The sequence below is a fragment of the Hydra viridissima genome, unplaced genomic scaffold (genome assembly GCF_058129835.1).
Source record: "Hydra viridissima isolate aposymbiotic clone 2 unplaced genomic scaffold, HvirCarnegie_v1 scaffold_7, whole genome shotgun sequence".
In the NCBI taxonomy this organism is placed as follows: domain Eukaryota; kingdom Metazoa; phylum Cnidaria; class Hydrozoa; order Anthoathecata; family Hydridae; genus Hydra; species Hydra viridissima.
Genome location: NW_028324306.1, coordinates 3,698,030 through 3,769,288, shown reverse-complemented (window position 1 = coordinate 3,769,288; position 71,259 = coordinate 3,698,030). Strand labels below are relative to the sequence as shown.

General features: G+C 30.8%; 7 protein-coding genes and 2 long non-coding RNA genes across 15 annotated transcripts in view; 3 read left to right on the top strand and 6 right to left on the bottom strand.

The window, feature by feature from the left end:
• Positions 1-1,485, bottom strand: part of LOC149885689 (uncharacterized) — a 3,893-nt gene extending 2,408 nt beyond the window's left edge. Inside the window, exons 1-2 of the mRNA XM_090094239.1 lie at positions 388-1,485; positions 1-78 (exon numbers count right to left, since the gene is read on the bottom strand). The exon at positions 1-78 is cut by the window's left edge and continues 762 nt beyond it. Of these exons, the coding sequence (XP_089950365.1) occupies positions 1-78; positions 388-1,485 (1,176 nt within the window). The remainder of the gene's footprint in view (positions 79-387) is intronic.
• A 2,920-nt stretch (positions 1,486-4,405) lies between these two features.
• On the bottom strand, positions 4,406-5,416 carry LOC149885688 (uncharacterized). The gene has a single exon (XM_090094238.1). The coding sequence runs from the start codon at positions 5,414-5,416 to the stop codon at positions 4,406-4,408; it is 1,011 nt and encodes a 336-aa protein (XP_089950364.1).
• Positions 5,417-16,613: 11,197 nt separating this feature from the next.
• Positions 16,614-21,491, top strand: LOC149885687 (uncharacterized). Its single transcript, XM_090094237.1, has 2 exons — positions 16,614-16,828; positions 19,104-21,491. Exons 1-2 carry the CDS (start codon positions 16,614-16,616, stop codon positions 21,226-21,228), a joined length of 2,340 nt encoding a protein of 779 aa, XP_089950363.1. The 3' UTR covers positions 21,229-21,491.
• A 10,644-nt stretch (positions 21,492-32,135) lies between these two features.
• On the top strand, positions 32,136-36,262 carry LOC149885686 (G protein-coupled receptor family C group 6 member A-like). Of its 2 annotated transcripts, XR_016454609.1 has the most exons (2): positions 32,152-34,586; positions 35,669-36,262. XR_016454609.1 is itself a non-coding variant. In XM_090094446.1 (1 exon), the coding sequence occupies exon 1, from the start codon at positions 32,369-32,371 to the stop codon at positions 34,478-34,480; it is 2,112 nt and encodes a 703-aa protein (XP_089950572.1). In that variant the 5' UTR covers positions 32,136-32,368; the 3' UTR covers positions 34,481-34,620. The 2 variants fall into 2 exon arrangements, 1 of the variants encoding a protein (XP_089950572.1); XM_090094446.1 differs by lacking the exon at positions 35,669-36,262 and having other exon boundaries at positions 32,136-34,620.
• A 533-nt stretch (positions 36,263-36,795) lies between these two features.
• On the bottom strand, positions 36,796-39,138 carry LOC149885685 (uncharacterized). Its single transcript, XR_016454454.1, has 3 exons — positions 39,015-39,138; positions 38,247-38,319; positions 36,796-37,408 (listed from the first exon to the last, which is right to left on the bottom strand). It is a non-coding gene; the product is annotated as an uncharacterized LOC149885685 (long non-coding RNA).
• A 355-nt stretch (positions 39,139-39,493) lies between these two features.
• On the top strand, positions 39,494-42,816 carry LOC149885684 (metabotropic glutamate receptor 5-like). Its single transcript, XM_090093668.1, has one exon. The coding sequence runs from the start codon at positions 39,519-39,521 to the stop codon at positions 41,616-41,618; it is 2,100 nt and encodes a 699-aa protein (XP_089949794.1). The 5' UTR covers positions 39,494-39,518; the 3' UTR covers positions 41,619-42,816.
• Positions 42,817-46,440: 3,624 nt separating this feature from the next.
• On the bottom strand, positions 46,441-48,145 carry LOC149885683 (uncharacterized). The gene is made up of 4 exons (XR_016454069.1): positions 48,000-48,145; positions 47,801-47,839; positions 46,789-46,836; positions 46,441-46,620 (listed from the first exon to the last, which is right to left on the bottom strand). It is a non-coding gene; the product is annotated as an uncharacterized LOC149885683 (long non-coding RNA).
• A 563-nt stretch (positions 48,146-48,708) lies between these two features.
• LOC145184531 (ribonuclease Z, mitochondrial-like) lies at positions 48,709-60,858 on the bottom strand. 5 transcript variants are annotated; one of them, XR_016454065.1, is made up of 16 exons: positions 60,684-60,858; positions 59,990-60,145; positions 57,300-57,380; positions 56,983-57,149; positions 56,296-56,465; positions 54,839-55,038; positions 54,042-54,177; positions 53,363-53,778; positions 51,733-51,871; positions 51,574-51,615; positions 51,082-51,164; positions 50,930-50,987; positions 50,128-50,245; positions 49,771-49,892; positions 49,518-49,665; positions 48,709-48,914 (listed from the first exon to the last, which is right to left on the bottom strand). XR_016454065.1 is itself a non-coding variant. In XM_090092835.1 (16 exons), exons 1-16 carry the CDS (start codon positions 60,785-60,787, stop codon positions 48,831-48,833), a joined length of 2,181 nt encoding a protein of 726 aa, XP_089948961.1. In that variant the 5' UTR covers positions 60,788-60,857; the 3' UTR covers positions 48,709-48,830. The 5 variants fall into 5 exon arrangements, 2 of the variants coding, with proteins under 2 accessions (XP_089948961.1, XP_089948962.1); XM_090092835.1 differs by having other exon boundaries at positions 49,771-49,849; positions 60,684-60,857; XR_016454067.1 differs by lacking the exon at positions 50,930-50,987 and having other exon boundaries at positions 60,684-60,856.
• A 473-nt stretch (positions 60,859-61,331) lies between these two features.
• LOC145184105 (mitochondrial glycine transporter-like) lies at positions 61,332-70,652 on the bottom strand. 2 transcript variants are annotated; one of them, XM_090092837.1, is made up of 7 exons: positions 70,430-70,652; positions 69,664-69,818; positions 67,419-67,497; positions 63,574-63,644; positions 62,739-62,841; positions 61,819-61,987; positions 61,332-61,692 (listed from the first exon to the last, which is right to left on the bottom strand). In XM_090092837.1, exons 1-7 carry the CDS (start codon positions 70,457-70,459, stop codon positions 61,409-61,411), a joined length of 891 nt encoding a protein of 296 aa, XP_089948963.1. In that variant the 5' UTR covers positions 70,460-70,652; the 3' UTR covers positions 61,332-61,408. The 2 variants fall into 2 exon arrangements, with proteins under 2 accessions (XP_089948963.1, XP_089948964.1); XM_090092838.1 differs by lacking the exon at positions 70,430-70,652 and adding an exon at positions 66,621-66,689 and having other exon boundaries at positions 69,732-69,815.
• Positions 70,653-71,259: the final 607 nt, after the last annotated feature.

Here is a 71,259-nt window from a genome sequence, read left to right as displayed (position 1 = left end):
TTTTTCTAATTTGTCAGACATGAACCTGGCGCTGTCAATAAACCTTATTTCTTTTAATACTTCTCGATGTTTACCTTTCTTATCGATTAAGTCTCTCACTTTGATTTTTTTTGAGAAGCTGATGTAATTTTCTTCATTGTTGGGTATGCAATTGAGCTTTCCACCTAATTTCTTGATGAACAAATGGCAGTCGTAGCCAGACAAGTTATGAAAGGCAACGGGGATGAATTTTGGAATTTTATAACCCAAGTTACATTTGTTATGGGCAGCACCACGGTAATTTCCAGTCAAATGACAGTGGTCTAAAACTTTGTCACCGTTAAGATCTTTATTTCAAATGTGGCAAATGGTTGCATCTTTAAATTTCTTTTCATCCTCATCAGTCACTATTTTATTTTTTTCCCAGTGTTTTTGTTGTAAATCGCTATCGTTCCAAATCTTTGTAAGGTCTGCTTCAAGCATGGTAATAAACTTTTGAGCAACATTGTCCTCATCGCTTTCAGCTGTGTACGTTTCAAGCTTTCCCTTGGAAATGGTTTCGTCGAAGTATTTGATGTAATAGACGATGGAGCTTGGAACATGCTTTTGGTATTTTTTGGTATACGACTCTTTATTATTGTATTGAGTGTTGTCATCAATGGGTTTGATGAAACTTTCAAAGTCGGCATAGACCATAAACGGATGTCTCATACCCTTTTGATAGTTTTTAAATTCAACAGTTGCCCCTTCTTTTGGAAGATCGATTCTCATTGGAGCGTTATCATAACAGTCTTCTCGATGAATTTGAAGCTTTTCTTCTTGGTCGAAACTTTGCATGCACCTTCTGCAAAAATATCTTTTATGTTGACGAGCTGATGCTGAGGAGCCGGCAAACCGACTGAAATTTTTAATGAGACAATAATGGCTGTTGTCTTCGTTTGAAATATACAACAAACCAACACAGTGCTTACGATCCATAAAATCAGATACTCGCAAAGGTTGAGCTGCTTTTTCTTCATACTCATAGACGTTCACGCTAATTTCAGGATTATTCGCTTCAAACTTGTCAATTTTATGGTATGAAACAGGAAATTTAATTCCTTCCCAATCGAGCTCTTCAGATTTTAGAATCAAGTCATCATCAATTCTTTCATTATGCGTATTTTTCAGATTCAACGCTCTAGTGACACACCACTTGAAACATTCGTTGTCGTTGTTTTCCATGTTGACGATCGCCTTTTTGTTTTTCAACTTGGTAGGTAGCTCCATGTAGGAAGAACCGCTGAGAGGTCTGTAATCAATAAAGTTAATGTCCATTTTTAAAATTTTTGACAAGACGCAATTAGACCCCATCTTGTTGTATTTAAAACTATTTTCCAAGATTTTTTTTTCCATTTGACTCATTAACGTTCTTAAATCTGTGGCTGCTAGAATAATTTCAGAGTTGGATGAAAAGTTAGCTGTTCGAGCAACTTCCTCACCAGTTAAGATACTTACAGATCTCATTTCGCAGGTTAAAATAATCCTAATTTTTATGTTTCTTTCTCCTTCCATGGTTTGAATAGCAGACTCTCACCATATTAAAAAAGGAGGCAAGATCTTGGTATTGAGAAGAAGGAGCGTAAGAAAATTGTCTAGCAGCACGCTCCATTGCATGCTTAGTCATATTAAACTTTATTTTAAAAGATCTTGGTAAAGCGATGTAATCAGGAGCACCAAATACAACACCTTTGAGAGACTTGATCGTTTTTTCCACTCCATTTTTTATATTGTTCACTGCATTTTTCACCGTAGTTGGAACGTATGGATCAACGAGAGCATTTATTTGGTTAAAACCGTTGTAGACAGGTGTTCCAATTCTTGAAAGCAACCCATGTCTTGTTGCAGCAACCGGTTTAGGTGTAATAACGTTTGTTGAATCGGAGATGTAATCGGGTGTGTCAAGGATGGATGCGATGTCTCTTGTTACCCGATTTTGCAAGCGAGCAGACCCGAACGAAATCAAGTCATTGGAAACGGGACGAGGAGCAATAGGAGGTTTCTGCACAACAGGTCTCGGTGGAATTGATGATGGTTTTGGAGCGATGGTAGGTTTTTGAACAATTGGACGAGGAGCAGGATCAGGGCGCGGTGCTGTAACCGGCCTTGAAACTGGACTTTGAGCAATCGAACGAGGAAGCGGTCTTGCCTCAGTCGTGCGTCTACGAGGGCCATACCCAATGATGGGTTTTGTATTTTTTATCGCTTCAATGAGCTCGGCTTTTCTCAGTCTTGAGATGCCTTTGAGGTCTAAGCCTCTAGCCATCTCTTTTAATTCTTTCACATTCAGTCTATCCATTTTATATAAGAGAAGAAAATTTCTTTAACCCATTTTCAAATATCCGAGAAAAATTTAAATTTTTAGCAAATTTAAATTTCATGACACTTCTATTTGATAACCAGTTTATCTTCAAAGTATTTCCAGTAGTGACCCGTCTCTTTTCTTAATTGGTAATGAGAGTCGTATTCGATCACTTTTCCCGTTTCAACATGAGTAATTTTATAAGGGAAAGGATGAGTTCTGATGCTTTCAAGTCTATTTCATGTATTCTCGGCCTTCCCACGGGTCTTTTTTCTTTTGGTTCATGTATTCTCGGCCTTCCCTCAGGTCTTTTTTCTCTTGGTGGTTTTTTTTCATGTATTCTTGGCCTTCCCACGGATCTTTTTTCTCTCGCATCTTCCATTAAATCGTCTTTATTGATCAAATGGTTTTCAATCGCGATCAGTGTCAAAGTTGTTTTATTGTTAGACGTTTTGGTAACACCATTTTTAACCAGCAAATCTTTCAAATCCTTTTTTGTGTAAAGCATCTTTTTATTTGAGCTGATACTCTTGTATTTTATTGGAGGTGGAGAAGCTTTCTTGACAACATGTGGTTCTTCTATGATTAGCTTGTCACCCAATCCATCAAATACAATGGTTTCTTCAATAAATTTTGTGTCCATCTTTTTTATTCGTTGTAATTTATTTATCTCGAATTCAATTTTTTTCAATTCTTCAAAAAGAATTAAAAATTAAGCAGCAGGAGCGCAAACTCTTCGTCTGTCAGAACGTAAACATTTTTTTAACGCCTTAACCTTTAATTGTTGTCGTTGCTCTTGCTCATCCTCTTCATTTGAATCCATTCTCATTTCTTCTTCCAACAGTGTTAATATTTCTTCTTCCAACCGTGTTCTCATTTCTTCAATCTCTCTTCCAATTTTTATTTGAAGCTCTCTTTTTATTTCTTCAAACTCTTCTTCTTCAAAATTCATTCTATTTTCTTCAATCTGTCTTTCCAACCGTGTTCTCATTTCTTCAATCTCTATTTCCAACCTTCTCGCTTCTTCAAAATCTCTTTCCGCCATTCTTCTCATTTCTTCTTCATACAGCCTTCTTTCCATCTTTTTATTCGTTGGAATTAATTTAACTCGAATTCAATTTTTTTTATTTTCAGCATATTTTGGAAAATCTTCGATTTTTTGGAGCATCGCGTTCATTTTCATTTTTCCAGTCATTTTTTTCTTTTCTTACCAATCGCAGTCCAATTCAAGAACGCGTCTGTCGATCGCTCTCAGCTTTTCTCGCTTTTTCAAATTGCTCCACTCTCTGTTGTGCTCTTTGATTTTTTTTTCCATCCGCGAAAAGTCATCCTCTTTTTCTTCCCACAAAATCGCATAAAGCTCGTCTCTTTTTTCATCGCTATACATTTCAGGAATTTTGAACGAGAAAAAACGGGTGAAACGACATTTTATTTTAGAATTTCTATTTTAAATCCGTTTTCATCCACTTTACCGTTTCGCTTCTCAAAAAAATTGTTGCCGTGTCCCGTCTATTTCATCGCTTTGTAAAGAGAGTGGTATTCGATCACTTTTCCTGTTTCAGCGTGAGTTATTTTTACAGCCACGTGATTGTTTCGGATCGAACGGAGTCTTTCGTATTTGGAGTTTATCGGTTTGACGTCCTCCATCATCGCATTTTTATCGATCAGATGGTTCTCCAGCGCAATCATCGCCAAACCCATTTTGCTTTTCGACGTTTTGGAAACGCCATTTTCGATAAGTAAATTTTTCAAATCCTTTTTCGTAAAATTCATCCTTTTATTAAGGATCCATTTATTTTTTTCTTGAGACTAAAGTTCATGTGAGTGCCTTAGTACACAACATTCATTTGGTTTCCGTCGGATTTTATTCTGAGCAGCTTGTCAGAGACCACCACGGCAAAGGCTTGAGTGTCTGCAGGAACGTTTGCGTTAAAGGTAGCCTTAATTTCCACGTCCATCACGGTCGATTTTAACCTCTCAGCCTGCTTGCTTACGTCAAAAACGAAAAGAGGGCAAATGTGTCTGTAATTCAGCGCTGTTATACTCGGCTGGGCGATAATTTCGCTGATTCCAAAAATTTTGTTGTCAAACTTGCACGCGTCCCTGTAAATTCTCGTAATCCACAGCAGGATAATCCACATCAGGATACCTTTCGCTGTTTAAGGTCACATGCATGTTTTTCAAATCGCAGTGGTTAAATACGGAAGGGTTTACATCTTGACTGCCGTCTTTATTGGTCTGAAATCCAACAATGATGTACCTCGGTCGTTCACTGGCTGATCTAGTACTCAACCTCCAACTGAACGTATTGGACACTGGCACGGCACTGGTGTCACGCTGTCTGGATCTAAACGACAACGAAACGTCCACTTTGGACTCAATGAGTTTGTAAACACGATTGTTTGCCATAACAGAGGGAGTGACATGAGGCATAAACAAAGACAGTTTGCTCAAGGTTAATTTTCCTGCGGCTGTTTCAGCGCTCTTAAAAATCGCATCAACGTCGCTTTTTCTCACAAGGGTTATCGTGTGCTTGAATCCGTAAAGAACTTTTTCGTAATCTTCGCAAAAACCAAAAATGTGTTTCAAAGGAATGCAAAATGAAAATGTGCCTTTATCAACAGGCTGCTTAATGATAAAATCCTGTCTTTGATTAAACCCGCTGTTGTTTACAAGATCGGCAAGGGCAGTGCTGTCTCTTTGCCACAGCTGATTCATTCCTTCCGACACTTGATACTCCACCGAATATTTCAGGAAACCCAACATGGTAGTGGCTTGACCTGGACTGTATATGGTCTCAATCTCTTGATTTGACAACTGATAAGAAATCTGACTGAAAAGGTGCATGATACCGTTGTTTACAAGAGTAACCGCATCCGCATCAGCATAAGAAGTACTGTCTTCTTTTGTCAGTCTTCCTTCAACCAAAAGGTATGCCTCATAGGGAAGCGTGAACAAATCTTGCTGCTCAATGTTGATTCTTATCTCACCGGCTGTGTTTAAATTGGTGCTAACCGGCTCATATTCGTGAAATTCAAATCTCTCAATATCTTCATCAACGATGATTTCTTCTGTAATGTTTAAAATATCTGCCATTTTTCTATACCAAAGAAAAAAATTTTTCCTCAGACGATCTTAATCCCGCTTCCCATTTTCACCAGGTCTTGGATTCGGATGGCGTTTTTCCTGGATAGAGACCCTCCAAGAGAGGAATAATCGCTGCTGACCTTTGGAGCTGCTGATGCAACCATTCCGGAAATAATGTCTTTGCTTTTTTGAGCAAGCGGAGCAGCAACTTTTGGAGCATTTTTAGGATTCGGAGTTCCAGTCTTGGCATACACCTTTTCTAGCGCCTTTTTGCCTTAATCAATAGCCACATCTTTAGCTGTCGCAATCGCCGAAGAAGTTAACTCTTTCCCAGCAGATTTTGCAGCTGTAATCGCTTCTCTTCCCAACTCGCTTTTTGCAATCTTACCAGCCAAATTAGACGCTACTCTCGACGCGCCCGATGCTGCTGCTCTTTTTAAAAAATGCCGCAACGTGCTCATGTTCCCACTTCCTCCAACAACGTGTTTCTTAAAATATCTGTTTCTGTAAATGATCATTTTTAAATACGCGAAAAAATTTGTTTAGATCCTTCAGATCCGTGGAAAATCTGTAATTTTTTAGACCTCGATGACCTTCATCATTGATTTGTACTGTTTTTTGCTAATCACTTTTTGTCTCAACAGCTCATCGCAAATGCTCACAGCTTTATTTCTCGATCTCGTATTCCCAGCACGACAAGCAGCCACGCTCAATTCAAGCTTTTCCACCAACGCATTCGGATCGCTCGGAAGAATAATCACTCCTAAACCTTTCTTTCTCCTATCATAAGCTTTTTTCATGCGATCCTTGTACTCATTATATTTTTCAATCCCCATCTTATCTTTCTCTTCTTCAATACGTGCCATGCCTTCACGGTAATCCTTTTTTAACTGTTTCTTCCTATTTTCTTTTTCAGCATGCATTTGATCAAGCATTTGAAGATCATAACTAGTAGGAGTCGAAATAGGATCTTCATTACCAGTATCTTCATACATTAAAGAGCTCTTGTAAGATTTCAGCTCTTTTTCAATAGGGATGATGAATTGCTTGTATTTTTCAATCTCTGCAGCTCTGGGTTTGTTATACCTCGCATCCGACTTTACGGCTTCACTCTCTACTAAAATTTTCGTGTAATTAGCCACATCTTCTGCTGTCACGTCCTTTGAAATGTTTGGATTGGTCATCAGATCCCAAAGACCTTTTGTTCCTTCATATTTTTCACCTCCAACAATCATATCGTTGCCTTCAAACATCACTCCCATTTTTCCAATCGTATATTGACCATCGATTTTGCTCAATTCAAACTTGTTCTTAAAGCTTCTTTTAAATTTTGCTCTTGTGTCCAGATCAAACAAACTTTTTATGAATTGATCGTCCTCAGGAAAAATAGAACCTGTTGATTCTAAAAAAGCCTCAGGCTCGGATATAACCTCGGATTTAACTTCAGATTTTATCTTATTGAGCACCTTTTCGTTGCTTTGGATGGTAGGCTTAAACAGCTTGCCCACATCCGTCTGAAAATCAGCATCTAAAATGTTGTCGTTGATGCTGTTCTGATAAATCCTCTTTCTTCTGTCATTAATTTCTCTCACAATTTCATCGCTTTTGTTCGGGTCTTGTATTTTAAAAAAAGACATGGTTTTTAAAATACGATAGAAATTATTTTTCAGATCCCTTCTTAGATTCGCAAACTGGAAAATCATGATGATTTCTTAAACAAATTGTTGAACGCTTGAATCGCGTCTTCTCGACCTTTTTGGATCAGTGTCTCTTTAGCCAATTCATCCATTCTGTTTTTGGTGTTGTTTCGTATCTCTTCCACCAAGTCTTTAAATTTTTGAAGCTCGCCAAGAATCAATTGAAACTCTGAATCGCTTATTTTTCCGTCCATCAACGCTTTGGAAATGTGCTCGCTGATCGTGTTTAATTTTGACTCTGCCAACACTTTTATCTTTTCATGCTTTTCCGCTTTCAATGCCATCTTTTTGTTCACTTGACCTCCGACAATCGATAAAAAACCCATTCCAATAGCCACGCCTTCACGCGCAATCGCTGCTGGACTGGCAATAATGGTTGACAAAAGTCCTTTTCCAGTCGCACCCAAAGCTATGCACAAGCCTTGCATCATATTGTCCACATTCGAAATGATCCTGAAAACGCGATGGTACTTTTTGCTGAGATGAACTCTCTTTTTCCTCTCGTTGTCCATCTCTATTTGGATCTCGCTTATTTTTTGAAGACGGTAAACGTGTCCTCCTTCATCTACAGGAGCCGTTGGAAGAGTGGGGTATATTTCTTTGTAACTGTTATAATCCATTTTTTTATTAAGGAGAAATAAAAAATTTTCTTCCCTCAAAAGAAATCCACGAGGCAAAGACTCTCTCCCTTTTTAATCACGACGTCCTTGTCGCTTCTGTTATAAATTTCCATGACGACGTTCTCTACCAATTCTGAAAAAAGCAAAAAGTGACTGAAATAATTCAGCTTTAAATTTAGATCATGTCTCAAATTCACCAAAGCCATCCCGCTGTCCACTTTAATTCCAAACATAAAAACAATCGTTTGCTTTGATAAACGATTCAGCTTAATGTCTCTTTGAGCAAATATTTCGCATTTGGAACGTCGACAAAGTCGTCTAGGAGGATGAACCAAAATTTCGTTAAAATAAACTGTGCCTTTCAACTTCCTCCCGTCATAATAAACGATTCTTCTCATCTTTTTAACAGTACAGGAAACTTTTTTCTCAATCTTTCTCTTCTTTCTTTTTCCTCCTCTTCGTCTTCTTTTTTACTTTCAAGAAAATGCCGATACCTTTCTTTATTGTCCATTATTTGTAAAAGTTTATCACAGATTCTTAAAGCCTCGGAGCAGCGAATAGACATTTTTCATTTGTGCTGAAATTTATTTATTTTATTTTGCATAATATTTTTTCATGGTTCAGCTAAACCTAATTAGGCGTACGCTTCTTATGCGTAATAATAGGCTAGTCCGAGGAGAAGGTTAAAGCTTCCGGATTGACCTACTTGTGCGTCGCCTGAGTTGAGCGTGACAACGAGCCTTCTTCCGGCTGCGACGCTTGGCATGGAATCTGCCTCTGCAAAATTTCTGTAAAAGGAAATGGTGGTGATGGAGCCGATGGAGGATATGGATTGGTACAACAGCCCTGAAGATTTTGTGTTAAACGAGGTTAAGCTTATCCCATTCCACGAAGACAAGTAAAAATCTTCCAGTCCAGACGAGAAAAAGAAGCATTTGCTGTCGGCGTCATATCCAGGAAAAATGTTGTAATTGTTTGCATTGTAAGGTGTCCATGGGCTTAGGACAGTTCCGTTGCCTGGAGGTAAATTTCCGTCGTACATTCTGACTCTTGACTCCCACCAGTTTCCAGAGGAGCCGATGATGTGCATCCTGATGTATTTCAGAAAAACGCCATTACCTTTTCCATTGGTGTTCAACAAAACATATTCGTTTCCGTAAGTGGTGTTGAAATATCTGAACGTCCTGCAGTACAATTTAACGGAGGAAAGTAGAGGAGGGATGGAGGTGAATGTGGAAATGAAGGGATGAATCCAATACGTGATGGCTTCAGCATTATTATTAACCAAGTGGATGGTCAAGTTTGTTGTAAACGGCAAGTCGACTGTAAAATATCCTCCCAAGGAAGTGGTGTTTAAAACGTTGCATCCTTGCAAAGAGTTAAAGTAAGCTGGTCCACCGAAAGGGGAAAAGAGCAAGTCGCAAGCAAGAGCAGTGACGTCAACACCAACAGCGTCAGTGACCATTGAATAATTCCCCACTCTAATTTCTCCGCCGGCCAATATTTGAAGAAAGACTTGCCCAGGTACGTTTGTTCCGGTTCCACTCAAACCCAGCCATAACCTTCTTAGAATTCCAGGACCGTCTACGTAGCTAAAGACTGGCGCAGTGGTAGATCCTGCTACAGTTTGCGACTTTAATCCCAAGGACGAAAATCCTGAATTGGGAACAAGCCCTAAAAAGTTGGATTTTTGTGACAAAACGTCTGCGTAATTTTTTGTCGCAGCGGCTTGCGCGTTTGAAGGATCTAACACATTGATTAATTTATGCGAATTCAAACCCAAGTCCGCGGTTCCCACAGTAGTTCCACGTGACGCATGCGTGTCCACATAATTTTTTGTGGCTGAATCTGAGACTAAAGTAGGCTCGGCTAAATTGGTTAATTTGTGTGACGTCATGTTGATATCTACGTAAGAAATATTGTTGTATGACACTTTTGTGTCCACATACCCTTTTGTCGCTGCGTCTTTTAAAGCGGTTGGATCTGACAGGTTGATGATTTTGTGAGAATTTAAATCCAAGCTTCCCGTGATCGTGCTGGATCCGTCCACTTTAACATTCATGCTCGAGCTGACGTTCACGTAATTTTTAGTGACAGCGTCGTGAAGATTAGTTGGCTCGTTCAAATTGATCGTTTTGTGAAAATTCAAATCCAAGTCCGCGGTGCCAATTACAGTGCCAGTTCCTCCTGACGAATGAGTGTCCACGTAATATTTGGTGGCAGCATCGTGCGAAGTGGTCGGTTCTGCCAGGTTGATGATTTTGTGAGAGTTGAAATCCAAATCTGCAGTGATGGTGCTGTTTCCATCTGTCCTGACATACAGATCGCTTGAAAGAGAGGTTGAATAAGGGTTGTATAAATAACGACCCAATTCTGATCTACCAAATTTGTTAATCATTTTTTATATGCCTCAGATTTTATTTTTGGCTTTACCACAAGGTATTAATAACGTCCTTAAAAGCGACGCCTTCATCCAATTTTTTCAAGACGTAAAGACACAAGTGGCCACAATAAGAGGTATCACCAAACTGAACCCTATCGCTGTTATAATAAACGGGGCTCTTCAAATAGTCAACCAGTTCGACAAGAGGAGGTTGACCGTAAGAATCAAAACTGCATTTCTTATCACCGTCTTTGTACCAGCACACCCAATGAAATCCTCCTGTGCCTGAGTCTCCCGTATTCACAATGCCACATTCTTTTCTTCTCGGTTTTTTCGGTAATGTGTCTCTTTCAAAAACACCTCGAAAGTTTCTTATTTTCAGCTTTTTAACATCCTCTATTAATTGAAAGTTAGTCAAAGCCTCATTTGGCAATTTTATTCCTTCGACGTTGATCATTTTTAAATTCGTGTAAAATTTAAAAAAAGGATCTTACATCTCTTCATCAGATTCAGTCTCTCCTAAATCCAAATCGCTCATAATGCTTTGAACAGAAGGAGCATTTTTAGTGATGAACACTTCTGGAAGCTTGATTTGAATGGACTCGATCTGAGAGCTAATAAAAACACCTTCAATTCTCAAAGACGCAATGACAAAACACCTTTGACGAACATACCCCAATGGATCTGCTTTTACCATCTTTTTGTTCTCCTTTTTACAAAACAAAGAAGTGATGCTCTTTTCTTCTGTATACAACTTTCCGAAAAATATGGGGGACGCGTTTGGTGATGTCATCGCAGATTTGTTTTTAAAGATGGACAAATACTCTGTCATTATTTTTTTAGCTCTTTCTCCTTTTTTCAACAAGGCTGTCTTAAGGTTGACTTGCTCGCGAAGAAATTTTGATATTTTTTCAGTCACCTCTATGAACTTTTCTTCTTCTGCTGTCACACCCTTTTTCTCGACAAAAGCAACAAAAGACATGGGATTTCCCGTCAGCTCTTTCGTTTCCACACTGCGGTTTTCAAACACACCCAAAGAAAACAAAACGGGTGTTCTTAAAATAAAAGGACCTTTTCCATTTGCATACTCGTAATACAGCGGAATCTGCTGGTACTGAATGGGCTTTGTGGCTGCATAAATCTCCCCAGCCAATAATTTGCTCTCGTCAAAATTCTCAATCGTCACAAAGTTCATCTTTTTTAATGGGGAAGAAATTTTTTAGATCATTTCAAAATTCTGCTCCTTGATTTTGTTCTGCTCCTTGACTTAATTTATTTTTCTTCGAGCATATTCGAACATATCCTTCAACACCATGCCGCTTTTTTCAAAACGAATCCCTCCACACTTTATTTTCAAATCAAATTCATCCATTCGACGAATAATGGTGATATCCAAATCATTTTCAAAGCTATAAATCTTGTAATGGTACTTTTCTTCATAAGGCGAATAATAATACGACTCCTTGTAATTTTCCGTCTTAAGGTACTCATTTATAAAGGGCTCAAACAAAACCATCATCTTGCTCATTTTTTAATGGACCTGAAAATTTTTTTCAGTAAGGAAATGACCAATGTCGCTCGAAAGCAAGCTGATCAATTCTTTATTGTCTACCCACGAATTAAACGAGTCTGGATATCCCAACCATTTGACCAACGATTTTTTATTAGTCTTTCGAATGATTTTTTCAATTCTAAATATGTCCTGATGCGTCTTTTGCATCTCCTGCTCGTAAAAAGATCCTTGAATTTCTTCACCGTTTGCATCAGCAATTTTATACGTAGGAGGATCCATATACTGAACTTTTGACACGGTAAAAACCTCTTCACCCCATCTCGGCGTATACCCCTTTTCAAAATGAGACTTCTTTTTTGTAATCCTCACTGGATCACCCATTGAAAATTTCGGTTTTGCTCTTTCTCTCTGTTTACCATACAGATTCATCCAGACCTTATTTTTATTCTTTTCATCACTGGCTTCCACTGGAGTCATTTTGATGGAAGAGCGCCTTGTGCAGTTGTAATTTTTCACCATCTTATCTAATACGTCCATGTATTTATTGGTATTGTTGGCCGAAAAATATTTAAACATTCTCTCTTTCATCGTTCTGTTCCAACACTCAACGACACAACTTTTTTCCTCGTTTGCACACCCAACGCTTTCACGTGCTTGTTGTAAAATTCTTTTCCTTTGTCCACCCACAATTTGACACATTTTCTTTCTTCGAAAATCTTTTTCAACGCTTTAGACATTTCAAGATCCGTTTTGCTTTTTAATGGAACGATCCATCCATACTTTGAAAACACGTCGATCACCATGAGTAAATATTTTACGATCTTGTTGAATTTTGAAAACGATTGCATGTCCACCAAATCTGCAGCCCATATCTCATCAACGTCGTTCACAATCACCCTTCTTCTTTTAAAATGACGAATGACCGGTTTATGAAGCTCCTCTGCAAGCTGATCCGTCCATTTCAGAGGCATTTTTGTTTTTTAGAGACACCCAATCCAAATTTAACTTTGGCTTTGATGATGGGCTTGATAATATTTCTTTTGTTTATTTCGTTTTGAGTGTGAGTTTGGAATGGAGTCCAATTCTTCAAGCAACATTTCATCTGCTATTTTCCTAATGGCAGGGTCTTTGGAATGCATATAAGCCAAATCGTGGTGGTACGTTGCATTGTCCATTCGGTCTTTCGGCTTGCTCCAAGGTTTATACATGCCGGTTGAATCGAGCCTTAAGTCCGTTCTTGTGCCAGGTCCTGCAAAATTCATCCCAGGAATGTGCATTTCTCCTGCAAATTTTTGCCCCGGAAGCTTTATATTTTTTGTAAAATTGTTGATCGTCTCCACCAAATCACCACCTTTTGTTGTCGAAAAAACAAACTTGCATTTGATCGTTCCGCAAGAGTCACAAGTCCCTTTGAGCAAATTTCGATTATTTTTTGACATCTCATTTTTCAAGTGAATATTTTCAGTTTTCCTTTTGCATTTAACGCAGTACATTTTAAATACAAGAAAAATATTTTTTTTCCCAGTACAAAATGGAAGTCATTGATTTGTCATGGAATATCGGAAAAACCAAGAGATACAACAACAAGCTTTTGCCAAGAAGCATTCGAGGAATCATCGTCGGAAAGTCCGGTTGCGGAAAAACAACCTTGCTTCTCAATTTACTGCTTAGACCTGGATGTCTGGATTATAACCACTTGCAGGTCTTTGGCAAATCTCTTTTCCAACCCGAATACAAAATACTCAAAAAAGCCTTTGAGAAGAAACTACCAAAAGAACTCATTCTCCAATTATTCAACATTCAAAGCAAAATTGAAAAGCTAAACTCCAGTCCTGAAGCCGTCATTGAAGAAACCTATAAAAATTGGGGAGGAGAAACAGACATGGAGTGTCAATTTTTTGAAAATGAAGAAGACGTGCCTGAACCTAGTTCCTTAAACTCTACCATAAACAATTTGATGATCTTTGACGACTTGCAACTCACTAGACAAAACACGTGCGAAAAATATTACATTCGAGGAAGACACTCCAACGTCGACTGCTTTTACCTCGCTCAAAATTATTTCTTGCTCCCCAGACAAACCATCCGAGAAAATGCCAACTTTATTTGCCTCTTTCCTCAAGACGATAAAAATATAAACCACATTTATCAAGATCACGTTTCCAGCGACATGAAAAAAGAAGAATTTAAAAAGTTTTACAAATACTGCTGGTCTCAACCCCACGGATTTGCCGTCATTGATCTATCCTCCAAAAAAGACCATGGAAAATACAGAAGCGGGTTTGACAATTTTTATTTTCCAAACGTATAAAAAACATGTCTGGATTCTATTTGCTTGCAAAATCGAAAAAAGATATACCCACCGTATCAAACAGCTCCATCAAAACATACTTTGAAAGACCCATCGAGCTAGATTTAAATAAACAGTACGAAATGGCTCTTGTAGGGCTCGAAACCTATCGAAGCTATCCCAACGTCACCTATAAAAATAACGTTTTCAGATACAGCCCAAACGCTGGCTCAAAAAGCTACACCATCTACATTCAAGAAGGATCCTACGAAATCAACCAGCTCAACGAATATCTCCAAAATGAAATGCAAAAACAAACAGGAAGCTTGAACAGAGTAGACGGAATCACCATTACAGCAAACGAGTCTTCGTTAAAAGCCGTATTGACTTTTGGAAAGCCTACAGCAACGACAAGATACTGGGTTGATTTTAACGTAAATAACAACATAGGATCGCTACTCGGATTCGATAAAAACGAATACACCTACGTTGAAAAAAGAGAAGACCCTGTTGACCCTAATAAAGTCACAAGCGTTATCGACACCTACGAGTCTGAAATCATCGTGAGAATTGAAGAAACTGCAGTGATCCGATTCACTAACGACATTATCGGCTCGTCTTATTTTGACGGTAAAACGACAAACGACATTTACTCCTTTTACCCACAAGTTGTTCCCGGAGAAAAAATTGTTGAAAAACCATTCCACTTAATTTACCTTCCCATCGTTGTCAGCAAAATTTCAAGAATGGAAACGCAAATTGTTGACCAAAATGAACACTTGATCGATTTTAGAGGGGAAGACATCATCGTCAGACACCACATCAGAGAAAAAATTTCCTCAACTCTACACGATCTTTTCTCCGGAAGCGCTTTCAGTCGATGATTTTTTTTTCCTCTTCTATTAAAAATGTATCTAAAGATCAAACTAAACATTTCGAAAGGACAAGCTGACAAAATTAAAAAAGCCATTCAAAACGAAACTGAAGTCAGCATAAAACTCACTCATCAAGACTTGAACGGTGAACATATTCTCGCTGTCACTAAAACCGAATTGAACAAAATTGCAAAAGCCTACGACAATGGAAAAGCCGTCACGCTCAAACTCAGCAAAAAACAACTCATGCACAACGCAAAAGTAGAAGGAGGATTCATCGGTGCCCTTTTACCTTTACTAGGAATGATCGGAAGTACCATCGCCACAAAAGAAGTCCCTGCTCTTGCCACTGGTCTGCTTTCAGGTGTTGGAGCTTCTGCCGGTTCTGCCATGGTCGACAAAATCGCCGGACGTGGCGTGGCTTACTTGAACAAAAACGGAAAAGGAATGATATTAACCGCAGCTGGCTCTAGCTTATACTTAAGACCTTGGTCTAAAAGTGTCAATGGAGACGGGCTCTTCTTAAAAACTGGCAAAGACTATGAAACTGTTGGATCCGGTTTATTGCTCGGACCCAATTCACCCTTCTCAAGCATTCCCTTTTTAGGCGCCATTCTCTAATCACTTGTAACCAAAATTTTTTATTTGGCAAGAATAAAAAATCAGAGAAAATACACTTTTATCATCCCCATTTCTCCTGTAGACGAAATCATCAACGTCTCTCCCACATACACATCCAACACGCTCGAAAAAGAAACTATTATTGAAACTCGATACAGCTGATCAGACTTACGCACCAAATCAAATTTCTTCTCATCCTCAGTTTCTTCTCCAAACTTAAAACTCTCACAAAAAACACCGCTTGTCTCCATTGAAAATATCAACACCCCTTTCTCTAAAACCACTCTAAATTTCGAAGTCGGATTTATCATCTTACACATATCGCTAAACCTAGAAGCCAAAACTCTTCTCTTTGACCAAAAAGAATAGCGCTCACTCAAATTCACGTTTTGAACGCTTTCCGTCACCACCTTAATATTATACGCAAACTGGTCTAAAGATCTCACGGCGATTTCCAAACTTCCCGCATTCAAAATCGACAGTCAACTCGCTACCACTTTTTACCGTTTTTAACACCTTACTCACATAACTCTCAACACCCACATGCAACGATTCCTCAAAATCAAACACGTACTCGTCAAACCGATCTGATAAAAGTTCCACCTCATACATTAAATTTATCGTTGTTTTTGTTCTCACACTTATTCCTTCTTTACTTATTCGCAAACACACCATCCTAATGTTATTGAACAAAAGATCAAACAACGCTTTCACTTCACCTGCATGCTTTGTTCTCACTAAAAACATTTTTAAATAAGAAGAAAATATTTTTAAATCATTGCGCATGGACGGTAAGAAATTTTTTAAATAAAAAGAAAAAACAACGCCATCTTGGAAAACATTAAGACTGATAAGAATTTAAAAAAACGACGCCATCTTGGAAAAACAATAACAAGATTAATTTTTCTACTTCATTACACGCCATCTTGGAAAAAACATTGAACCCCCCAATGTATAAGGGTATCAATATCCCAGAACCGGCACTCTATAGTAGTTCTATTCATGACATAATAGCTCTGTTCTTTTTGATTTTTTGAAATGTACTTTTATCTGTAAAACTCAAGTCGAGCAGTATCTATACAATGAAAAACAGTTTGCTTTGATTTAATTTTGAATGCGAAAGTTCGCCAATGGTTATGTCCAAAAGAAATTCCAAGGACGCCAAATAGTTGCGCGAGTGAAACTCTATACAAGGTTTTTCAAGAAAATGGTAATAACACAGCTGCAGTATCTAAAAGAATCTACAAACCAAAGAGAATTTGAATCCTTAATGATTAAACAAACGACATCGTTCGGAGAAGTCTCTACAAACTTCCTTAAAACAAAAGGCAATCAACCAATGATCGGAATGCAAAAGAATGATCACAAAACAAAAGTAAAGAAACATGGCCACTATCATATAATAAAACTGAGTGGAGAAAGGTTAATTTAAATGATGTTGCTAAATTACATTTCAAATAAAAATTAAAATAAAAGTTTAACTAGATTTTCACTTTCAATTATTTTTAAAATGCTATGAAATTGAAAATCAAATAAAAACTTTTATTCTGATTTTCTATTAAAAGTTTAACATTTCCATGAATTGATCATTTTTTGGTTTTGAAGTAATCTTACATTATTCATATGACATTTTAAAATGGAAATGTATTACAATATTTGTATTATAGTTACATTTTCTAATGTCACAAAAATTAGGCTTTGAAAAGTTTGCGATTATCGAATTCTTTTAGAACATAGAAATAAGCAAACAAAAAATACCGCAGAATATTTTTCAACGCAGTTTATACTTTAATAATGCTAAATGTATTGTATAGGGAACAAAAGCTTTCAGAAAGAACAGATTTTTCAAGTTTTGTAGTCTCACACAGGTTGAAAGATTGTTTTTAAACATTTGATTCAAAATGAAAAATTTTCTTTCATAATGTAAATAGTATCCCAAACATTGATTGAATCAATTTGATTGTTTTTGAGACTCAGAGATAAGAAATATTCTCCTATTATCAACTTTTATCGTGACTGCAACTATAAATATTTCTGTTTTAAGTTTTATTCTCAAACAAAATTTTCTGTAATAAAAAATTAAACAAATTCTTTGTAGCTCTTATGTATTTGTTTAAAATGTTCTTTTGTTCTTTTAAATCATTTTTGTAAAACTCTTTAATTCTTAAAAAATTAAGCATCAAACTGTATGAAACTGCATCACTGTATTTTGTTAATACTTAAAAAATTTAGGATCAAATGACATAAAACGTAATGTAAGTGAGCAATAAAAATCGAAAAGTTGAAGGCCGATATAAAAATTTTAGTCGAAATCGAAATTACTGAATTTCAGTTCAGAAAAACAATACAAAAAACCGCGACGAAAACGTGAGTAAAATAGAAAACCTATAAAAACTTATAAAAGAACGTCAAATATTCGTTGAAACTTATAAAAGAATGTCAAATATTCGTTGAAACTTATAAAAGAATGTCAAATAATCGATTGACCACCACACTTAGGAGAAAATAAAATGAAATAATTGTTTCACATATATCAACCGATCAAGTAACAAAATGTTTTTAAATGCCTTTTAGCTGCTTAGCTGTTCAATGCCTTTAGTCATTTTTTTTAAGTTTAAATGAACATCGCAAATTGTTGAAAACAAACTTCCATTTTCAGTAGATGATTGAGATGAGATATGGAATTCCCTTTGATAATTTTACCCAACTAAATATTGTCTTTAACACTGTTTTCATATGCGTACCAAGCTTATGAACAACATGAAGACGTTCATGCTCATTACTTCTTTGTCGTCTGAAGGAATGTTAAATTAGCGTCAGTTTTCACAATTGGAATACATACACTGCTGCAATCATTCTTTACAGAGAGCAAACATGTTAGGAAAACATTTTGAGACGGAGCGTATCAAAAACAATCAATTGAGTGTCCTTTTGTTTGTCAAGCGGAAATGAAATTAACATAAATTGCTATATTTAAATAATAGAATATAATAATATGCTTTATGTAGATTGGTGTAAATAATATAAATATTCGAGTTTCGTTAAAATTGGACAATTTATTTTAAAATAACAAACACAGCACACCGTTTTTACGTTTTAACAGAAAAGTAATTTAGCACATTAAAAAATCCGCCTGAACCTTGGTATGTAAAAGCGTTCCAACTATTCCGGGCCTAAATAATAGTTTCGAGCCACGGAAAACACAGGAGGTCTTAAATGCCGAGGGCTTTTTTATTCATTCACTGTAAAGCATTTCTAAAAAACTTAAAACTCTAAAAATTACGGCTATTAGCAAGGTTTTTTTTTAACAATTACTGTCTTTTAAGGTCTGCATTTTAATTGTTTAGTTTCCTTTGTCATTTGTCTAAATCACACAATTTGTATCATTTTACTTGTTTAACAAGCATTTCACACTTTCAATACTGCGCCTATAAAATATTTTTCCATATTTTTATTTGGTTTGCTTTTAAATTGTAGAAAAATTTGACAAACAAAAACTTTAAAAAACCTATATTGTGTAACATGACTTCAAAACTAAAAGTAATTATTTTATTATGAGAAACAAAAAAATTATATTAGAAAATCAAAAAATACGTTTTATTTGATTTTCGTATCAATTGTATTTTAGACATTCAATTTAGCTGCATTCTTTCGGATAAGTTTTCCAACTCAGTTTTATTAAATAAGTTGTTTTTAGGATATTGGCCATGCTTCTGAAGGTATTTATTGTTGTTATTCTAAAATTGTTTTTCATTCCAAAGAACGTAGTGGAACCACTTTCAGATAATATTGTTCGTGTTATCATCAAGAATTCAGTTTCTGACTGGTTCAATGACACTTGTGAACTTCTTAGAACATACAGACGTAACTGTTCTCTGGAAAGCCCTATTATAGAATTCACCTCCCACAACTATACAACAACCGTGGAAATTATATTGAACATAATCCTTGACGAAACATTCCGAACAAAACTTAACCAATGCGAACTGCTTTTAATTTCAACAGATATCGACAAAGAAGCAACAGAATTAGTTTCAGGTATTATCAGTCCATACGATAATATAAAACATATAGATGTTAATAGAAATAACAGTCGGGTATCTTATAATAAAAACTCATGGCCGCTATACTTTCAATCTAAAAAAGAGGACCTATACAATTACATGCTTAGACCGTTTGGCCTAGAAAACCTCCTTGTTATAATCGCATCTGATGACGACAAAGAATATAATTATTCAGGACTTTATGATTACGCTATAACAAATACCTATTTATGCATCATGAAGTACACGGCTGATATGAAAAATACTTCCTACCTTTCAGCAATTGTATACGAATTAAAATCGTATAATCACATTTATAAACTTAACATTTTGTTTAGAGCTAATACTAGCCATGCAGATTTATTTCTAAACACCATCGAAACTTATGGTTTGAAAATCATAATCATGTATGTAATCGATTTAGCACTTCAAATTGATGTTATGTCTCTCGTTAGAAATTATAAAAATACAATGGATTTCCTTGTAGTTGATTATGAATATAATACAGAGCAGCTTAAGATAAAACGTTCAAGGATCAATTACTATTTTCGTTATATGACAGACTCAAATGCAAAAATTATTAATTTTTTATTTGAAAGAGATGACAACAATATATATTTTCAACCCATCGTTTATAGCTGGAATAATGTTACAAACGACATAAATTTTGAACTTGATTTAAATTACAATAATAGAAAAATTGGAGATTTCAAATGTAGTCAAAAGTCCATAATGTGTCCACCGGGTCAAGAACAAAAGCTGACATCTGATACTCCCGATCAAAAGGATAAGCGACTAAGATTATGCTTACATTGCCAGCAGAACTTTTACAAACAAACTACCGGAAGTGATGAATGCCAAAAATGTCTTTTTGCATATGTTTCAAACATAAACAAAACGGGTTGCGAAGACACTTTAACATTGGATGCGTTAACGTTCCACACTATTGAAGGTCTCATAATTACCTGCTTTTCTATTTCCTGCTCCATGTTCAGCTTGTTCACAATGGCAACGTTGCTGCATAAAAGAAAAACTCCTGTTGTTAAATCAGCAAACTTTTCGTTCTCAATGGTCCAAATCATTTGTCATTTGATGGTATGTCTTTCTGTAACACTATTATATATGAACAAGCCTTCGTTTGTAATATGTTCCACTCGACATATAATAGTTAGTTTCTTGTTTACAACTTCTGCATCAATTAGTTATATAAAAACCAGAAAGTATCTCCGCATTTTTAAGAGTTTTTGTCGTCTGTCAAACAGAGAGAAAATCATGGCGACTTCCATGGATATAATGATAATAGCTTTCTTTTTGATCGTTCAACTATTGATAGCAGCTGTTTTGCTAATAAAGTCGCCTCCAGTTGTTTTCGAGCAATTAAATTACGAACAGATGACCAGAACTTTTCAGTGTTCATCGGACTGGCAACTTGCAGCTCAAGTGCTTTACATCGGTTTTTTGTTGCTCATGTGTTCCGTTCAAAGCTTTCATGCGCGAAACCTGCCTTCATATTTCAACGAAACTCTCTCAATTACATACAGCACAGGTATATCGTGTATATTGTTGATTTGCTACTTTCCCATTCACTATGGAAACAACGATATAAAAGCACGGATCTTTGCGGTTTCTCTCTTAATCTTAGTGGTGAATTTTACTTTCATGGGAATACTTTTAACACCAAAATTGTTTTTAATATATTTCAAACCAAAAATGAACACCAAGCACAGCCTTCAAGCTGAATTGAGAGCTTTCTCAAAAACACTTTCGATTGATTCTTAACTTACTCTGAAGGAACAAGCGCTAGTTTTTTTTTTTTCAAAAAGGGGTATCACAGAAGTTTGTTGTTATTACAGTTTTCCTGTTTTCGGTGGAATACAGGAACTCAGATAATTTAGTTGCTTATCAATTATCTGATTTTTTTTAATGCGATAGATTCTTTTTTTTCGTTTCTTTTTTAAATTCGTTATTGAATAAAACTTAAATGTTCAAGTATTTACAAATTGTTGGTTTATTTAGTACCTTTCTGTATTTAAAGTATAACATTCCGCTATTTCTTAATCTTGTGCCCGAGAATATGAATGACTTGATTTGATAGGATTTAGTGTTTTATCTCTTGCTGATTTAATCTTACAGAATACTGTAATCAGATACCAGTTCGCTGGCAGGTAGATGTTTTAAACGTGAAAAAGGTAACGTCCATTGGGTATATTTGAGATTTCATAGGTAACTTGATGTGAAAACGCTTTTTTTATTTTAAGAAGTTTGAGAGCCCTGGGATTTATGATAAGCTTGATAATGACATCAATAAACCCGCCAGTATCAGTACAAGGTCTTTTTAACTTGCCAAAAAGAAAGTTATGCTTATGTCCCAAGTTGCTCCCCTGCTTACCCAAGTACTTAACCAGTTGACAGTAATTAAACCTATTAGCGGAATTGTTAATATAAATTTTTTGAAAATTATAAAAAGATTTAATTTATATATGTTGTTGCCTGTCATGTTTTTGTTATACTGTTCTTAACGAAGATGTTTATAGCCGAATATGTCTTTATATAAACGCTTGCCTTACTTATCTTACTTTATATGTTCTCAATTAATTAGTGAGATGTGCGTCGAAGATATGGACTTTGAGTGACATCCTGTATACTATTTAGTCTTAATGTTTTTGAGAGCGTGAAGCAACTTCATATAGTTTTCAGTTTTGTGATTGTTTAGAAAGACATGAAAAACTGCAACAATGCTCTTCCGAGCTGATCTCTATTTTCTAATGAAGAGCTAAGCAAACTCTTGACATTCCATGATCTGCTATGTTTGTGGTCAAACTTAGGGACCAGCAAAATCTTTAGCCTCGGACATTCTCGGAGTAAGGTTTTGAAGATACTTAAAGGGTGTCGACTCTTTATCAAGAGCATTGACAAAGTGGTTGATGAGACCTAACTTAATAGGCAGTGGTGTTATAATCGCTTTCTGATTTTCTATTTGGGGCTCTCACTGCATATAGCTCTTGTCCAGAGAGAATTTGGTCCCCGGTGCCTCTAGCCATTTCTGTAATAATACGTCTTAGTATGTCAGTTTCTTTTTTTTTTTTTTTTTTGCATTTTGTTTTTAATTCATTTTTAAAAAAATATCATTTTTTAAACAGTCTTTTTAAAATTTTGATATTTAAAGGGTATTTTTTTGTAAAATACATTTCAAAGCATATGATAAATAATAAATTTCTAGATTAGTTTAATGCGAAATTAAAGTAATCATATTTAATTGGATCTAAAACTAGAAATAGAAAAAAAAAAGGTTTTTGTATAGAGTTTTACTGTTGCTTTTTTGATTTCTTAAGCATTGATTGGTTTGAGCCTGAAGCCGCAGAGGTAGACTCGTTTTTTTGAATAAGATATGGTTACTGCAAATTGACTTTGTTGCTGTGAAAATATATTCAGTCGACCTCTGTGACCACCTACTTTAAAATCATTTTTGCTTCTGTGAGTTATATTTAAAAACCGGCTAAATTCTATATACTAATTTGAAATTCCGTAGTTCAATATAAGGTTTCTAAAGATTCGGTCTCAGTTCTCTCTGTTTAAAGCTTTTATTTGATTAAATATGTATGTACGCACCAGACTGTTTACGTCACCAATTTTGTTATCAAAATCAGCGATCATTTTATTATTGCGGCCCAGTTTAAAAACTACTTTTTTTAAAAAATATAACGCATCAGACACCTAACTTTTTTACCCAGCTAAACAACCCATAAGATACGCAGGTGGTTTGTAATCAGCTGGGATAAACCACTTGGATTACACATAAATCCCAGGTATTGTAGGTATCATTTATTTTTTTATTATTATTAACATTATTATTACTATTATTATTATCACTATTGTTATTATTATTATTATTATTATTATTATTATTATTATTATTATTATTATTATTATTATTATTATTATTATTATTATTATTATTATTATTATTATTATTATTATTATTATTATTATTATTATTATTATTATTATTATTATTATTATTATTATTATTATTATTATTATTATTATTATTATTATTATTATTATTATTATTATTATTATTATTATTATTATTATTATTATTATTATTATTATTATTATTATTATTATTATTATTATTATTATTATTATTATTATTGTTATTATTGTTATTATTATTATTATTATTATTGTTTTTATTACTATTATGTTTATTGTACTATTACAAGCAAAAAGCAACCCGTAATACGGGTTATGGTCGGTCTGTTAATTTATAGTGGCCATTTTCCACAATTTAAAGTTGCGAAACCTTAACTAATACCGTTTTAGAAAAAAGGGTATTAGTTAAGGTCTCTGTAAAATTGAAATAAAAAGTATGCGGAGGTAAAATTATTTACCCATTATTTAACATTATTTGAGTAATTTACAACTGACATAGGTTATATCAGTGTGAGCCAGAACCATTTTCCTCGTTATTACTAAGTTCAACACAATACGTTTTTAGTTACTGGCACAAAATAATAACACTTCCTCATGCTTTAAATTGACGAAAAAGTAAAGCTAAGTTCTTGTTATATTTTTTATAAAATGAACTTTAATTAGCAAGATTAATATAAAGCGAACGTAAATTATTATACATGAGTTATTAATTTTTTGGTATCCCCTTGATACATGTTTCTTTAAAAAAGGAAATTGTCTTTAAAACGTTAAATGCAAACAACTAAATAAATTTATCAAAAATAACTAAGCAATTTGCGAATTAATAAGCAAATTGAGTACAGATACGTTTCAAACAAAAAAAAAGTTGATTTACCATCAAACATGTGTATAACAAATTTAAAAAAATATGTAAACTTTGATCTTTTATATTGCATTAATGCGTCATATGACAAACCTAAAATAAGAATTGTAACAGATAAGTAGACAGAAAAAAAAAAAAAAACTAGAAAACAATTTACCTGCTTTTCGGTAACCTATTATCATACTTTAACTGCTGTTATGATGCAGCTCGTCGGTGTTGTTTTATGACGTTATTTCATGTTGGCTTTTAGTAAAGTTTAGTTTAATTTAAATAAAATTACAATAGATTTAAAATATTTTAATTAAAAAGCAAAATAACAAATGCTTCAAGGAGCCAAACTATAAACATTAAAGATGAAAAATCAAATTGAGATAAAAATAAATTGCATTTATATAGCTAAACATATTGTCTTGGCTTATAGAAAAGTTCAAAAGCAGTGAGTTCAATAAGTTAAACTACCAATTAATTATTTTTAACAATAGAATGTAGCATCATATTATGATGATTGGGTAATGAAGCAATTTAACTATATTTAAGTTTAATTGGTGAAAAACAAATAAAATTTTAATCAAAAAAGACAAAAACAAACCAAATATTCAACATATATTATTAAAAAAAAAAATTAAAAAAAAAAAAAAAAATTACAATGTTAAAAAAAATCACTGAAGAAAAAACAGCAACAAAAAAGTTATAAATATCTTCACTGATAGAAGACATTTACAACCTTTTGGTTGCTGTTTTTTCTTCGGTGTCTCCCAACACCCTGGTATGGATGAGCCCTCCATTTAAAGGATAGCTCATCCATACCGCCATTACTACACCACTTATTGAAGGAATTCTCTGAGAGAGGCCCTGGGTGTTGGGAGCGATAACATTGGTATTGCTCAAATGTTAACGGCTCTGAAATTAAAAATAGAAGAATATAATGAAAATTAAAAATATTTGTATATTTTATTTAATCAAAATATAAAGCATAACCTCACCATTTTCACAGGATGAAGAAGATGCTAAAAATATTTTAAAAAAATAAAATAAAATAAAGTTCTCGAATTAGTATTGCTGGATAACGATGGTATCTTATCTCAAATTGGTTGTTGTGTTCATTTCTTGTTCCTCCATTATATTTATTGTAGGTGCTACCGGAATTTCTGTTATTGCGGCTGCCTTAAATTAAATTAAATTACCAGTTTTAAAAGAGTTTCAATTGAAAGGACAAATCCCTCATCTCAAACCCATTAGCTGCTGTGGCTAAGTTGGCAACATGAAGAAAAGCTTTAGTAAATATGATTGCAATCTGAAGTTCAGTTATGATTCGCCCAGTATATGATTTTAGCCATAGTTGTCTTTTAGAATAAATGTATGTTGTCAGCGGTATTATGAACGATACATCAAGAGGTTGCATTCTGTGTGTACAATGCGGTGGTAGACAAATCTTTTTTTTTTCCTTTAATTTTTTTGTATGTAAAGCATGTACATCAAAAAGCATTAAAACTGGGCTTACCTAACTGGGTTCGATTAAGTTAACAAAATGTCTATGTCATTACATACATAAGTCTTTGGCAAGAATGAATGGATCCAGGTAGTGCCTCTCCATTAGCTCCATTAGCTACATTTTCACCCGTGCTCAAGGAAAGGTAATCATTAAAGAGACATATCACTGTTGTTTCTATCTTCCCTTTTTCATCTGATGGCATGATTTCAACATGCTTTTTCTCTAAAAGGGTTTTAATTTATCTGTGGAAGAAGTCTCCTAATATAAACCTGGTTTTCACTTCAGTGAGATTTATGTTGGTTGGATCTATAAAAAGATATTTTAGATGCCCATACTACCCACCATCTCATATTTCCCCCAAAACTATGATCTAAGAAACTTTTTTAAATGCACAACAACATAAACTTACAGAAAAAGAAATAGCACATTTATATCATAAATTTTCCACAAAGTAAATATTCTTTTGATTTTTAAAGAAACCATCTATATACCATTTTGAAATTGCAATTTAGAATTCACTGTGTTGTTATGTGTTTATTCGTTAATCTTTCATGTTTTGTCGAACTTTAAAAGCAGAAACATCACCTTTTCTGAAGTTTCCATTTTTGAACTGTTGCTCATTGTTGAAATATGGTATCAAAATATATTATTAAGTATTTTTAGAATATCGTTAATAATAAAGGCTTGAAAACAGCTAGAGCTAAAGCAGTAACAGTTTGACACTAAATACTATTGTGTAACCCTCTGTTAAGAGTACATCACTTGGCTGGCAAAGTTGACAAATCTTGCTCTACGCGTTTACCAAGTCACAGGACTTTGAAAACACGGAAACAACATAATATAAACATATGTACCAACTATAAACACTATAAATGTGTTTAAATATGTATATAAGGTTAAATACATACCTTATATACATATTTAAACACATTTTTAAAACAATCATTAATTTTTTTTTTTTTACAATCAATTAATTATTTTTTCTAAATTTTCTAAAAAAGAACAAAAATAGTTACTAGCATCACAGAAATTTCAAAGTAGTAATAACGATTTTATGGAAATAGCATTAGTATAACATTAAATAACAGCTATACCCCTATTTTCCTTCTAAAAAATAAAATAATCAAAAAAAAACTGCTAAAAGAAAAACTAAAACAATCAAAATATAAACGATTTAAAAAAATAAAATCCTTTCTACTTTAAATCCTTTCCACTATATCTAATAAAAATTTAAATCCATTCTACTTTATCTAATAAAAATGTGTAACTATTTTATATACTTACTGAAATTATAATATGACTTATACGACATCCCTGGAAGTTATATTAGACGTTATCATTGGCAAAACATTCCAAACAAAATTAAATCAAAATGATTCGATTTTAATAGCAACGGATATCGATAAAGAAGCGACGGCTTTATTTTCAAATTTTATCGCTCAGTACAGTAACAATGCATTTTGATGTTAGCAAAAAAAACTATGGGATACCTTGCGATGTAAACTCAATGCCACTATATAGTCATTCTCGACCAGAGTACTTATACAATTCTATTAGTGGAAAGCTTAACGTAAAAAATCTCGTTTTAATGGTCGCAACTGCAGGAGAGCTGGAAGATTATTTTTCAAATTTCTATAAATACGCCCTAAAAAATAACGATTTATGCATTATACAGTACACATTTGATTTGAAAAACACTTCGTACCTGTCAGCTGTCATAAACGAACTAATGTCATACAAACACATTGATAGACTTAACTATTTGTTTGCCGCTTCTTACAGCGATTTGGATTTTTTTTTAAACTTTTGCGAAACAAACGGTCTTAAAATCACAATCATCAATCTAAATTCCAACTTTACTAATGATGATGCGCTGATTCTCAGTAGAAAGTATATTAGCATAATTGACTTTTTTTATCTTCTATATGGTTTTATTATGGAAGAAGCTAGAGCTTTTTTCTGTTTATATTTTCGATTTGATTTAAATTTTACAACTATCAGTTTATTATACAAAAAATATAAAGAGCTGCTTTTAGCTGTCTTTGAAATTAACAGGAATAATATTATAAATAACAAAGCTTTTGCTGAAACATTAATTAATGAATTAAATATTAGCAGTATCACAGGTTCTAAATGCGCTCTAATAATATGTCCACCTGGTTATGAACAAAAAATCACAGATGTGAGTACCAAAGAAACGAAACAGAGGTGGAGATCATGCTTTCCTTGCCTCCAAAACTATTACAAACAAATTACCGGAAGCGATGGTTGCCAAAAATGTCATTCTGAATTTGTTTCAAACATAAACAAAACGGGTTGCAAAGACTATTATACATTGGATGCAATAACATTCCTGACAACTGAGGGTCTCATAATTAATATATTTTCTATTTTCTGCTCTTTGTTCAGCTTGTTCATAGTGGCAACGTTGCTACATAAAAAAATACTCTTATAGTTAGATTCTTTTACATTTGATACATTAACGTTCCTGGCTAATGAGGGTCTCATAATTATGATCTTTTCTATTTTCTGCTCCTTGTTCAGCTTATTCACAATGGCAACGTTGCTGCATAAAAGAAAAACTCCTATTGTTAAATCAGCTAATTTTTCACTTTTTACGGCCCAAGCCGTATGTCATTTAATGATATCTCTTTCTGTCCCACTATTATACATGAACAAATCTGTGTTTGTAATATGTTCTAATTGACATATAATAGTTGGTTTCTTGTTTACAACTTATGCATCAATTATTTACATAAAAACTAGAAAATATCTGCGTATTTTTAAGAGTTTTCATCGCCTGATAAACAGAGAGAATATTGTTGCGACTTCGATGGATATAATGATAATAGCTTTCATTTTGATTATTCAACTTTTAATGGGAACTGTTTTACAAATCAAGTCACCTGCAGTTGTTTTAGCGCATTTAAACTACGAACAGAGGACCAGAACGTTTCAGTGTTCATGGGACTGGCAACTTGCAGCACAATTTCTTTACACCGGTTTATTGTTGCTCATGTGTTCTGTTCAAAGCTTTCATACGAGAAACCTTCCTTCATATTTTAATGAAACACTCTCTATTACATACAGCTCAGGTATATCGTGCATACTGTTGATTTGTTACTTTCCCATTTACAATGGAAACAACAATATAAAAGTACGGATCTTTGCAGTTTCCCTCCTAATCTTACTGGTGAATCTTATTTTCATGGGAGTTATTTTTACACCGTAGTTGTTATTGATATATTACAAACCAAAACTGAACACCAAGCTTAGCCTTCAAATTGAAATGAAAACTTTTGTTGAGCAGTTTCGTTTGAAGCTAAATTTTGTTTGAGCGACTGAGCTGTTTTTGAAAATGGGGTATCAAAGAAGTTATTATTATTACACTTTTTCTATCTTTAGTTTTGAATAAAGAAGCACAGGTAATTTAGATGCCAATTATAGTCCTTTTTTGTTTTTTTGTTAAGCTGGTTTCATTTTCCCTGTATCTTTGAATAGATTTTAATTTAGCAGCTCGTTGCTTGATCAATCATATATACGTATATGAACATTTAACACAAGCTCATAAAATTTTGATCTTTTTTTGATTTGATGCAGAATGGTGTGATGTGTGACATAAGATGCGCATAAAAGTGAATCGTTGCATTAGTCTATAAGTTCTCCGAAAAACAATTAGATCTTTTTTGAATTGGCCAATTTAATTGTTGTTTTGTATTAGTTATTGTTTATGAAACAAGACGCAGCCACGCTAAATATAAAATTAACTTCTCAGAAGCTACTTTCCAATTCTCCAAAACTGTGCAGTTACAAAAACAAATTTAGGAATATCCGAACTTTCCTCAAAAACTTATCATGCACTAGGCAACTTTTCCACGTAAGCCAAGTTACTGTCTAATAGAATAAGTAAGCTACCATTTTGTTTAACTAAACTTTGATAAAATTCAGTCCTGCTTAAAATCTCACAGTAATTTTATAGCAGGCCCTTCAAACCATTTTCTCGAACCATCTTAAAATGTTTTTCATTCAGTACAACTTACTACGGTATCTGAGCAGAATTCTACAAAAGTGTCAGGATTTCAAAATATTCTTAGAGATTCGTGATGCGTGTTCGGTATCCCATACCACTCTTAATTTGTTGTCTGTTCGGTGTACTCAATTTTAAATGTGTTTTTACATGTAAGTTGTTTGGTATTTTACCTTTTACTTTTTTGGAATGTGGTAGAATTCTTGATTTTCCAACAATTTTTTTCATCGTTAGATAAAGTTAAGTTTAAATGTTTCCCAAGTATATGGGAAACATTTAAACTTAACTTTATCTAACGATGGTATAACCAGTACCTCTATGCATTTCATTTATTCAAAGATTTAATACGCAATAGTTTTTAAATAATAGAAATAACTCCCTTGGCACAGTTAAACAATTAATAATCGAACTGTGTCAAGGGAATTTGATTTTTAATTATTCGATCTAATTGGTCCTTGCTGAAGCCAATTTTTATTTATCACGTAAGAACTGGTGCTATATACAGTTTTAACTAAAAACGAATATATTCGTACAAGAATCCTTTTTCGTTTAATAAATACGGGCAAACGAATATTCATTCGAAAAATATTTGAACGAAAGAATATTAAAATGAAGAATATTAATTTTTCAAATATTCTAAAACAAATATATTTATTAAACTTATCAAAAAGTGTTATGTTATTATACGGAGCGACAATATTTAAAATCAAAGTTGTTGTTTCAGTCCTCTACGGTTTATAATACTGGAAACGACTTTGAATGTTTTAACAATTATTATGTACAAAAAAAGTTCAAGAGATGTGGTGTAGTTGTGTGAGGTAAATGTTATAAGAGATTATTTTGTAAAGTTATTCCATCTTAAAACTTACTTTTCTTAAAAAAAAAAAAAAAAAATGTAAAAAGTCAAAGAAACTAGAGAAAGACCAAAAGTGAAACACCGCTCATTTCTCATTTATCTATTAATTGTTTAAAAACGAAGAAAAGTCATTATTATACTAGAGGTTGAGTTGAGTTGTTGTACAGGAGGTTGAGTTGAGTTGTCAATTGTGCGGCACTTTTTGTTGCAATAAACTCAGCGCCTTATATATATCGGTTTGGTATGCATGTTTGACAAACTTCGCATTTTGAATTTTCTCACTGTTATCATTTCATATTTTGATTTGTTGAAGATTCGCCTAAAACTTTACGGCACTTTTTACACTTGACTTGGTTTGCAGCTGTTATTGGTGTTGGAGTTGCTGTTGTTGTTTGGTTTTATTGCTGGTCGTTATTAAAGCTAACCTTACGTTGTTTTTCACCTTACTTTGCTGCTTTTTTGCTCTCAGCATCTTTCAATCTCATGAGTATTTCAGGTTTATTGAGAAAATCCCCTTCGAACCTTGTTACGTATATTTTATATTAGTATAGATTTAATAATAATCGATTTAAAATTTGTATAAGAAATTTATAGATTGATAGGTAACTTGAGATTTAATTAATAAAAGCCGCTTTAAACAAGTGAGCAATGAGCGTATTTTATTCAACCTCACAGTTCTCCGTTTTCATTTTAAACTCCTAAATTTTTTCTTGACAAGCGTAAAATGAGTTGTAACTTATTAAGTTCAATGATATCAAATTTAATTACTGAGAGTTTTATGTCCGCTTTTTAAAAAAAGAAAAAAATACTATTATGCCATTCGAAAACTTAACTAATCATAAAAAAAAACTTTGCTTTTTAATCAAAATTTGATATCATATCATTCAAATTTTATGCTATTGTTACTGCAGGAAGGAGCAGCTACTAGTGCAGCAGGCTTTTACAACAGTATTTTAATTATTGTTGCTTTAAATAATTCATTTATTTATATAATGAAATTAAACAATATAGCTTAATTGATTTATACAAATTGATTTTAATAATATAAATTGTCTGATTTGAACTGATGTAAAAAAGAAATTAAGCATTAAAAATGAAGACTACAAAGACACGTTGTAACCATGTTGTCTGCAAAGTAATTTAAAATAACTTCAAATACTTTAGACAGTCTTGAATTTTTTAGAAATGTTTTACAATAAATAAATAAAAATTCCTTGGTAACTAAGACTCCCTGAGTAATCCTGGGCCCGAAATTTGTTCATTGTATCGGAACTTGTAATGCGCAAAAGGTGACTTGATTAATAAAACAGCTCCCATTAAAAGTTACACGATCAAATTGAAAGCTATTTCCATTACTTTTAAGGAAATCGCAGCAACTTTTTCTCTTTTAGACAAGCGATAAAAACTCTGAAAAATGCTGAGATATTTTTGTTAAAATTCCTTGGTAGTTATTGTTTGTTTTAAAGTTTAAAAAAAGTTGATAAATGTAAACTTTACTAAGTCTAACGTTTGTAAGATAACTTTCAAAACTAAAAAATTATCAATTCATAAAAAGCGTTTAACTTCTAATAGAAAATCAAAATATAAGTTTGTTATTTTTAATTTTCAATTTCAATGCATTTTTAAAAAACAATGAAAGTGAAAATCAAATAAAACTTGTGTTTTGATTTTCTATTCCAAAAATAATTTGCCAACATCAAATCGGATAAACATTTCCTACTCAGTTTTATTATAAGGGTCATTGTTATGTTGGTGGCCATGCTTCTCTACGTATTTTTTGTGATCATTCTAACATTGATTTTCCTTCCACAAAAGTTAGTGGAGTCATCTTCAAAAGGTATTGTTCGTGTAATCATTAAGGATTCAAATTCCATTTGGTTTGAAGACTCTTTTAAATATTGCAGCTTAGATAATTTTTACCATGATCTTGAAAAACCGTTTATAGAATTCACCTCTAGCAATTATTCGACGTCCCTGGAAATTATATTGGACATAATCATTAGCGAAACATTTCGAACGAAATCAAATCACAGCGAACTGATTTTAATTGCAACGGATATCGATAAAGAATCGACAGCTTTAGTTTCAGATATCATCGCTCCGTACGATAACATAATACTTTTTGATGTTAATAGAAATAACTATGGGATATCTTATTATAAAAACTCAGCGCCACTATATATTACAGTACGCTCAGAGGACTTATATGACTATATCATCGGAAAGTTAAATGTAAAATATCTCGTTTCAATGGTCGAAACAACAGGAAGGGTGAAAAATGTTTTATCGGATTTTTATGAATATGCGATAAAAAATACTGATTTATGCATCATAAAGTACACGTTTGATTCCAAAAACACTTTGTACCTGTCAGCTATCGTAAAAGAACTAATATCATATAAACACATTGATAAACTTAACATTTTGTTTGAAGCTTATTATAGCGATTTAGATATGTTTTTAAGCATTTGCGAAACAAATGGTCTTAAAATCACAAACATGTTTCTATATATTGACTACGTTTCATATAATGACGTGGACTTTCTCATCAGAAAGTATAACCACACCATTGATATTTTTCATTTACTTTTGGGTTTTACAATGGATTCATCAAGATCCAGCTTCTGCTTTTTCTTTTTACTTGACCTAGATTTTACAACTATCAGTTATTATCATAAAGATCAAAAAGAACAAAACTTTTTTGTCATGCAAGTAAGTTGGAGTAATGCTAAGAATAACACAGACGTTGGTTTTACTACTGCTAATAATGTGAAAACTAGCAAAGTAGTAGGTCTTAAATGCGCTCTGATAGCGTGTCCACCAGGCTATGAACAAAAGCTCACAAGTTTGAGTACCAAAGAAAAGGAACAGCGATGGAGATCATGCGTCCCATGCCTCGAAAACTATTTCAAACAAAGCACTGGAAACGACGAATGTCAAAAATGTCCTTCTGAGTTCGTTTCGAATATAAACAAAACAGGCTGTAAGGACTCTTTTACATTTGATACATTAACGTTCCTGACTAATGAGGGTCTCATAATTATGATCTTTTCTATTTTCTGCTCCTTGTTCAGCTTATTCACAATGGCAACGTTGCTGCATAAAAGAAAAACTCCTATTGTTAAATCAGCTAATTTTTCACTTTTTACGGCCCAAACCGGATGCCATTTGTTAATATCTCTTTCTGTCCCACTATTATATATAAACAAACCTACGTTTGTAATATGTTTCACCCGACATATAATAGTTGGTTTCTTGTTTACAACTTCCGCATCAATTATTTACATAAAAACTAGAAAATATCTACGTATTTTTAAGAGTTTTCATCGTCTGTCAAACAAAGAAAAAGTTGTTGCCACTTCCATGGACGTAATGATAATAGCTTTTATTTTGATTATTCAACTTTTGATGGGAACTGTTTTATTAATCAAGTCGCCTCCAGTTATTTTAGCGTATTTAAACTACGAACAGATGACCAGAACGTTTCAGTGTTCATCGGACTGGCAACTTGCAGCTCAAGTGCTTTATGTCGGCTTCCTGTTGCTCATGTGTTCTGTTCAAAGTTATCACGCGCGAAACCTTCCTTCATATTTTAATGAAACACTCTCAATTACATACAGCACTGGTATATCGTGCATATTGTTGATTTGTTACTTTCCCATTTACTATGGAAAAAATGATGTTAAAGCACGTATCTTTGCAATTTCTCTCTTAATCTTAGTGGTGAATTTTACTTTCATGGGAATACTTTTTACTCCGAAGTTATTTTTAATATATTTCAAACCAAATGCGAATACCAAGAGCAGCCTTCATACTGAAATGAAAGTATACTCAAATGCGGTCTCGATTGGTTCCTAAGTTTCTTTGAGTGAATAAGCGCTCGTTCATCATCAAAATGTTGTAACAAATAAGTTTATTATTGTTATTACATTTTTTCTTTTCTTGGTGGAATACAGGAACACAGGTATTTAAAAGGTCAAATAAAATTACAGTCATTTTTTGTTTTTTTGTTAATTTGTTTATTTTTTCCCTCTAGTTTTCAATTGATTTTTATTATGCGTTTTTTTAAAATTGAGTTTTTGCGTTAGGCTGAAAGTCCTCTTTGAAACAATTATTTCATTGAATTTTCTTATCTATTTGATGTTTTAATTTGATTATTGTTTACAAAATCAAACTCAGCCGCGTTTAATACAAAAATAACTTTTCAGAAATCTATTTCCAAACCTCCAAACGCACGGAGTTGCTAAAACAAATCAAGGAACGTCTAAATATGCTTCTCGTGCAATTATCATGCAATATGCAAGTTCTTTTGTTATACTAAATTTCGCTCTAATAGGATACATAAGCTTCATATTTGCTAAAGTAAATTTTGATATTAACTCAGTTCTACTGAAATGCTCCCGGCAATTTTTTAGCAGGGCCTTTACGTTTTTTTTTCTCGAAACTTCTTTAAAAGTTTTCTAACCGGTACGACTTACTGCGGCATCAGAACAAAAACCTATAAAAGTGGCAGCAGTTTTAAAATATTCTACGAGAAAATTTTAATACATGCCTGATACATGTAAACTTGCTAAAATTGAAGCAATGTTTCGTTACGCTAAAATTGAAGTAGTGCTTCCGTTACCACCTTACAGTTGCAAGTATACCCTTTTGACAGTATATAAACCTACTAGCAGAATGGTGTAATTACAATAAATTGTTTGATTAAAACAAACATTGTAATTGATTTATGTAAACTGAAATAAAGGATATAAATTCTCTAATTTAAAAAGTTACAAAAAAAAGTTAAACTTTAAAAATGCCACAAAAGACAGAAAACTGTTTCAAAACAAGTTAATGACCACAAGTATATTTAAAAGTTTTGGGTTTTTAAGAAATGTCTTTCAGTGAATAACTAAAAGCGATTCTTGGTATACAATGGTCAAAAAAAAATTTCGGTCCCCAATGTATCGGTTGAACACAATAAATTTAGCAGCACCCTTTAATCGTTCTTTACTCAAAAATTGCTAAACATATTTTTCTATATATTTTTTTTTTTTTTCGCAGAAGGAAGCAATTGTGTTGTTGTTTGATTGGTGCTAAGTGTTGCTTATCGTTGTTATCGTTGTTATCGGGTTAAAATAAATAAACAAATATTTAATCGAGAAAAAGTTTTGGGAAGTTTTTTTCACAATCCTTCGTTGTCACAAATTGACATTTCAAAATTGATAAGAGTTGATCAATCTTCAGTTGCAGTTTTTTTTTTTTGCAGCAATAAAAAGATCTATTGATAGAAAAGCATGAAGTGGAAAAAAGTTTTAAAGATAAATAAAAAACACAATCAATCATTCACTCCACAAAAGCAGATCCATGTCAGTTGCAGAGAGATGTTGCAAGAAAGTTTAAATGCAACTAAGCATTAATAGGATAAGCACTTAAATCTGAAGAATGTAAAGCATATCATAAAAAGAAAACTCAAAGTGATCCATCGATGAAGAAATTAAATCAGTTCGTTGAAAAAAAGCTAAATAAAATTTAAAGCCAAGAAAACTTGTGCATAAATTGAAGACGATGAAACCTATTTCAAATATAACTTTTCACAATTGCCAGGCCGGGATTATTTTTATTAGTCGAAAGGCTATTCATTAAAAGCCATTGATTTGCTCTCAATATTTTGACCTGATTTAGCCAAAATCCACTACTCCAAGAAGTTTTATTGTTACTATTATTATTATTATTATTATTATTATTATTATTATTATTATTATTATTATTATTATTATTATTATTATTATTATTATTATTATTATTATTATTATTATTATTATTATTATTATTATTATTATTATTATTATTATTATTATTATTATTATTATTATTATTATTATTATTATTATTATTATTATTATTATTATTATTATTATTATTATTATTATTATTATTATTATTATTATTATTATTATTATTATTATTATTATTATTATTACTATTATTATTATTATTATTATTATTATTATTATTATTATTATTATTAATTATTATTACTATTATTATTATTATTATTATTATTTTTATTATTATTATTATTATCATTATTTTGTATATAATTTAGCTTAGATAATTATAAATGGCCTAATGCTTCTCATTCAAACTTATATGAGCTCAACAAACAATAAATTCAAATGAACATTTTTGACAGGCTCGTGTTCATAAATGATGTTCCAACATGCTAGAATTTATTTTATTACATGCTCAGAAGAATTCTGTACTTAACATCTTCAACTGCAACCATACGGTTTAACCTTCAGTCATTGAGTTCTTAGAACAGAAGTGGAGCCTGGGTGAAAATTTGCTGAACATCTTAAAAAAGTTTTAAGGAAGTCACCAAATTGCTCTCTGGAAAGGATTACATGGTGTATTCCAGTGCATGTATTCCAACATTGACATTCATCTTTCTTTTGAGACTCCTTCAGATAAAAATTAAATAATGGACTTGAAAAAAGCTTAAAACAAATCAAAGGAGGCACGTGTCTCTAACTTGGAAACCATAGATCAATTTTCATTGGCAACACTTTATGATCCCAAATTTATACAGTATTTCCTTATATCCCAAAAGTCTTTCAAGCTGATAAAGAACAAGACATTTGGAATTTGAGCCAACATAAAAACATCCCTGTGATGAAAGCTACATCTGTTAAGAACACTAGATTTTCTTCGATGATGCAAAACTTTTTATTGCACTGTCGCAAATTGCAAGTTCCTAAAAAACGAACTTCCAAATTGGCAGACGAAGTTATAAACGAGTGCCTAAAAAAACCAACGTCTTTGAGCTGTTTAGAACTTTGGAAAAAATATGAAAAGAAAACAATATTAAAAGTAAACTTTTATTTGACAAAAGTAAAAAAAATATTCCTCACACCAACATCAACATCTATAGAAATTGAATGTTTATTTTGCTAGAGAAAGAGCTGCAGAAAGCAAAAGACCATTGTAAGAAAACATAGAAAATCTTTTGTTCTGCATAGATTATATTTCAATTATTAATTTCAAATATAACAATGTCAAAATATAATACACATGTTCTACATTTTATTCTATTATGCTACTTACTGATCATATAGATATATGACAAATATTTTATTTCCATTTTATTTTTGAAACTTTTTTCTTATGGCGGTCATAAAAAAGATTTTGGATTTTTAACATTCTTTGTTAAGATTCGACCTTTATTTTGGTTCCGGTTTTTCTCAAATTTTGATCATGGTTTATGTTCCAGCTTTACTGAACCAAAATTTCAGTAAAACTATTGCTTTAATAAGATCCAATTGATCCCAATAAATATCTCCATAGTCTTCTTCTTTATCAATTCAAAACAAATTACAGGAATCTTTTTAGGTGTTTTCAATTTTGGTCTCGAAAAAATCAGGTTGATTCTATTCCCGTTTCGAGAAGCATTAACTTTGTAAAAATGCATTTATTTCAAATCATTTAATTCAGTTTATTCAAATTTTGAACGTTTTAAAAGACTGTTGGAGATTTGTTTAGATTATTATCAATAATCTAGTACACATAACATTAGTTATTATCAATAATCTTATACACATAATTTGTGTTGAAGACCAAAGATAAAAACAATTTCTCATACCTGTATTCCTCCTTGATCTTCTGTTCCTGTCATACCATCAACTTCATCAATGATGAAAGCATGTTTTTCCTCACTAAAAGTAAAACTAAAGCTTTAAAGTTAAAGTTTTCCTCGCTTAAAAGTAACAAATCAACAATTCACACATTTTAATAAAAAAACTTTGCAAGCCATTTAGGTAAAAAATGTTAACTTTTTATCTAAATTCCAAAAATTCTTAATCACTGTTACATTCACTATAAAATCTTGCATAACTCCGACCATAATTTTGTTAAAAAAGAGCATCTTTTACAATTAAATCCAACGGAGTTTTTCATCGTCTATTACTAGCATTCATTTCAATGTAGGAAAAATCAAGTTCCTGATAACAAAAATATTCAAATAATATTTATACATGCTATTCAAAACCAGATTTAAAAATAAAAATATTCACATTGTATTATAAACGAGTAATATACATATAGCAACTCAAGTGAAGAAAATTATATTATTATTAGTATATACAGAATGTAAGAAATTTTTAAATCTAATACCTGTAGATTTTAATATATAAATGAAATGTAAGAAATTTAAATGAAATTTATCTGCATTAATTTCAAACGCTTCTAGTTAGGTGTATCGGTGAGGAACATGTGTTTTAAGATTGGAGCAAACTAGAAGGGTTGGGAAAAATTTTTATTTTTTCACTAACTGTTAGCCAAATAATGCTTACGCGAAAATTCTAGTAATGCCTGCCTACTCGCACTGCAACAAAAAAATAATTTTTCCTACGTTTAATCTTAAATAGTTTGATGAAGAACCCATATAAAGAAAAGCGTTCTATCCTGGGAAACATTTCTGTATATCTTTAAAAACTTATTTCATACTTTCAAGTATCCAAAAAGCCTTTACTTGAAAAATCTGTGTTAACAATAAGTTTTTATTAAATACTACATTTAACAATAAGATTTTCATTAAATTCTACATCGAAAAATATTCTTCGATGTTTTTTGTTCGTTTCTTTTAAAATTGTAAAAAAATTTCATATACGTGAACTTTTCAAAGCCTAAATTTTGTAACATTAATTCAAAATTCAAAATTCATATAAAAGTTAAATTTTTAATAGAAATCAAAATATATGCTTCTTATTTGATTTTCAATTTGATTACATTTTAAAAATAAATAAAAGTGAAAAAAAAAAATAAAGTATTTATTTTGATTTTCTATTTGAAATTTAAACAACAACATTTCGGATAAACTTTTCCCACTCAGTTTTTTATTAAATGGGTCATTGTTATGTTGGTAGCCATGGTCTTCTACGTATTTTTTGCGATCATTCTAACATTGATTTTCCTTCCAAAGAAGTTACTAGAGCCATCTTCAAACGGTATCGTTCGTGTAATCATTAAGAATTCAGATTCTAACTGGTTCGTAGACTCTTTTAAATATTGCAGCTTAGATTATTTTTTCCATGATCTTGAAAAACCGTTTATAGAATTCACCTCTAGCAATTATTCGACGTCCCTGGAAATTATATTGGACATAATCATTAGCGAAACATTTCAAACGAAATCAAATCACAGTGAACTGATTTTAATTGCAATGGACATCGATAAAGAATCGACAGCTTTAGTTTCAGATATCATCGCTCCGTACGATAACATAATACTTTTTGATGTTAATAGAAATAACTATGGGATATCTTATTATAAAAACTCAGCGCCACTTTATGTTACGATACGCCCGGAGAACTTATATGACTTCATTATTGGAAAACTTAATATAAAAAACCTCGTTTCAATAGTCGAAACTGCAGGAGAGGTGGAGGATGTTTTGTCGGGTTTTTATGAATATGCGATAAAAAATACTGACTTATGCATCATAAAGTACACGTTTGATTCCAAAAATACTTCGTACCTGTCAGCTATCGTAAACGAACTAATATCATATAAACACATTGATAAACTTAACATTTTGTTTGAAGCTTATTATAGCGATTTAGATGTGTTTCTAAGCATTTGCGAAACAAATGGTCTTAAAATCACAAACATGTTTCTATATATTGACTACGTTTCATCTAATGATGCGGAATTTCTTATTAGAAAGTATAGCAAAACAATTGATTTTTTTCATTTACTTTTGGGTTTTACAATGGATTCATCAAGAGCCAGCTTCTGCTTTTTCTTTCTGCTTGACATAGATTTAGCAACTATTCGTACCTATCATGAATATCAAAAAGAACAGATTTATTATGTCATGAATATAAGTTGGAGTAATGCTATGAATAACACAGACGTTGGTAGTGTCGTTGCTAATAATGAAAAAAGTGATAAAGTGGTTGGTTTTAAATGCGCTCAAATAACGTGTCCACCAGGTTATGAACAAAAGCTCACAAGTTTGAGTACCAAAGAAAAGAAACAGCGATGGAGATCATGTTTTCCTTGTCTTGAAAACTATTTCAAACAAAGCTCTGGAAGTGCAGAATGTCAAAAATGTCCTTCTGAGTTCGTTTCGAACATAAACATAACCAGTTGCAAGGACTCTTTTACATTTGATACATTAACGTTCCTGACTAATGAGAGTCTCATAATTATGGTCTTTTCTATTTTCTGCTCCTTGTTCAGCTTGTTCACAATGGCAACTTTAATGCATAATAGAAACACTCCTGTTGTTAAATCAGCCAACATTTCACTTTTTACGGCCCTAATCGTATGTCATTTGATGATATCTCTTTCTGTCCCACTATTATATATAAACAAACCTACGTTTGTAATATGTTTCACCCGACATATAATAGTTGGTTTCTTGTTTACTACTTCCACATCAATTATTTACATAAAAACTAGAAAATATCTACGTATTTTTAAGAGTTTTTATCGTCTGTCAAACAGAGAGAAAGTTGTTGCCACTTCCATGGACGTAATGATGATAGCTTTTATTTTGATTGTTCAACTTTTGATGGGAACTGTTTTACTAATCAAGTCGCCTCCAGTTATTTTAGCGTATTTAAACTACGAACAGATGACCAGAACGTTTCAGTGTTCATCGGACTGGCAACTTGCAGCTCAGGTACTTTATGTCGGCTTCCTGTTGCTCATGTGTTCCGTTCAAAGCTTTCACACGCGAAACCTTCCTTCATATTTCAACGAAACGCTCTCTATTACATACAGCTCAGGTATATCGTGCATATTGTTGATTTGTTTTTTTCCCATTTTCTATGGAAACAACGATATAAAAGTACGGATCTTTGCGGTTTCTCTCTTAATCTTAGTGGTGAATTTTATATTCATGGGAATACTTTTCACTCCGAAGTTATTTTTAATATATTTCAAACCAAAAATGAACACTAAACACAGTTTTCAAACTGAAATGAAAATTTACTCGAAAGTAGTTTAGATTCCTAATTTAATTTCAGTGAATTCAGTGAATTGAGTGAATTCAGTGAGGTCGTTCTTTATCAAAAGAGGAAGTTTATTATCATTATTTTTTTTACTATTCTTGGTGGAATAAAGGAACGCAGGTCTTTTAGATGTCAATTTTTTGTTTTTTGTGTTTTTGTTTATCTGGTTTCAATTTACTTCTACTTTTAAACTGATTTTGTTTCAGCATTGTCACTAAATCAATCTATCATTTTTCAATATGCGTATTTTAACATTGACTTACTGCTTAAATCAATCATGTTGCTTGAAGTGTTCCTTGAAATAATTAGCATTTGTTTCAATGCAGTTTTTCCAGTTAAACTAAATTTTTCTCTAATGGAATACATAACTGTATATTTGCTAAAGTTTTGATAAGTAATCAATACTGCTGAAAATCTCAAAGCAGCTTCTTTGTAGGACCTTCATATTTTTTTCTCAAAACTTCTTTAAAAATTTTCCATCCGGTGTAACTTACAGCGGTATCAGTAATAGAACCCTACAAAAGTTGAAGCAATTTTAAAATACTCTAGGGTAACACATGTATGGTACATGATTGGAATATCTTGTCCCATACTACTCTCAGTTGGTACAAATTGAAGAAGATCCTCTCTTGTTACAGATACAAAAATTCAATTTTCAGTTGTTTTCCGTTTAGTGTACTCAACTTTAAAAATACTTTTACATATAATTTGATTGGTATGTACCTCTCACTTTAACAATCGTGGTCGTTTCCACAAATTTTTTGACGATTTTTTCATCGTTAAATAAAATCAAAACGTTCAAATAGTTATGAATTGTTGGTGTAACCAGTACCTTTCTGTATTTGAATATTAAAGCTCCGCCTTTTCTTAATCTTGTACCCGAGAATTAAAAAAGGTTTGATTTATTAAGCTTTAGTCTTTTACCTCTAACTGAGTTTAGGTACAATTAATTCCGAAGAACATTATATGATAGATGATAGTTTGTTGATAGTGCAATTATGATGATAGTGCAATTAGATGATAGTTCGTTGATAATGATGATATTCGTTGATAATGATGATATTCGTTGATTACGATTATGGTGATAGTGCGATTAGATAATGGTTCGTTGGCAAGGAGATGGTTTAAAGGTGAGTGAAATAGGTGCTGTCAGTTTAACATGGTATACATATTGTAAGAGTATGAAAAAAATGAAAAAAATGTTCACACTTTATTTTAGTTTTAGAAAGACTGACCGCGCAGTCATCTTTATTAAATTAAATGATAAAAGCATAATACCTTCTATTAGGTCTTTCAAACTTGCCAAAACTAAAGCAATATTTTTGTCTTAAGTTACTCCCCTGCTGTCTCAAGTATACCCATTATTTGCTTAAATACTTGCGGAATTAATGTAATTATAACTTGTTTGATTAAAACAATAAGGGAATGTAAGGTATGGTAGCGAACACTTTGTTTTTTGCATGTCTCTCTCTCTCAAAAATCAATATTTTTCAAAGTTCCAAAAGCAGACATTTGCTGGCATCCACTGAACCCATTTCTGCCCAAACTGGTTGTTCAAATTGAGCGGAAATTTACTGCTCTTGGCGCTAACCATTGTTTTTTTTTATTTTCAAAAATTGTAAGGTTTAGTCGCAGATTGCTGCATTCAACTAAAACACAATGTAGATGTGAATATTATCAATTTAAGCAACTGGAAACGATTTAAAATGATAAAAATGATGATTTTTAAGTTTAGAAAAAAAAAGTTTCATTTCAGTTGGGGTAAAATTTTGGACATGTGAAGTAGCAGGTAAATGTTGTAATGCAGCTGGCTTGAACTTCTCGACCGCAATTTCGTGAGTTGCTGCGGTTGAGTACATGATTACAAAGAATACAAAAATCTTGAACTACTTTTTCTTCATTCAGCTTGACCCTTTTGCTGCCGGTTGAACTGTAGAGTTTTTTCTTTTTTGTTTCTTTCTGGCTGGCGTTTTTTCGATCAAATTGGTTCTTTTCTTCTGGTTGTCCAGTTTTTTGAGCATGGCATCATGGCATCATGTCACGCGTTACGGATACATTTTCAGGCGATATCAAAACAGTGGACTTTACCGACTTTTGATCGTAATTGGATTTTTTGGCGCGACTGATTCAAATGTAGCACGTAGAGATGATGTCGAAGTGACCAAACTCAGCTTGCTGCCCGATGTAATGGATATCGCAGAAGACTCAGAGGTGGTGACTTCTTCATACGCAGCAGTTGAGTTCACCCTATCTTGAACTGTTAAAACAAAGATACGGTCTACCGGATCATTTTCTTCAATGCCAAACAGATTTTCCCCTCTTAATTCGGTAGCGACATAATAACTTTCGAAAAAACATTTAGATTAAATGCTTAATAACACCCTCAATTTTTTCGGCAAGTATGTTGATTTAAGGAGATAACTCTTTAATGACTGAAGATAAAAATGCTTATCTGAACCCGAATGAAGAAAAAAAGTATTTATTGAATTAGCTGACCACAAAAAACAAATTTCATTTTAAAGGATTTTTTTCGCTAAAGGAAGAAGATGTCGTTTGAAGAAATGAAAATAACTTGCCGCAAAAAAATTGCAAAAACTTATATAGAGAACGAAAAACGTTTATTGCATTAAATTTGAGATTAAATGTACTTCTTAAATATTTTTTATGCGTTCAAATCTGAAGTCAGATTTTTATGACAAGCTACATATTTTTTGTAGCAGAATATTTTTTTGTTTTTAAACAATTTTACACCTTTAGCACAATATTCATTTATAATATTCAAGCAAGTTTTTGGTAGTTAATTTATCAAATAATTAACAAGGGGTTGGATTCTTACAAAAATTATGTCTCGCGAAGTTAAATTTAGTAGCCAAAAATTATTGTGTTTAAGTTCACAGAAGAATGCTTTGCAATGCGAACTTTCATAGGATAGAAAACAAATAAAAAAAAACGGTGACAAGAAAGCTGGTGAGCGTATGCTGACAGATATATGGTGAAAGTGTGTATAAGGTATTTATGTAGTGTAACCATTTTCAAAGGTGTAAAAGATTTAAATCCTGTAATAAACTTTAACTCTTTAGAAAGAAAATAAAGTTTTAGAGGACGTTGGAAGTTTAAAAGGAATCGCTTTTAAAGATTAAAGGCCCCCTTGATGGAGTTTCCATAACTGGTTAATTGCATTCTCATTCTACTGCATTAAATATATTCAAAAGAAAAAAATTATTTAGCAGTTTGAGATTAGCATTCAAAGTTTAAGATTGGCAATTGAAGACTTGCTTATAGTGATTTTTTTTCAGTTAAGAAAGCTAAGTTTGATCACATTCAATCCCTTCTGACTTATGCTCACTTGCCAGAATCTTCTTCTACAATTTTTCTACTACATATTTTTTTTCAACACTTCTATTCTTTTGTATCAAAAGAAGAAAAGGTAGTTGGAACCCTTGCAAGTGCTAACTAAATTTATGCCATGGATTTGGATATAAATATGTAACATATTTGTTTATATTTATATCCAAATCCATGTTAATGTTTACTGTATTTGTCTGATTTTAAAAGGAAATTGAGGTCGCAGTTCATAATTTCCTCGAGCTTAATATTGATACCATATTTTTGCCTGCAAACGAACTTGGAAGAGGCGCACTTAACGTGGTAGAAAAAAGAATTTTACTATTAAATCGTCTTTTTCTACCTAATTATCAATATGGAAGCCATCTCAACAAGGCTGGTGTTGCAATATACGTTGGCTTAGTGTGCATGAAACACTTCCTGAAATCTTCTCAAATATCTTATTAGACCAAATTCCTATCGATGCAGAGTATACAATCTCCAATTTGTTGGAAACCAAGAACAACAATTGGTGCGCACATCGTCTGCAAATAAGTCAGTATTTTCTACAAAAGTTCATGTGTGAAAAAGCTGCAAACGCCCTTGAGGTCCTACTCCATCGTCATACCTGATCGTTTTCTGCTACCATCAAAATTGCATTCTTTCTTTTACTTTGTTGAACATTAAGATGTGTAACGGGGTAAAGTAACCCCGTTTTTTCGAATTTTTAAACTTTTTTTGGAATTACTTTGTGTTCCAAAGTTTTATTTGGTTAAATCATCGCAAACCATTATTATTATAATACTCGTATTGAATGCTTCGATTACTTTATATTGTGTATGGAATGGTTGTGCACGCTTTTAGCATTGTTTACTCATTCTATTGTTGTTCATTTTGTTTTTCCACCACTTTCGCTGGTACAAATCTGTGTAAAGTAATTTTTATACTAAAATTCAAAATGAATCAGTTGCGTACCAAAGTAGCGTACATTTTACAAGGATATTTACATGAAAGAATAACAGGAAGTAACAAAATAGAATTCTGATGTTTTAACATTTTTGAAAAAAGTTAACTCAAGATTTTTTCTACAGAGCCCATTTTATACTACATTATCTCGTTCAAAAAATTTGTTCGAAAAAAAAAAATCAGGTTTTTCCTAAATCAACTTTCAAAAGTATGGTCGATTTTGGTTGGAAAGTGTGAGCGGTATGTTTAAAAAAGGAAGCAAATATTTAAACGAATTTTTCAGTTTTCATAAGAAAGCTTCTCTTTTAATCTTAAACTTTAGTTTTAAGGTTAGTCTTTTAATTTCCTACTTTTGTTGTTGAGTTTTATTTTTTTAAGAATTCTTTCTTTTATTTGATCATAATAAAAGAGTTCTCGGTTAAATGATTCCAAATCTTCATCAACAACCGAAATATCAAATACTATTTAGCTCAATAATGATGCATCATGGAGATCACAAAAGCTGCCCTACAACTTTATTACTAAACGTAAATTTAAATAATTCTTTTTCTTTTTAAGAACTTTTTCGCTTTACAATTAAATTGAACAATTTATTCTTCATTAAAAAAAAAACAAACAATCAAGAAATCCAGGATTTCTTCTTTTAATTCTTATTATTGACCAGTTTCCAATCCCGCAAATAACTCTGCAAATCTAGCGGCTTGAAGTCTAAAATGAAAAAATTCTCTCATTTATTTTCATTTAGGTTATCAACCCTAACAACGCATTACAAAAACAGAGAAATGCATCGTTACAAAAAATGAAATGGGAATTTCCGGATTGATTTGTAAAAACAAATTTAAAAAATTGGAATTTAAGATATTAAAATTTAGAAACCTTTGAATTTTTGGTGAACAACTTTTGAAGGGCAATAGAAAATGTTTGCTAAAATGAAAATAAAAAGTCAGACAACATCATTCAGGGAAAAATAATGTTTATATTTAATAATCTAATATCTTTTTTTAACTGTGACATTTAGTACACTAGATTTCTTTAAATTTAGTTTCCATGTCAGGTTTCGTAAAAGCTTATAAGCAAACTACTGAACGAACGATATGCAGTACAATCTCTCTAACTCAAATCTCCTTAATTCGAAACCTCCGTAATTTGGTTAAACGTAAAGTCCGTGAAATGCGAAGTAAGAAAACTTTTTATAATTCGAAAATCTCTCTAATTCGAATTTTTATTTTTCCCCATAAAACTCTAATTAGAGAGATAGTGTTGTAATGTTATAATTAATGTTATAATTTTATATATTACATAATCACATATAAAAAATATATATGAGTATGTATTCTACATCTATGATGAGTAATTATATATTATATAATCATATAATCGACTGTCTCACAATTAGACATATCAATAAATAATCACAAGATTATATACAATCACACGATTATACATAATAAAAAAAATTATATACAATCACAAGATTATATATATAATCTTGTGATTCTTTAATGATATGTCTAATTTGACTTAATTTTGCAGTCAATCGAAATTAGAAATACAATTTTATACTTGATGCACATGCCTAAAGTCACTTCCACGAGACGCTAATCGTTAGTAGGAGCGATATTTAAAAAAACTTAACAGAAAATAATAAATCCTAAGGAACATCTATAAACGGTTAGCGTATAATTGCTGAACTTGGGTTTGAAGATTTTTTTAGGTTTGCATTTTAAGTTACAAAAAAACATGTGATAACAAATTCGGTACAATTTAAGCTAGAAATTTTATAAGAACTTTTGCCACGATCATTTGTCTATTTGAAAATTTGTAAGTTTAGGTGAGATCACAAGCTATGAATTAACAAACATGTGAAATTCTGACCAATCATACTTACGATTTTGGTCTTCTAATAGCTTCAGATTGTGACAAGATTCTGAAAAAGAAAAGAAACGCTTCAGTGTCTTTCTCGCACATAAAATATTTTCTAAACTAAATTTTTAATCCCTGACGTATTTAAATCATACAACAAAAATGTAATATAAAAAAGTTAGACATCTTCAAACACTTTTATATCTTTTTTATAAAAAACATACTTTCATAGAGGTACTTGGCTTTTTCCAAATGGATTTTATTAGCAATTGACTGAAGCTCTTCATTACCCATAATGCTTTTTATGTTTGTTAAAAAAAAAAAAATCAAATTTATAAAAGTAGTATTTTTATTAGCTTCAAATGTGCGTTGAAGAACGAGTGGCTTCTTTTCACGCAATATTTTCAAAAAAACAAAAGCATGGCCAGATAAAAGATTGTTGAATTATTTGGGGTAAAAGTGCTGATAAATTATGCAATACAAGCTTCTTTATTATAGCTAACTGGTTAACTATGTTAATAAAAGTGCATAGATGGTGCAAAATCACCAATGAAAAGTTCAGTTTATGTGACAAGATAACTGTTTCTTAAAATGTTATCACGCGTGTAAATCAAAAATAGTATCAGTGAATAGACCTGGGAAGAGTGATAATGATGTAGGATCTTTCATTTGTCCTCTTATTGTTAACCCTATAATATAAATGTACTTCTATAGTTTTTCAGTTAAGTATATACAAAGACAACGATCAATTTGTGCTGAAGGAAACTTAACAGGTCGTAGCAGAACTTAGACCGTGTTTCCAAGAGACTAACTCAAAAAAATATATTTCCAGAAAGTGCTAAGGTTTTCAGTGCTAACTTAACCTTTAAGGAAATATAGATGAGGGATCGCTAGCAGCATTATGTAGGGTTCTTGACAGAAAAGTCCATAAAGTAAGTTTATGTCTAAAATTTTATGAAATGTTTAGCTAAAAAGTTATAATAAGAATAAATACTCTAAAGCATATGAAAAATAAAAAGCCATGCGAAATAAAAGTCATGTGAAATAAAATAAAATTATTTTTCTTGAGTATCGGCAGAAAATAAAGAATTTAGCTGAGGAAGAATCTCTTGAAATTCACCGATTTTATCGACTGAAACCTAAAAAAAAAAAAAAAAAAAAAAAAAAAAATTCAGAACCAATTAACTTCACAATATACCATAACTTCACATAATACTAATGCAAGAGCAAGAACAAAAAACACTAGATGTATAAAATATTTGCACACATTTGTGCGTTTCAACTCATATAGTCCTTGTAATGTGCCTATGTTTCATTTTAGTTTACAGTTGTTGTAGATCTATACTTCAAAGAGGAAAAAGATTACAGCCAGAAAAAATTGTAACATAAAAGAATTTAATTTTTTTTTAATTAGTTTAATTAAATTTTTAATCTTTATTAATAAATTAATTTAAAAAAAAAAAATTCAAAAGGATTTTTATCAAACCAATAAATTGTTCATGTTTAAGAATCATTTAGATGGGGACAAGTGCAGCTATCTTCAAATCAGCTACTTAAATTTTGATAACAGTTTAAATTACCTCAGCTAGATGTTTCAGTTAGCCTACACAAAAATTCTTAGAATGTGTGTACATGTATATGGGTGTACAGGTGCATCAGTGCACATGTGTCAAAGAAAAACTCACAAAAATTAATGAGTTTGTTTAGAACAGCTACTTAACAAAATTTAGTTTTTTCAATACCTCCATATGGTCGAAAGCGAGAGCGAAAGGAACATTTGCTTTAACATGATTTAACGAGGGGATTTTAGGATATCGCTGACTGAAATGAGTTAAAAGAAGATTTTTTGCCATCATTTTGTGAGCAACTGCAAATGCTTGTCCAATAGTACTAAAATAAAGCTCATATATAAAAGATTAGATATAAAAAATATCAATCAAAACAACATCACCAACAGAATAAATCAATAACTTAGCAAATAATTTAAATATTTACCTGTGTTTCTTTAGAAGAGCTTCATCGCTTTTATCATCTTCCATCGTTGCTTCATGAATTAATATGGTGCTGTTCTTTCCTGCAAACATGTTTTTGTAATTGAAAATAACTTGAATGAAAACCTAAAACATTTTTCACTAAAACAAAATTCTTTTTTTATTAAACTCTAAACAAGAGAAAGACACCTTCTTATGGACTTAGAAAAATCTAATTTTTATAAGCAGATTTCAGTAAATTATATTTCATAAAAGAAAATCAAAACATTTAACAGAAAAAGACATTTTTTATCTGCTAAACAAAACTTGCAGTTAACAAAGTCATTTTTAAATTTCTTTAACAACAAATTTAAAATCTCACCAGCTTTTATCAGTTCATTAGATGGCAATGTATCACCAGAAAAGGTAACTTTGCAACTATCATTAGAGATAACAAAACCATGAGCATGTCCAGGATGATCCACTTTTACTGACTGAACCTGAATATTATTTTAAAAAAGCAAAGGAAAATCTTGAAACTGTAGTGGTGGAGATGTTGTATAGAGGGGATTTTTGTCAACTCAAAAAAATTACCAAATTAAAACTTATTTAAGTACTTAGGTAAATAAATAAGGCAATATCATGTAATTTTTTATAAAAAAAAAAAAAAAAAAAAAAAAAAAAAAAAAAAAAATGTTATTTGCAAATAGACTGTTTAAACAGCTATTTATATATAGATCTTTCTGAGGTCTAACTAGAATGAATGTTGCAGATCATATTTCTACTTTAAAAATTTCAAATAGCATTGATATTGACTAATGCTGAGCTAAGTATAGCTAATGTCTTATTTAAATATGGAGTTTTATCAAAGAGGATTGAAACTGATAATGACAATTCTAAATTGACATTTTATGATTATATTTTAAATAGATAAATTTATATAAATTTGATAAGGTTTGTTGGATCAATGAAAGCTGACAAAAAAACAATTATAAATACTCTTAATGAAAAATAGGTTGCAACTCATGTTGTGTGCGTGAATACAGCACATTAACTTAAAAAATTTCTTGACTAATGGTTTCCTAATATATTTATTTTATTTTTTTATAATTTCTGGGGAAAAACAAACCAAAAAGAAAAAAATAAAAGGGAAATAAATAAATAAATAAATAGAAAAACCTTACATGAATATTGTTCATGAAAATTTTGCCTTCTTTTATGAGACTTTCATTAGAAAAAAATCTAAAAAATTTATCAACAATTTCTTAATACTTCTCGTCAACATGTTGTAGCCAAGAATGCCATTGCTATTAAGCAAAAAAAATGAAAAGCTCACTTAAATGAACTTAGATCAACATCCTCGTAGGAGTTCAACCAATTCATCATGACTTCAGGAGCAACAACAGTGACAGAATCAACCTGTGATAACAATATTACAACTTCATATGAAAACAAATTTAAGTTAATTCTAAATTAGACAATCTTTTCCTTTAAACATTAATTTGTTAAACTAGAAATTACAAATCATACTAACATTAAGCTCCTTCAAGATTTTATTGCAGCAACCAGAGAAAAAATTTGACTAAGAGTATGACCAAAAAGTTGTTGTTTTTTTTTGTCTAAATTTTCACCATAATAAAACTTTTGTTTTGCTAGTAAATATTAGGTTTTTTTTGGTTTTTTTTTAACTTATTTGTACTACTATTAATGTAAATTTAAAGCAACTGAAAAGAAAATACTTCCTTGTAACTTTTCTTTATTTTTTGTTTATTTATGAAATAAAATTGTTAACTTTATTGGGTTTCAACCTAAAATGCTCAACCATCACCTTGTTCAAATGTTTCATCTTGTTAAGTAATGTCAATAAACCCTATCAAAAAAATAATTTAAAAATGTAAAAAAGTGTTGAAAATATATGTTACAAAAATTTTATTCACAACAGAGAAAAAAAGATTTATTAAATAAAGAATTCCATAAATATTCTCACTAAATGATGGTCAGCGTGCATATGAGAGATAAGGATAATTTTAATACAGTTTATAATAGCTAATGTTTTATCTCCATAATGTCGAAACAACTGGCCATAAGATTCTTCACCACAATCAAGCAGAAGTGCGACTTCATCACTGAAACAAAAAGTTTTGCATAATAATCATTTTTCTATTACCACAGTTTGAAAATGTTTATGTGAAAAACCAAGTTTGAAGCATTAAGTCTTGAAAACTAACACCTCATAAATAAAATTTTGGACAAAATTTAAAAACTAATATTTTAAGAACTAATAAGTTTTATTATTTAATATTTCAACTGTTAATATGTTAGTATACATAGTTTATAAATATATTAAAATAGTTATTTCAAATGCTATATTTAGCAATATTATAAAGTTTTTTTGAAAGATGTTTTATTTGAGTAAGGAAAATTTCTTTATTCATCTTTGAATAACAATATCTAATTCTTGCTTCAAGCTCTTCCAAATTCTCAGCTCTCCAATTATTCTCATACACTAGCCATTTTAAATCACCCCAAAAGTTTTCAATTGGTCTTGCTTCTGGAACATTAGCTGGGTTTAAACCTTTGGCTACAACTTTGATTTTTTTCCATTTTAAAAAGTTAATGACCAACTTTGCGTAATGTGATCAAGCCAGATCAGGCCAGAAGATAAACTTATTGTCTTTTTTAAAATATTCTGATACTAGAGGAAGTAAAGTTTTTTCTAGTATCTCTTTATATGTGTACTGGTTGATTGCCTGCTTGCTGTGATGAATATAAAGAGGGCTTATTACACGGGGGCTGATGCAACAAGAAACTAAGAGCTTGTCCTCATACTTTTTAAGCAAATTGTATCTTACTTGGTCAGAACATTGAGAAGGATCAGCGGCATAAAACCTTTCATTACTAGCTAATGTGCTATTGCTTAAGGTAAAATAGCTTTCAACATCCATAAACAAAATCCAAGTTTTTATAATTTTCGTACAATTTACAACATTTAGGACCAATAGCTTTCTTCTGCTGATAGCTACAATCTGGACAATTTGTTTTTTTGAAAGTTCGAATGTTAGTCATTGTTTTTAATACTTGGGTAATTTAAGTTTGACTACAGTTAAAAGCTTGAGCTACTTTCTTTTGGGAGCACCCTGACTTATTTTCAAAAAATGCAGCAATCTTTGGAATATTTTCTTTAGTAGCTACCTTAGCGATTCAACCACCTCCAACTTTTCTTTTTAGAGATCCATTCTCCAATTTTACGATTTTATTGTAAGCAGTTGATCTGGGTAAACCCCATTCCATAAACTGCTTAGCAACAAACACTTTACCTTTTTCTCAATTTTTTTGGAAAAAAATTTCCATAATATTTTTGATTTCTTTTACTTTGACCATTTTATTTTCAATATTTATATAATATTTTTAACTTAATTAAATTAAATTTAAATAGATTATAAAATCCTCTTTCAAATAAGTATAAAGGTTTTTTGCGTGCATGAAATAAATTACATAATAAAATAAATGCAATTAAAATTTTATTTATAGAGTGTTATTTTAAATATTTGAAAAAATTATTGAAAAATTTGAAAAAAATTAAATTAGTCAAAACAAACAAAATTATGAAAGCAAACCTGAAAAAGAGCAGTGTTGATGATACATTACGCAACTTGGAAGGAATTGAGGAACCTGTACCCAAAAAAACAACTTTTGGAAATTCTTTTGATGATTCATTTTCATTTTTTTTAGCCAATATAGGTTCTTCAGAAAGACTAGGACTAATTTTGCGTTTTCTGGGAATGAATAAATTAGAAACTTTTTCAAAAATATGTTGATAGGATGATTTTGCTGCACCAAATAGGTCTGCTTTTTCTGAGATTTGATTTTCAGTCATAACATTTTTATTCACAGAAGAATTTACTTCAAATTCTTCTTTTTCATTAATATAAATTGTCTGTGAGTTATCATAGGGTATAGAAGATGAAACATCTCGCAAGTTAATTCTTGAAAAGTTGTGAAACCCATCAATTTCTATTTGACTTATCTCAACCTAAAGAAATAAGCAACATTTTAAATCCATAATTAAAGTTTCAACATAGTCTTCTTAAATTCCTATAAGACTTATATAAAATATTACAGCAAACACTGAACTCTGATTTGCAGCTGTTTTTTATGATTTTATCAATTTTACTTCTCTATTTTTTTAGTTGTAAGTTTTTTGTGCAATTTTTTTTGTGCGTAAAAAAAAATTGTGTGTAGAACATAATAAGTAATAAACAGTTTGTTTTTTTCTTGAATGCCAACTTTTCTTACCTGTTTCTCAATTGTTGGAAAAAATGTTGGATGTATTTGATGAAGTTTCATTTGCATTTCATATTGCGGACCAAATACAGAAGATAACCTTTGCTGACAGTCGCATAGATAAAGATGTTGTGTATGTGGCGGAAAACTAAAGTTTCAGAATTTTATAGAAAAGATTTTAAACTATTATGTTTATGGATTTAGAATTAAACATTTTTCAGATGATTTTCTATCAATATTAGTAAAGTAATAATTTTTATACAGAAACTTTTATAAGTAAAATTTTAATGATTTTAAAGTTGGACTTTTTTCTTGGTATTACACTGCAAACAACCAAAAAAAACAACTAAAAAAAAAAAGGTTATAACAAATTAAAAATTTGTAAAATACCTAAATATTTTTATCATAAAAAAATCTACTTCAAGAAATAAAACTGTTTTTTTGCCAATCATCTCAATTTATGCATATCAGTAAAATTTTGAACAATCAAGGCACATGAATATTTGATATAGTTATTTTGAAAGAATACTGATTCAGTAATCTAGACAAATTAGGTTTAATAAATAGTTCATCAGACATCTTTGGAGTTTTTCAAACCAGCAAAACCAGCAAAACCAGCCTAAGTTTCAAAAGTTCAGAAGATCATTTTATTTCAAAAATTCCAATCTTGAGAAATTTTGTAACCTAAATTTAGATGCTTAATTATTATATTAAAATGTTCTTAATCCAAACATTTAGATGTAAAAAGGTTTGTTAATAAAATTTAGCTTTTTTCATGTTAAAAGTGAAAAAATAAGACAAACTATCACCTTTTCAAAAGTTCCCTATAATTGCTAGAGATACTGACAGACTTTGATGTGACATGAATTACCAAGTTTGGTGACTTTTCTAGTTTTAGATAACCTTCGATTCCCTGTTGCAAGCTTTTGATATGTAACTCAGTAGGACAGTCCAAAACAAAAAAAGTAACACCATTTATTTGCGGCTCCATTACTTGCTCAGGGCTAATCTCAAAAATATTAAAAATAAACTACTCAACTAATGAACTATTATCAAAATAATTATCATAACTTAAATTTATATGTACAGGGTGCAACAGCGATTTGCAAACTTTTTAGAACATTTCTCAAAATGAATTTTCAAGCACTAAAAATTTATATTCATGGAATATAAATAAAAAAAAAAGTTGAAGATAAATGTTTTTGTCTTCTCCAGCCATGGCACCACAGAACGTTTTAGTAAGCTGATATACATATCAGAGCTAACTTTTTTTTTTCTCTTTGATGCAGATTGGTGGACATTTTTCTCTTTTAGAAGCAATTATTGCTAGCATCATGACAGGCTGAGGGTGCTTGGTATGACACACAGGTGGTGCCCTGTTACATTTCTGCACTATGAATTTGTCATTTCTCCTATTGATCACACAGTTAATACTAAAAAGCTTTAAATCTGAGAAAACTTTGACTGTTGACAAAGCATGGCTTTTCAACTGATTCAGAAACTTCTTTGATCACTCTAATCTCAAAGTTTTTAACCTTTCTGTCATAAGTTCTGTAGGTTGGGCCACACTGACTTTTTCAAATGTTTTTAGAGTTCTTCTGACTATCCTATAATCAAGATTGAACAGTTTTGCTGTTTTTCTGATGGGCATAGTAGAATTCCTTACAACATGGTTTTTAAGCTTTTCAGTGAACTTTTTATCAACTTTTTTGTTCACTAGAGAGAGCATTTGGGCTCTCTCAGCACTGTTACATCTTTTCACTTTGTAAAATGCTATTTTAGACACTCCAGAAATATGAATCACTTACTTGCAGACAAACCCACGCAAATCAAATTTAAAACTTCAGCTCTTTTGGCTTCTGTTATAAAACTTTGAACTAAGATTCAAATTTAAGACATTTGTTGAAAATTAATCAAAAAAAGCAAATTTTGAAAATACTTTTATTTACATCCCAAAACCTAGCCAAAAATTTGTCTTATATCAAAAATTTGTCTTTATATATATATATATATATATATATATATATATATATATATATATATATATATATATATATATATATATATATATATATATATATATATATATATATATATATATATATATATATATATATATATTACCTATACCTATGTCACCTATACCTATGTTAAAAAACACATGTTAAAAGTTTATCATATAAAATTCAGTTATGCTAACCATCTTTTGCTAACATTTATTTTCAATAATCACTCCAAAAGAGCATAGAAAACATCAAAAACTCACCACTTTGCCACATGTCAAAGTAATACTCTCTCCTCTTGCCAAAGCACCAAAAAGTGGACCTTTTGGAACACCAAGTCTGAGTGCATCCTGAATGAGAAATTTTCCAGGAAGAGGGTGCAATTGACAGAGGTAGCTCATTGCTTGTGAGAGATTTGTTTTTTCTTCATTTTCTATAAAGAAAATTTTTAAAAAATGAAGAAAATGAAGTGTTCCAGGCCTTAATAAGGTAAACTCTTGAAATAAAAACTGTTCATCAAATTTATATAAACATTTATGACTTTTGACAATTATTTATAAAAAAATCAATGATTGACCAACCAGACTGTTTTTTATTTTAACAAATATATATTTCTTTAAAATGTTCAAGTTTCTTCCTACAAAATGTTTCCATTTAAAAATTTTTCCAAAAGTAAACATCAAATGTAAAAGTAAAAAAAGTAATGCAATTTTTCTATATAAAGTTAACCTATACATTTTTAAATTTGAAAGAAACCCCTTTTTTTTAAAGATTCTTTCACACATGTTGTTGAAAGTATTTGCTTTTTACATGACAGGATCTTATTTGATTTTATGAACCTGTTCATATTGTCATAGTATTCATTTAAAATCTTACACAGTACATCTGCACACCTAAATTATCTTAAAACCTCTCAAAGAAATATTTTTAATGCAGAAAAAAATGTTTACCAGCTTCAACTAGAATTGGAAAGACTGTCATTTCTCCATCTGTAAAATGTCTACCATAACTTGATTCAATTTTAAAATTGACACCAGAGTTGTCAAACCGCATAAAGTGTTGTGCACCAGCAATAACATCACTCATACCAGGAGGAGCATGCACCAAAATATCTGGACTAAAATATGTGATAAGAACATTTTTTAGGGAAATGTTTTTGAAATAATATTATTGTAAAAGAAATGTAGAGTATATGAAAATTACGATGGAGTAAATCTATGCAGAATAATTATATTTTAATATGCAAGCATAAAAAGTTAGGACTTACACAGGAGATCTGGTCTTCAAAATCTGCTCATAATTGCTACCTTCATTTACACATGCCTTTTTATTTTGTTCAGATAAAGTTCTAAAATCAAAGTACTCAAAAACAATGCTAATTAAGCCTAAACTATTTATTGAATTATTACAGCTTGCAACACAGAAAATCACAGCAGATCAACAATTAAATACTGCATATAAAAATATCTAGCACAACCTAGTAATATAAAATGGGTGATTTAGAAATAAAACTCCAAAATTAAGTTAAAAAGTTTTTTTAATTTAATGGTGTAGTGATAAAAAGTAAATTTTATTAGGTGCTTATTAAGGCTAACAGACAAATTTGACTATAAGACCGTCATTTCCATTTTCAGGCTCTGGGCCTTGTTTGTTCTTCTTATTCTATGTCATATGACTACCCATAACTAATTGAATAGCAGAAATTTTCCAATTTTATATTATAACTTTTTTATTTTTCTAATGTTAAAGTTGCTATATAATATCAACTTTAATATCAAATAAAGAAAATACTGCTGACTGTGTTTCCACTGAAAAAGGCAAGTTATCAGTAGAAACACAATAAGCAATACTTAAATTGTGGCAAGTAAAATATTCTATGGGAAAAACTGCAGAAAAATTTAAATTTCTACTTCATTGGTATGGAATATCATAAAATCAAAGGAAGAAACTGTGGTCAATAGAACATGAACAGGACGTCAAGAACTACATCTGTTACTGAGGAAAGAAAAATTGCTTCCACTAATAAAAGAAATAAACTACTAGTTGCCGCAAAAAGTACGAATAATATGATTAGGTCCTGAGAAGATCCAATATCTTTGACAAAGGTGAAGAGTTATTTGATGAAGGCAGAGGGCTGTTGTCATGGTGTAGGGTTTTTTTGGTTGTAATAACACTACACTTTTAATATGGATGGAATAATGACAAAAAAAGTGTATTTGGGGATTTTAAAAAACCATGCAACTCCTCCAGGAGGTCAGATAATTGGAATCATTCATTTTTGAAGAAGTTAGTGACCCAAAGCATTTGCCAAAACTTTGTAGGAATCATTTACTTGAATTTGAAAATGATTAAATAATTGAAATAATGATTTGGCCTTCCCAACCACCCAATCTTTTCCCTATTGTTATGCAGAATGCCACTAATATGTAAAGCAGTTACTACTGCTAAAGGTTATTATACACAGTGGCTTTCAAAAATATAATGTCACTTAGATTTTTTAGCAATTACTAAAGTATTTAAATGCTTTTCAAAAATATTAAAAAGAGATTTTTTTTTTAATTTTTATTTAGAATAAATTGTATAACCAAAATAAAAAAAAAAAATTTAAAAATAAATGTTATTATGGTACCAAAATCAATCAAAAAAGAGAATCAGGTCTAAAAACTAACAAAAAAGATGGTGTCAAAGATATAAGATCAGGCTTTAATTCAGTATTTTGCATCACCACCATGTACTTCTACACAGGCTCAAATATGTTTCGGCATAAATTCAATCAGATGCATACATAATTCTTTTGGAATTTCTTTCTAAATTGTTTGCAGTTTAAGTTTCAATTGTGCAACACTTTTCACATTCTCTTTTGACAATCTCTTGTCCATCCATAGCCTAATATTTTCAATGGGAATCAGATTTGGTGATCATGCTGGCTTGGGTAGAAGAGTAATATGCTGCTTTTGAAGCCACTCTTTAGCCAAGTTGGTAGCATGTGACATTGTGTCATCCTGTTGGAAAATCCAATTTATGTCTTCCTAAAAATGATCTGGCAGTAGGTAAAAGCTTATTTTTTATTATCTTTTTGTAATTCTACTGGTTGATTCTTTATGTATAAATATTTTGAAATCCTTATGAGAAATGCATCTCCATATACCTATTATGCCATTACCACCTTGTACTCTTGGTACACAAAATCTTTCCTCGTATTTCTTTGAAGCTACTCTTTTAATGATAAATCTTGATTTACCATTAGCCACCTAAAAATTTGATTCATCACTAAAAATGACCTTAGACCAATCTTTAACTGACCAGTGAAGTCTTTCCTTACACCACTTATAACTTTTAATCCTATTTGTCACCCTAGAAAGTGAATTTCTGGCAGCAACATAACAATCAATGCCTTTTTTTTATCAAGACACTTTCTAGCTGTCTTATTACTAAACTCAGCTGGTAGCTTTACAGTTCTTGGTAGCTAATTTTAGGATCTTCCCTTAACCTTCAATACAATAAACTTTGATTCCTAGAAGTAAGTTTTGACAACCTGCCAACTCTTGATGATTCTTTTATGTCATTTGAAAGTTTGTAGTTTTTCAGCAGTGTTTGAACACAGTATAGAGAAACAGCAAATAATCTTGCTATTTCTTGTTGACTTTTTTTTGTTATCTTTGAATAGACGGACTATTTGCCATTATACTTCTTGTGATACTTATTTTCTGCCCATTTTTCTGCTTATGGTGTGTCAATAAATTTATTTTGTAATTTATAAATCAAGTACAAAAGTCTCAGTATTCTCAAATAATTAAAGTTAAATTTAACTTTTTTTGGAAAATATTTTTGACTGGATACTTGATTTTAAAAAAAATGTGGAAAAGTGGAGATCTGTATATTAGAATAGATAGATTAGTGGCAGGAACTGTTTTTATTATACTTAAGTATATTATAAATTAGAATAAAAAAATATACCGTTTTATATCTCTTAAAGTCATTCCAAAACCTGGCAGACCCCCCATATGTGTCCAGTCATAACGAGTCATGAAAAATGTATCAAGACGTCCAAGCCGCAACATTTTATTACTGTTGAATATTCTCTGCATCCCTTCTCCGCAATTAAACAGATACCTAGCATAAATCCAAAAATAAGGAAAATCAGTACAATTTTATTTTGTTCACACTTTTTAACTTATTCTAGTAATATTAAATCTAACATTAATACTTGAACTATTAATACTTAATAAACTATTAATTTATTGCTACTTTACTTAATAATATTTATTTAACAACATTTAAAAGATTGATGACAGGATTGCTATGAAGAAACATTGAATGAACATGAAATGACAATCAAAGAAATGATGATATTAGTAAGGCCTATTGCATAACAACATCACAATTTGGATTCAATAAAGCAAATGGTTGTGCAGCAATCAAACAATTAAAACTTTGTTATACAATAGGAGAATGGCACTTGAAACTTGTGGTTGAAACATTTGGAGATTTGATTATTTTCATAACCGTAAATCCCTTGCTTTGAGTATTTATGAAATAAATTTAGCTGTCAGTATTTTTCTCACTTTACATTATGGCTACACTTTATAATATATTTATAATATAATTATACTTTATATTTAAAAAATAGATAAATATTCTCATTTCTCACTTTTTTGTATCTGTAAATAAATAAAGGCTTGGAATAGAACTGTCAATGCCTGTCCATAAAACCTGCAAGATAGCATTCTTACTTGGTCGCAGTTGAGGAGGCATGATAATTTTTTAACTTATTTTCTAATCTAAACAAATTATCTTTCAAACGTTGCAAAAACAGACTGAGTTAAAAAAAGCAACAACATCGATGATAAAAACAAATAATGCAACTTAAAACTGATTGAAAAAATTTTCAATTATTTGTAAAAAAATTATTATTTATAACACTAAATAAACTCAGCACAATACTTTTAAAATTACAAAATTTCAAATAATTATAAACTTTTAATTTCATGAAATTCTTACTCATTGGAGAAAACCTTTCTTTTAGTAAAAATATATTTAAAATTAAGAGTTAAATAACATTTTTAATTAATAAATAAACCTCTACAATTATGTGGTAAGTTTTCTTTTTTTTTTTTTTTCTTAATCTAAGATTTAATTCAGTTTATATAACTAACATAAGAAGATATTTTGGGTATGTAATAAATTTTTATACTATATTATAGAGATAATGAACTTTAACTAATGCTTTTTTGTTTTTTTTACCAATGTAATATGGTAATTAAATTAATTCTAATAAAATATTTTAAAACACTTCTAGTAATTTAAAAGATTTGTTTCCAGTGATTAATTAGTGGTTATACATTCAATGTTTAACATGCAATTAAAGCATAAAAACTAAACTTTGAGGTGAAATTTTTTCATAAATTCTTCAAAAATAGTCCATGACATTGCTGTAACTAAAGTGCGACGCAGACATCGAGGAATAAATCCAAGCATAAAGCCTTGCATTCCATAAGTCCTGTACACAGATTTTACACAGTCTAATGTCCCAAGATAATGCGTAGGATAAAGCTGTAGTTGGGTCTTGATTACATCAGCTGGATGTGTAGTGAAGGAAGCCAAGACTCCAGCAATTAAACCACACACAAAATGAGTGTGAGCAGATTCCTCACCCATGACTAAAATTCATAACCTATTCAATTACAAACAAGCATAATAACTAAGTAAAAGAAAAAACTTACATCACTTTTATTTACAAAAATACTTTTTGAATCGTTAAAAAATCAAGTTAAAGTACAACTTACATTTAGAAAATATTTTTTTCTCTTGCATATAAAACATCAAATAAATTCCTGAAAAAGGTGCATCTCTAGCTATTGTAGCAGTGCAACCACTAAATAAACCTTTCAACCCTTCAGTCCTCCAAATTGTAATGAATGCACTGGGTACAGATTTATAAATAAATTGACCACTCTAAACAGGTAATTAAATGTAAAATATTTTTGCATTTTTTAAAGAAAAACATTTTTAAATACAAGAAAATGAAGTAAAATTTGATTATTGATCTAAAGTATAACCAATTAATTGATCCAAGCTTAGGTCACAACATTTCAAATGATTTCTACAAATTGTGTGCAATCTGTTATCTTAAACAACATAACTTTCAAAATTTTAAACTTTTCAGAAAGTTAAAATAGAAAAGTCAAGTAACGATCTAAATATTTACATTATAGCTTCTATTTGTTCCTTTTTTTGCTGTTGTGCAAGATAGTAGCTAATTTTAATATTTTTATGACCCTGTGATGCTAGGTTGCCCAACATAATCAACAAATTAATTTGTCTATTTAGTGCAAGTCAACTAAAAAGTATTTGATTGTTAGGCTTATAATAATAACTACTTTTTTATTCTGCATAGGAACCATATTTTTTTACTTTATGTTTATTGTATATTAACAAGCTAAACATTTTTATTATTCAGATATTCAGCATGTTCAGTTGGGTTCACTAAACAGTTTGAATATGCAATAATCATGTGCTCTAATATTATGATTGATGTTTACTTTTTTATAATGTATTCTTTGCTCTAAATAAAGTTTTAATGAAGAAATAATCAGATATTGTTTGATTTTATTACATGTATTATTTTATGCATAAAATATTAGATGTAAACAATAACACATAAATAACAGTAATTGATACATCAATTAATTAACTTAAAACATACTTCCAGTCTTGCCTTGATGACAGTCATTGGCAACAAAGCAGTACATACAATACTACGTGCAACAGCCCCAAGAACTAGATTTTCATAAAATTTTGGTTCTCTCCTAAAACAAAAAATAAAAATGAGCATGTAGAAAAAGTAACCCTCTTTTATGCAGCTTATAAAATATTGAACATTTTCTGAACAAAATTCATAAATTAATGCCACTTTTAAATAATAACAATACTCAAATTTATTATATTGTCATAAGTTGGAATATAAAGGTCTGCTCCACAATTCAAATACCATTTTATAAAATATTATAACTTTTCAAGTTTGTATTAACTTCAGATATTTATATAAATGTCCTAAACTACTCTTTGTAATTTAGATTTTATTGCTTGTATTTAAGTTACTTAAATTTTCAATAGTTCTAAAAAATCTTGTTGATAACCAAATTCATATTTAAAGTCATATAAGTGACTTTAAAGTTTTGTTACAATCTTTATTATTGTTGATAACATTTGAAAACTTACAAACAGTGATCAAGTTGGATCTGTAAAAATGAATTCAAAACAATCTAGCTTATTTCTATATTGTATTTTAGTTATAGATTATTTTCAATAAAGCAAAAACAAGCAAGTTCTCTCAAAAACTTTATTGCAAATTAACAAATAATATTAATTCAACCTCTGTTGTCAAATTTTAAAACTTTGAAATCATATAACTTTTTTAACAATTTTTCTTAATTGTCTTTTTAAATTCTAGTAAAACAATATCTCAATCAGATAAATAAACGTAAATTAATAATAATAATAATAAGTGTAAATTATAAGATAATAATAAACATTCAAACCTCAGGATGTTTTTCATTTGCTGAAGAGAAACAAAATACAACCCAGAACCTGGAACTTGACGATATATTGACTAAAAAACATTCTAAATTTAACTCTATTTGTATCAACACAACATTTAAATTTACAAAACATTTCTTTTATTCATATGTAACAAGTAGGGCTGCCAGTTCCAACTTTTTTAAAAAAATTCCAACTTGAACACAGTCAAAATTTTGGAAAAATGTTTGGACATTTTTTGAACTTTTTTCATCTTTTTTTATTTACTTAAAAATGTGAAATAAAAGGGTACAAGTTAGGTAAAAAAAAACTATTTATTTAAAAATATATGTTTTCTTCACATGTTTTCATGTTTTTCATCTTCACATGGTCACATATTTTCTTTTTTACTACATTTTTAATCTTTTTATTTGCAAAGAAATAACATTACTCAGAATTCTTAACTTTTTGTTTTAAAAAAGTTAATTTATTTAATTTATCCAACTGCAACAAGCTTCTTATTTTGTTGCAGATAATCCTAAGCTAGAGAAGGCCATTTCAACTTCCACAAATGTTGAAGGAATAGTTTTGAGAGCATTAAAAAGCTATCAAAATTTTTGGTCTTGATTTGCTGGCTTCAAAAAGAGCCATTTTTTTTAAAATGAGGTCAGATCCAATTTTAACTTTCTTAATTATCATTTGAAAATCAGATGTTTTGGCAAAACATTTCAGTATTTGATCTAAAGCCAATTCATTGTTATTATTTCTGATATCATCAGATATATTACCATTATTTACTTCTTTATCAACATCAGAGTCTTGCTCACAAGGCTGAAATAATCTTTGAATGAGATTGGTGACAAAATTTGCTATGTTTCTTTTTATTTTATTGCCAATTTGATCATCTTGATTTAAAACATCAATTATTTTATTAGATATATTAAATTAATGTTTCTTCTATTGATGGTTCTATTTTCAAATTGCTGTTTTACAAGCTGACTAATTTGTGTGTTTGCTTCATCCAACTTTTCTATGATAAATTTAATTACAAATTCAGAAGACAATAAATCAGAATCTCATTTGGAAAGTGCTTCAATAGCTAATTTAGGAGGCTTTAGGGCAATACAAAGTTAACTAACTTTATCAAGTTCAAGCTTAGAAAGGGGAAAATCAATATTTTTGCTAACCAAAGCTATTTTTATTTCTTTTTGAACTTTCAAAAAATGTTCTAACATTGTAATTGTACTGCTCTACCTTGTCCTTGAGTCTCAAATCAAAGCTTTTCCAAATGTTTTAATATTTGGCTGAAAATCATCATCATTCGTTATAAGTGATCTACAATTTGTAATAATTTTCAAATTTTTGAAACAGGTTCTTGAAATTTAGTTGACAATGATGGTACCAAACCTTCATTAGATATTTGAATATTATGAATAAATTCAATCAGATTTTCATCTTCTTCGCTGTCATTGTCATCATTATAATTAAGAGCTTAAATGGTATTACCAGTTTATTGACAAATTTATTGTTTGTTAAAGTAGCATTATTTTTTTTTAAAAAGCACATCACTTACGGGTAGATGAATAGCATGATTGTAACACATTTGATGTTCAAGTTTAGTAACATAGCCAATTTTTTTCAAGCTAGCTCCATAGAGGCAGCAATATCTTTACCTAAATTGTAAAGCAAATGTAAGGCTAAATTTGCCAAATTTGTTAAAATAACTTTTTTCTATGAACCAATTACTTGTTTCTTGACTTTTCAAAGTATTCCATCACTAAATCAGGAACAGTTTGATGACCTTTTGGGATAATATACCCTTGAGCATGAAATGCTGATTGTAAAACTTGACTATTAGCAATGGTTGTAAAACTTATTCCATCAATAGCAGTCAATCTGCTTAAGACTTCAGGTAAAGTTTTAAGCCAAGAAACAAAAGTTTTCAATTCTTTGTATTTTAGGATCATGGTTAGTTCCTATAGCCTCAAAGGCCAAGGTATTATTTTTTAGAACTTCAATTTTATGTTTTTATTTTTAAGTGTCTTGTAATTGTGCTTGTTGTTGAGCCAGGAATTTTTAATAAAACTTTGTAAATTTTACGTTTTGCTTGTTGCAGCTCTTGAGAAAAATCAAAAATATACCAAACCTCACATCTTCTAGATGTGCTAACATCCTTAAAAGTAACCATTTTTTTATTTGAACTTAAAACCCTTAATAATTTTAATTTCAACTTTTTTTAACCATAAATGTGGTCAAATGGTCACTGTTTACTTTTTAACTGGAAAAACTGACATCTGAATGGTGATGGCACTACAACTGATTTCATTTTGTTAACATTTTTAGAGTTCCAGACAAACACAACACAAAAAGGTCAAAAAAGAAGATTTTCAAAAAATGCCAGAATATCAAAAATACTAGTTTTTACTTATATTTCAGCTGTATTTACCAAAATGTCCGGAAAGGCATTTTTTTTTTTAAGTTCTAAAATTTCAAACTTTCAGGAGAAAAAAGATTGGCTTAAAGTTCAAAATTCAAACTCAAACATCATTTGAACACATTTGAACACATTCGAACTAGTAGCCCTAGTAACAAGTATTAAATATACACTTTATACCTGTTGTATATGCTATTAACACACCCATGCAAACAAATTCTATACATTTTGTTAAAGTTTCATTAAAAATTTAAACAATGCCAATTTTATATTTTTTTGCAAATGAAGACACTGAATCATGTAAAATCAAAATATTAATGCAAATTATAAAAGTACACAGTTAAAAGGAGTAAAAAAAAGGAGTTAAAAGGAGTTAAAAAATTAAAGTCACAAATTGCAAAAGAACATTCAACAATTGTCTAAGAAATAGGAAAACACAAAAAGCATTCAAAAATGAAAAAAAAAATCAGAAAAATCTTAAAGAGCAGTAAATAAGAAGCATTGTTATCTTTCTGCTGCTCTAGAGGTGGAACAAAATTGTCATTTAAAATCATTGAATAAGGATTGATTAGTTTTTTGGACTCTCAAAATTAAAAAATCTGGCTTCTCAAAAAGACTTGAAATTAAATGCCTTACTAAATTACTAATGGCTAGTCGTTGAAAATTTGGTGGAGTCAGATATTTTCATACCATCCAAAAGAATATCTAAATTTATATCAATTGTACAATTATAAATTAATTAGATTTATAAATGTTTGTCATAAAGAACAAAAGACAAATGAAAATATCCATTTATACAGTTAAAGAAAAAGAATATTTGTTTATTTTCTTGGCCATGCCAAGAATTGTTTTTTATAAATGCAGAAGAGAATTACAGATAGAAAAAGCCAACCAAATTGATAAGACAGTGACCATTAGCAGAGTTAAGAAAGCATACAGGGAAAGCTGCATCATTCACTATATTCATAAACTGGTTGAACAGGCCTTTACAAAAAGCTATCTTAAAATTATAACTGCTGCTCATATGGTTATTACTTCAAGTTTTACATCAGCACTGAGATCAAGGCTGTCTAATTAGTAAGATCACTTATGTTTAGTAAAACAAATTAATATACCCTTTTTATCTTAATATGTTTGTATATATGTTTTCTCAGAAACTATTCTAAAACCAATTAAACATTTGGGATAAAAAGTATGCAGCTACTGACATTTTGTTAAAAGTAATACATAAATAAGTTTGGCAAAAAATATTGACTATGTGTAAATATTAGCTAGTTTCATTTAAGATAACTTTTGAGGTACACTTTTGCATAAGCCCAGAGGAAAATCTGGCAAGAGAAAATATGTCATGCTAATTACAAGTAGTTGGCTAGTTAATAACTTAGTAAATATCGTAATATAAATGAAAAAATACCTTAACATAAATGTACTTACAGGCGCCAGCCCTTTCCATAAACTCAAGGGCCCCTCATCTCTAACAATTCTTGCAACAGTATTTACAACACCAAAGTTACTAGAGTGAATTAACAAATCAAACTTAGTAAAAAACAAATTCTATTTATTTATTTTATATTTTTTATCAACTTATAATTACTTTTAAAAGATAAGCTTCAATTTAGTAAAACTATATGTAATAAGTTTGTGCATGGTTTATACAATCAACATTATTGTTTACAAATAAATTAAAAGATAACCCTTTTTTTAGTGGTTAAACAATTTTTTATGAACAAGATTTTTTTCTCATATACTAGGGATTAAATTATTTCAACATTAAAGATTTAAGAAAATAATAATGCTATAAAAAATAATAACACTATATTTATTTATTTTTACTTAACTTCTCGTATAGGTAATATGTTATTCCCAAAGAACCATATCTACTTTAACATCGGTACTAAATCATGATAAGTAAATATGGGGTGATTTTAAAAACAGATTTAAGGAACTAACAACAAATTCTGATTTTAGGTTGTTTTGGAGAGTGTGCAAGGAAATGAAACACTGTTATGTAATGGAATTATTTACATATTTATTGATCTTACTTAGTGAGAGAGCTTTTATTAGTGACTGATCTTGGGTTAAGCCCAAAGTTTGTCCAATTAAGTAGTGATGAATTATTACAAAAATCTTTTAACAGTATTAAACAAGTTTCAGACACAAATTTTTATCTTGCTAAAATTTTTCAGTGGTGAACTGCTACTTTCAGTGTTCAAGTTGAAATTGCTACAGGTGCCCTATTAGATGTTAACATATATTAACCCCTTAACTGTGGCGTAATTTTAAAAATCGCTTTGTTATTTACGGCAAAATATTTTTGTTAACGATTTCTTTAAACTGTTTAATTAATTTTCCGAATCAGTTCCAAAAAGCGGAAATATCCGTCAGACACATATAAGCCTACAGTTCCAATAAACGGATATATCCGTCAGACACATGAAGAGCTACACCCTTGAAAGGCGGATATATCCGTCAGACACAGTTAAGGGGTTAATTATACAAATATAAAACTCTCAAAATTAGTTAATTTCATGTTTTATTAAGTATTTATATTTATCACCTGAATCAACATTTTTATCATTTGTTTCTTTGGATACTTCATTTCTAAATATTGACAACTTAAATTTTTTTTTTTTTCTTTTCAATATTCTTTTGTTTTTGTCTATTAGCTCCCTTAAAAGCTGATTGTAACTCTTGGTTCAAATCTTCTCTCTTTATTATCTTATAAACTGTAATTCTTTAATGGGAATTTTGCTTGAAGTACAAATCTTTACATCACTTACAGCTTTACATGAAATATTAGCACACTTGTAGTTAGTATATCAAGTAGCTTATCCAGAGTTAAGTTAAACTTGGAAATGATCTAAGATTAATCTTGTCAACATAAAATGTAAAACTTTGCTTTTAATTGACTAAGAAGCATAAATGAGATGTCATTGAATCATCAAGCTCTCTCTAACCATGTAGATTTTATTGATTTGTTATTTTTAGTTTGGAAGGTTTATCAAAATATCTTGCTTGGGACTTGGAAATGTTAGTTTATTAATCTTTGCATGGAATGAAATGATTTTTACCATTATTCCACCATTTTAAAGCCTTTGCAAAAATAAACCTATTTAACCAAAAAACAAAGTATTTACTTTTAATAAAATTTTTTAAATAATATTTTTTTTAATTTTTTAAATATTATTTTTTAAATAATATTTAATAATAATATTAACTTCAAAATATTTTCAAACTGAAAAGTTAGAGATAAGATTATCATATTGGCATGTATCTAATCATTTAAAATTATCTTTACTTATTGAAGTCTCTTATCAAACTTCCCCTTATCCTTAATCTACTTAGCATATAAGTGTGTTGCAGAGCAGAAAAACTATAAAACTGTATGATTTTTTTGGGAGTTTGGAATTATGTTATTTCAATTTTAAAGATTAAAAAATATTTTTGTTTATTGCATCATCACTAAAATGATTAGAGCAAACATTCAAATGTTGTATTTATACCATTATGTTATTAATTTGATATTTTTCAGTACTTATTAATAGTCATTAGTATCAGGTGCTTTTTTAAAGGAGTATTAACAATTAGAGTTTCATTGTACAAAAAAATTATGAAACTATTTACATTCTTAATAGGAACATTTTAAAACAATAAGTTGTTTCACTTTTAAAACTATTACCTAAATGATAAAAATACTGTAACCTTTCCTTCCATATGAATTCTTGGAACTTGCATGACAGTCTTTACCTTATCAAGTGGTTGAAACATCAAACATGAAATGCAGCCACTCAATGAACCTGCCACTAAAGATTTTAAAGGAGCCCATTGATCTTGCTAACAAACAAAATTTGTATAAAAAACAGACAACTTTAAATGGATATATAACAAAAACACACAACAAAAAAGTAAAAAATATGCCTTTAGATAAATATCATCTGGCTCTGTACTTTAGTCATAAAAATTTTACTAAAATAAGTGTATTTATCAATTCAGCTAAAGAAGCATATATATTTAACTGCAGAATTTAGCTATTCTCTTTCATTATACATGCTTTAGGAACTTTAAAAAAAGTTTATATACCAGAGAACATAGGCTCCATAAAAAAATTGGTAGGAAAGAACTGAACTTTTTCATTATATTAAATGTTTTGAAAACAACAAAACTATTCCAACTAAAATACAGTTAAGTTTCCATTCATAAAAACATATGCATAAAAACATGCATAAAAACATATATAAATTATGCTAAGCTAATATCAAGTATTTAGCATTAAGTTACACTTAAGTGTTTATATTATGGTAATAGCTCCAGTTAAAATTGTTATGAAGTCTAAATAATGAATTTTATGATTTAGGCAATAACAGTGCATCATTATAACTGTAAATAGATATTTTATTTTAATTTTTATTTTAATTTTGTCAGTACACTTAAAGCTATGTTTTTACCGTTGCATTTTCTTTGGTTTCAACCGACATTTGGCATAACTGAATCAAATATATAAATTTTCTATTCCAGAGATAACGAAGTGGGAGTATCTTCTAGTAAGTTGTTAAAAGTAAACAGATTATAGTACATTTGGAAAGCAGGCTTAAGACATTTTTATTATCAGATTCATGCGCAGTTATCCGGTGTAAAAACACACCGCTTTTCGACAAGTGAAAACGTATCAAACTTAAGTGTGTACATGAAATATTGATATTGAATCAGTAAAAACGAGAGAAAGGTTGTTAAAACTTTTGAATTAACAATAGGATAATACCAGACGGAAAAGTGTTGATGACGCGACGAGCATTTTGTTCAATGGATTGGGGGATTTTCTCCCCGCCACTTTTCTAATCACAATTTTAAAAAATTAGATTGCCAGCTCTTGCACATGTTTTTCCTGGTCACCTTTTACTTGTTATCCACGATGTGAGAAAGCCTTATCTTCTAACAACAGCGGTCACTTTAAATTCGTCAAGCGTGGTACAAGATGAGTAAACCCAGTAGGCATTGGACAGTGTCCATTGATATCCACTGGACAGACGTCCAGTGGATATCAATGGATGTCTTGGACGTCTTAGACGTCCATAGACGTCCGGTGGACGTCTAATGCCTACTGGGAAGCAAAGAAATTATAAAAACCTATTTAGCTTCAATTTACGGATTTGTATATTCTTCCCCTAATTATGTTTTTGGACATTTGGGAAGGGTGATAAGTTATGACTACTTTTAAAAAAATCTTTTTTCATTTATCTTTGCATCTTTCTAAATATACTGAGCAAAAAATAAGGTT

Excerpts from the sequence above, each read along its gene's own strand:
- LOC149885688 (XM_090094238.1), bottom strand. The coding sequence starts at position 5,416 with ATGGCAGATATTTTAAACATTACAGAAGAAATCATCGTTGATGAAGAT.
- LOC149885684 (XM_090093668.1), top strand. The coding sequence starts at position 39,519 with ATGTTGGTAGCCATGGTCTTCTACGTATTTTTTGCGATCATTCTAACA.
- LOC149885686 (XM_090094446.1), top strand. The coding sequence starts at position 32,369 with ATGTTGGTGGCCATGCTTCTCTACGTATTTTTTGTGATCATTCTAACA.
- LOC149885687 (XM_090094237.1), top strand. The coding sequence starts at position 16,614 with ATGGTAATAACACAGCTGCAGTATCTAAAAGAATCTACAAACCAAAGA. Across the intron at positions 16,829-19,103 it reads ATAAAACTGAGTGGAGAAAG|GATATTGGCCATGCTTCTGA; the intron begins GTTAATTTAAAT and ends AGTTGTTTTTAG.
- LOC145184105 (XM_090092837.1), bottom strand. The coding sequence starts at position 70,459 with ATGTCGGTTGAAACCAAAGAAAATGCAACG. Across the intron at positions 63,645-67,418 it reads TATGGAAAGGGCTGGCGCCT|TCAATATATCGTCAAGTTCC; the intron begins GTAAGTACATTT and ends AATGTTTTTTAG. Across the intron at positions 61,988-62,738 it reads TCATCAAGGCAAGACTGGAA|AGTGGTCAATTTATTTATAA; the intron begins GTATGTTTTAAG and ends TTACCTGTTTAG.
- LOC145184531 (XM_090092835.1), bottom strand. The coding sequence starts at position 60,787 with ATGCCTCCTCAACTGCGACCAAGTAAGAATGCTATCTTGCAGGTTTTA. Across the intron at positions 51,872-53,362 it reads TCAACACTGCTCTTTTTCAG|TGATGAAGTCGCACTTCTGC; the intron begins GTTTGCTTTCAT and ends TTTTTGTTTCAG. Across the intron at positions 50,988-51,081 it reads GTTGATCTAAGTTCATTTAA|ATTTTTTTCTAATGAAAGTC; the intron begins GTGAGCTTTTCA and ends TAAATTTTTTAG.